Source organism: Mizuhopecten yessoensis, unplaced genomic scaffold (genome assembly GCF_002113885.1).
Source record: "Mizuhopecten yessoensis strain PY_sf001 unplaced genomic scaffold, ASM211388v2 scaffold2641, whole genome shotgun sequence".
In the NCBI taxonomy this organism is placed as follows: Eukaryota; Metazoa; Mollusca; class Bivalvia; order Pectinida; family Pectinidae; genus Mizuhopecten; species Mizuhopecten yessoensis.
This window is the reverse complement of record NW_018404647.1, coordinates 52,282-124,370: the sequence shown is the minus strand read 5'-3', so window position 1 is coordinate 124,370 and position 72,089 is coordinate 52,282. Positions and strand designations below refer to the sequence as shown.

At 36.0% G+C, this 72,089-nt stretch overlaps 5 protein-coding genes and 1 long non-coding RNA gene across 11 annotated transcripts in view; 3 read left to right on the top strand and 3 right to left on the bottom strand.

Moving 5' to 3' along the window:
• The first annotated feature begins 1,737 nt into the window (after positions 1 to 1,737).
• LOC110446197 (arylsulfatase B-like) lies at positions 1,738 to 11,560 on the top strand. The gene is made up of 14 exons (XM_021491225.1): positions 1,738 to 1,897; positions 3,719 to 3,830; positions 4,789 to 4,840; positions 5,257 to 5,360; positions 5,555 to 5,661; positions 6,222 to 6,286; positions 6,572 to 6,673; positions 7,354 to 7,417; positions 7,621 to 7,718; positions 8,947 to 9,083; positions 9,431 to 9,489; positions 9,954 to 10,077; positions 10,488 to 10,633; positions 11,084 to 11,560. Exons 1-14 carry the CDS (start codon positions 1,789 to 1,791, stop codon positions 11,254 to 11,256), a joined length of 1,452 nt encoding a protein of 483 aa, XP_021346900.1. The 5' UTR covers positions 1,738 to 1,788; the 3' UTR covers positions 11,257 to 11,560.
• Positions 11,561 to 13,087: 1,527 nt separating this feature from the next.
• On the top strand, positions 13,088 to 26,618 carry LOC110446204. 5 transcript variants are annotated; one of them, XM_021491238.1, is made up of 5 exons: positions 13,141 to 13,536; positions 14,759 to 14,936; positions 20,542 to 20,709; positions 23,522 to 23,602; positions 25,194 to 26,618. In XM_021491238.1, exons 3-5 carry the CDS (start codon positions 20,554 to 20,556, stop codon positions 25,515 to 25,517), a joined length of 561 nt encoding a protein of 186 aa, XP_021346913.1. In that variant the 5' UTR covers positions 13,141 to 13,536; positions 14,759 to 14,936; positions 20,542 to 20,553; the 3' UTR covers positions 25,518 to 26,618. The 5 variants fall into 5 exon arrangements, with proteins under 5 accessions (XP_021346914.1, XP_021346913.1, XP_021346911.1 ...); XM_021491236.1 differs by having other exon boundaries at positions 14,759 to 14,941; XM_021491239.1 differs by lacking the exons at positions 13,141 to 13,536; positions 14,759 to 14,936 and adding an exon at positions 13,088 to 13,112.
• A 3,425-nt stretch (positions 26,619 to 30,043) lies between these two features.
• Positions 30,044 to 32,503, bottom strand: LOC110446196 (mannan endo-1,6-alpha-mannosidase DFG5-like). The gene is made up of 2 exons (XM_021491224.1): positions 32,269 to 32,503; positions 30,044 to 31,854 (listed from the first exon to the last, which is right to left on the bottom strand). Exons 1-2 carry the CDS (start codon positions 32,452 to 32,454, stop codon positions 30,673 to 30,675), a joined length of 1,368 nt encoding a protein of 455 aa, XP_021346899.1. The 5' UTR covers positions 32,455 to 32,503; the 3' UTR covers positions 30,044 to 30,672.
• A 1,842-nt stretch (positions 32,504 to 34,345) lies between these two features.
• On the bottom strand, positions 34,346 to 39,168 carry LOC110446198. Its single transcript, XR_002462440.1, has 3 exons — positions 39,083 to 39,168; positions 37,420 to 37,546; positions 34,346 to 34,455 (listed from the first exon to the last, which is right to left on the bottom strand). It is a non-coding gene; the product is annotated as an uncharacterized LOC110446198 (long non-coding RNA).
• A 3,893-nt stretch (positions 39,169 to 43,061) lies between these two features.
• LOC110446203 lies at positions 43,062 to 60,095 on the bottom strand. Its single transcript, XM_021491234.1, has 6 exons — positions 59,873 to 60,095; positions 47,202 to 47,320; positions 46,890 to 47,033; positions 46,273 to 46,419; positions 44,490 to 45,698; positions 43,062 to 43,244 (listed from the first exon to the last, which is right to left on the bottom strand). Exons 2-6 carry the CDS (start codon positions 47,263 to 47,265, stop codon positions 43,087 to 43,089), a joined length of 1,722 nt encoding a protein of 573 aa, XP_021346909.1. The 5' UTR covers positions 47,266 to 47,320; positions 59,873 to 60,095; the 3' UTR covers positions 43,062 to 43,086.
• Positions 60,096 to 66,544: 6,449 nt separating this feature from the next.
• LOC110446202 (monocarboxylate transporter 5-like) overlaps positions 66,545 to 72,089 on the top strand; it is a 19,731-nt gene continuing 14,186 nt past the window's right edge. For both annotated transcript variants that reach the window (XM_021491232.1, XM_021491231.1), the window contains exons 1-2: positions 66,545 to 66,653; positions 69,784 to 69,964. The gene's annotated coding sequence lies outside the window, so the exon portion shown is untranslated. The remainder of the gene's footprint in view (positions 66,654 to 69,783; positions 69,965 to 72,089) is intronic.

The following is a 72,089-nucleotide window of genomic DNA, read 5'->3' as shown; positions in this document are numbered from 1 at the left end:
GTGACCAAAGAAACACCAGATGAACTCTTGACAATCCGGAGGTGAATCCAAGTGCTCCAGAAATGAATCGTTCAAGCTCGACGTTTGACTCCCACTCTCATCAAATCTAGGAAAGTACGTCACCAGTAGTTTAAGGTACAGTGACAAGGTCTGTATTTTTAGGGGAGATGACACTAACAAAGTTACATAAGGGGTTGTGAAAACGACCGTAACATTATATGTAGTGTTAGGGTACCCACAATGGAACAGTACCAAACATGGAACACTTTTGACATATATGACACAACAATTTTATTTTCCAATAAGAATGAATGGTATGTATTCTCAATCAAAATTTATATAGTTTCATGCATTTCGAACAGATAGTATCAACCTACCTCTTAAACATTGCTCATTAACTCAATTAAAATATCAAAATTATATGAAATGAAAATGTATCCCGTGAAACAGTACGATGCGAAAACAGAAATATTCAATCATATTTCTAAACATGGAACATTATATGTTCAAACGAATATTTTAGAAAATAAATGAGAATAATTTGACAGAAATTGTCAAAACCTTTTTTGAAATGAAGACAATTATTTTAAATGATGTCAGTTATTTCATAGACTGACATGTGATGAAGTGTTTCATTTTGGGTACTACACCAGCTTAAAATTCTATGTTAATCTGACTCACTTTTATGAGCTCCATAAATAGACACACGCGCTGTTGATACCCAAGAAATACATTAAATGAATGCTAGAGGCATGTATTGAAGTTAAAAAAAATGGTCTACCAAAAACTTTATAGGAAATATTAATATCTTTTTTTTTAAATCGTTCCTTTTTGGGCACAGTACCTCACCCTACACAGAACCTGTCCAGTAGGAAAATCCTGCCTAATAAGTGTTTTGATTAGCATAATATACATCTCCAAATGACAGGCCCCATTGTAGCAAAGACATCGAAAGAATGACGGAGTGCTTAATTATCAATGTGAATAAGAAATAAGTAAGCATCTTTTTAAAAAGAAGAGAAAGTCGACACGAAGTAAATATTAAATTACACATTGTCGTTATTTTTCCATTTAAGACTCATCAGGGATGCTAAAGGTCAAAAGAATGAAAACTGGTAAAGTGGTTAAACGTGTTCAAAAACATAGAAAAAAGGGATATTTTAAAATGTTTTCAAAAAATTACTGTCCACGGTCAATGGTATATTTATTTTCAGTAAAGGATAAAAGATGGAAATGGATGAAGGTATTTTTCAAATTTACGGTTGTTTAACGATAACTCATCAATTTTTGAGGTGATATCAAAACAGCAAACAACTATCAATTATCTATTCTTTATGTCTAAGTAAAAGATCAGCTTCATAAGGAAGTTCAGATAACAGTAATGTCGACTGAACAATTGATCATGAGGACACTATCATCCTCTTTATACTAAAAGTTTTTTTTACATACTTGTAATAAATAAGTACATAAGTTCATCCAATATAAATAAATGATTATTTATTGTCAAAGTCAGTCTTTCCATGTTTTTACAAAAATACATACGTATCGATGTAAATTGGCCCGTAATTGGTTTTATAACCTGTGAACACCGCCAAAGCTATTGCGAGGCCGTAAATCCCGAATTAAATAAACAAAACAGACATTTCAAAACAATTATTTGCCTAAATTCAAACCGTTCCTTCTCTTTTCGGTTCCGGCGCACCGTATATCCGTATATTTATTAGTAGTTGAGGGCCACTGTGAAGGCTGCAGTGTCTACCCACTCAACACATATATTTATAAAGCAACATGGCATCTGTGTTCAGTCTCGTGATCGGGTGTTTGTTGTTTTATCTAAAATTTACAGAAGTGCATACCAAGTCGCCTCACATCGTGTTCATTGTCGCTGATGATCTAGGTGAGTACATAAAGAAGTTAACTTGTGACTATGCATAGCTTACATAATAGGTAGCATTTTCTGTATTTGCACGACTGATTTACTTTATATTTACCTACCAACAAAGAATAAACAAGTATGCGGTATTGTGTACATGTGTTGCATGCGATGCAGGATTGCTAAAATATTATGTCCACATGCATATACGTTGTAGTACATACTTGAAGGACAAACTCGCTACCCCAACCTCGTATAAATCAATACAACTTCCGCAAGTATGTGTAAGAGAGAGAGATGTGGCTGTGTACACATCTAAAAGTAAGGGATCGACATGCATCAATGCGTTGAACAAAATATTATGAGTAGGACATAGAGCTAGTTAGCTATCCTGTCATTAGATGGTTCCTCAGGGTATACTTTACTCAACAGCTAATTCATTAACTAAAGATGGCGAGATTATACCTTAGATATGAAATTGGACACAAACAAACGTGTATGTGGCAATTTCAGAGACATTAAAACGCTAGTAAAGAAAATCATAGAAGCGTCTTTCAAGCTGTTGATGATGTTCCTGTCTGGTATTCACTGGGTTGTCACGAACACATACATATATATGTGTATCGCTTGTCCCCTAGTTTCAGGTGCAGCTAGTATCGGGTGAATGAAAGACAAGGTACACAATTTCAGTCTATTCAATTCTTCATTTTGTGACAACTGAAATAAATACCTCAACACAATAAGGATTTTCGTCGAGTAATTCACGAGTCATAACACGTTATACTGTGGTATGTGAAGCAATGTTCTGACGAATAAATACCTGGTATGCTATAAAAATAGGATGTTTTTAAATAAAAACTTGTGTTATCTTCCCATGGCCTGTTAAACACGCATACTCTTTCACGAATGTCTTTCAGTGGAGCGGTAAAAGAGACAAAATGTGCCGCTTTAATGATTTAATGATCCATGTCTAACTTATTGTTATGTGGTAAGACATGAATGTAATTATAGTACCTGCTGAAGTCGTGTACATATGTAGTAGGGCGATCTGTATACAGACCTCCATGGATATAAACTTATTGCACAAAACACTAACAATTTTTACCCATGTCAATTATGACGCAACAATTCAACGATGTGTTTTCTAAAATAATATGAATATAAATCATCTATGAGAGAGTGTGAAATTGAAAATACCCGTTTTGTATCTATGTTAAAAAATTAACAAATGAAATGATAAATATATAGACGGGCGCTTTGATACCTTAACAACCTTTCACACGTTAATGCTTGTTTCATTCTTCATTTTAAGATTGAATCATAGGTTGTTGCCAAAATTATCTTGTAAGGTTATAAGTTATTTAATCAACTCATTTCTCCCTTCTTTGTTTTTAGCATATTGTTTCAAAACACTTTATACAGGATTTCTTTCTATTGATCTTTAGAACCACTGATGAGTTCTTCGTAAACGAAAAGGACAATACAGGACTGTAAAATGTTTACTTAACCTTAGAAATTAGCACCTTATAATGTGACAGAGCAATCAGATAGCAGGTACTAATTCATAATCAACCATCTCATCTCAACATAACGTTTATATAATTATAAAACATGTTTGTTAACGCTTCGGGAAACAACAGCAATTTGTAATAGGTCTAGCCAAGGACAGTCACAGGTACCAATGTACGTGCTGTACGTGTATGTATTGTCATTGTTGTACATGTAGCAATGACATAAACAATATTGAAATGAAGCCAGTGCAAAGCTTAAATGAATGATAGATTATTATCTTTAGAGTGAATCGTTCAATATTTTTAAATATAATTTTTATTTAATTATTTTCAGGCTGGAATGATGTAGGGTTCCGCAATCCCTATATATTGACTCCAAATATAGACAGACTCGCGAGAGAAGGTGTTATTCTGGACCAAGCTTACGTACAACCTGTGTGTACACCGTGAGTGTATTTACAGACGTTGGTTTACCTATCGTAAATGCACAATTATCTTTTACATAACCAGTTATAGAGAAGGAGTCAGCGAAAACACTTCATTTTGTCAGGGTCTTTTAGTAAAAGAAAAAAACCCAAAAGGGGGATGTGAGGTGATGGGATTTAGAAAAAAAAATGTTTCATAACACGAGGAATACATCAGAGCTTTAAAATGAGGACCAAAGAACTGCCGAAGAATTTTACTGGTTAACTGAACGCATAAAATGGGGCATACTTAGGGATGGTGAATCAACTGTGACATATATACGTTATAAGCAGAGGAGGAGGTTAGCTTGCTTATATTACAGAAAGTGACGTTAACTATCGTAAATAAGCAAGCTTAAGTCATCATGTTTATCACACATTTTATAGCAATCTGACAACTTTGGTATACTGCAGGCTAATGTCACAACACGAAAAAGAGAAATATCTCGTATCACATGTCAGTATTAGAAAAATGTGAATTTTATGGTCATTTTGTGAGTAACAAACATGTTGTGATAAATCTATAAACAAGAAAAAGGAATTTTTGCTTTTCAAGAGAAATCACTTTATATAACTTATTTCAGTAAGCTTTGATTTAGCGTACGGGTATTGAGCCATGCATTTATTAGACATGACGAAATACGGGTATCTAGTTCTTATTAGACTCATATATGCATATAAATTACTCAGACATACTACAGCTTAACAACCCATCGAAGTAATAGTGTAACAGAACAGGATAAGTTTCTCCCATGTGTCGTTCTCGTAGTAATTCATTTAGCCATCTTTAGTCCATAATAACAGGCAACCCTTGATGGTTTTGCTGTGACAAAAACAAATCCATCAGTAATTAATTTTCAATGTGCCTCATGTATTTCTACATTTAAAACATGAACTTAAGGGCAAGAAGTGACATATTCTTTTTTTCATTCCATTACAGATCTCGAAATGCCTTTATGACAGGGGTGTATCCCTTCAAAGCTGGACTACAGGTAAAAGTATAATCCTGTTGCTTGTGTTCATGAACAAAGCCTCTGTTGTCAGCTGACAAACGTACCTACAACATTCTTTTTTGTCCGACTTTGAACGTCTTTATTCAGGTAATGCGTTAGTCGATCACTAACTTTCCCTTTCTTCATAGTAACTTCCCGCCTTCTCTGTTAACGGTTTTGAGATATGCTGATTGAAAACGTTTTACTTCGTCCATTATAATCTTTTTTTGTACTCGTAGATAACATGGTGAAAATGTGATACTGTCAAAAGACATATTAAAGATTCATATCAACATCAGATATACGTTTTTGTAAATGAAAATGTAGTAACACAGTAACGAAAATAGATGTCGCTTTTTGGATATTGCATGTAAAATATATCTATATTAATGCATAGCGTTATTTTTCTGATTAAGCATTTAGTTATAAAGCCGGAACAAGCTGTGTGTGCTCCAGAAAACCTCACGTTCCTACCACAGAAGCTTCAGAAACTTGGATATGCTACTCACATGATTGGGAAGTAAGTCATTAGACACTGGTATACTGTGATAATGAGATGGAAAATGTTTTTGGCCAAAACGAGTCTGATTTCGTATTTCGTTATACGCATTTGTTGTTCCCACAATTAACTTGTACATCTGATATTATAGGTAAAAATATACCTCCCTTAGTCAGATAAATGTGTAAAATGATATTAATGATTAATTTGGATAGATGGCATCTGGGTTTGTGTAAGTGGGAATGCACGCCAACATTTCGAGGATTTGACTCTCACTACGGCTATCTGACAGGACGAGAGGACTATTATATCAAGAAAAATGGTAAGTTCCAAATGATTGCTGGTCCAGTTGGTTTAACGGTCCGATGTTCCAAAGAGCAAAACTTTGGTAATTAAATACTCTCCGTCAGTGGAAAAATTGACAAATATAGGTATTGACGAAATATTTATGGAACAACACCTGACTATATATTTGCAGTTTTATTATTGCAAACTTCAAGCAAAATGGAACCCATAAACTGATATACAGTTATTTTACGGGTACACTAAATGGAGACGGAAGAAAATACAACAAAAAAAGGACACTACGGTGAAATTAAATAAGATACCCAAATTGCAGAAGGTTACAGTTTTTTTTGTTTAGCAGAATATTTTTGATATAAGCCAGCTAGAAGATACATGTATTTTTGACAGTCATCCACTTCCAAATATAATGTTATTAACATATCCAAAACTAATTGCGTTATATAATATGCAATGTCAAGTCGTTTCCTAACTTGTCTCGTTGTTTTTGTATTATATAGCTATTGAAGCGTATACTTAACTCGTAAAGTCTTACACAAACTATCATTTTTCTAAAATGGGGAGCGATTTGTATTGCAGGTGCTGGGTTCGACTTTAGAAATAACAAGGAAACTCTGAACCCAGGAAAAGGGACGTATTCCACTGTAAGGGCTGTTTGTATGATACATAAATATATTATAGGAAATAGAAATATCCAAATGTCATTCATTGTACGTGCTACGTACTTGAACATCTCATATGACTATTATTGTTCTTCAATTTATTTACATACTAATGATGATTATAGCAAAATTGATTAAACTTTCGCAAAAGAAGAAGGAAACTTACTATTTAAGGGAAAAGTATTATGCTATTTTAAAAGTGTTACAATTAAAATAAGCATTGATCATAGAAAATATTTCACTGTCATGATTAATGTCGTTTCTTAGTTTCAGTACAGTGCAAGGGCAAGGGAGCTTATGTCAAAACACAATGCTAGCCAGCCGTTCTTCTTGTACCTACCGTTCCAGTCCGTCCATGAACCTATCATGGTACTAGTCGATATGCTGTAATGGCAAGCCAACGCAACATTTAATAGCCAAAGTATCAGATGTATCTCTGTATCTTTCAATGAAAAGAGATAACTTCATTCCATTAATTTATGATACATCCATATATATTCAATATGTATTTAAATGCAATAGAGAACTTTCATTTTATTTATTGTCCAACTTTTATAAAGTACTTAATTAATACTTTCGAACTAATATTAAGCACTTTGGTTGGACTTAATGGAACAGTGTAAAGTGTTAATGTGGGAAGATATTGGTCGGGCAGATGACCCAATACCTTTCCAGTAAGTTTTTGAGATATGTTTCAAAGTATATCATAGTTGTCATTTAGCTATTAAATGGTAGATTGACTTGCCATTATTTTCTTATAGTACAGATGTTGACTAAGTTCATTTACATCTGAGCTTGATAAGTTTTATCCGATCATGTTTGGAATCGAGACTTATGTGGTAATCCAGTAAAGGGTATCATGTATCATTTGAAATCCCCACATGTTCTAAGTCAAATAACTAACTACAATATATAAATCACACATCCACCTGTATTTTGAAGATTTTTCATTATTTCCTCCCCATATCTCGATATAAAGGCCTGGGTATCTTGATTTCATGTCCTGATATATTAATGTACAAGCACTAACGAGTTGTTTCCTTACACAGGTTCCGGTTGAGTACGAGAACATGTACAAACACATACAAAATAAAGGAAGAAGGCAATTTTCAGGTAACTTTTATTTATTTATAACATAAGGATTCACTAATATATCGTTATCTAAACGCCATACTAATATATGAGAATACTTCTTCCAAAGGGTTTATTTCATCGTAACGATGTTGCCGTATATCAGAAGGACAATAGGAAGAATAAGAGGATATGTTAATAAGATATAAATAACTTCATTTTTGACGCTTTTGATTTTGTTTTAGGAATGGTGACCGCCATGGATGACGCTATTGGAAACGTCACACAGGCTTTGAAAGACTATGATCTTTACAATGACACACTCATCATATTTACCTCTGACGTAAGTTATGAAACCAGATATCTGAAAGATGAACATAAAACACACACATGCGATTGCAACAATAATTAAGTAAGATGAGAGTGAGTTATATTGAAATTTTGTGCCTTTTCCCTTAATCTTTTACTCCCCCCCCCCCCCCCACCACCACACACACATACACACACTTTTTTTTTCATTTTATGGTCTTTTTGTGAAGTTATCCAGGTTTTAGTATAGATGCACGTTTTCGATTTCTCTATTGTGTTTATATACTGATTTAGTATTTGTTGAGGGAAAAAAATGATGTTTTTACAATATTTTTGGGTTTTTTTCCCCCTTTTTCTTTTTTGGTTTTTCCCCTTTTTGGACGTTTTATGTCCTAATTATGAAGTATCCAAGTTTTAGGTATGGATTTATGTTTTCGATCTTTCTTTCGTGTTTTTATACTTATTTTAGTATTTGTGGAGGAAATATTTAATGTTTTTGTAATTTAAGTTTCTAACGTGTGTAATAGAATCAGTTTAATAGACTTGTTTTTTAGTTGTTGTATAATATATTCAGTTTGTATCTAAACTCGACCATGTCATTAGATAACACGTAGTATTCGATATTCAAATAAAGTGAATGAGGTAAATGTTTTATATGACTAAAACATTATCAGTGAATTCACAAACATTCTTTATTTATTACTATTTAAACAAAAATACACCTTTTTAACATGAAAAAATAACAAAATAAATATTTTAGGAAAACAGGAATCCAATATCTAACAAATGTTCTTACATAGAAATGTCTGGATCTTAATTTCGAAACACTAGGTAGACTTAGTCACGTGCAAGACAAAAAGCTAGACTTTGGGTCAATCGGCGAACCCATGACAAATGATTAGTCATTTTGAATCAAGGAAAACCAGATCATGTGTAATATTACAAATATCTGAGATGAGTTATATACGTTAATCACCAGACATCTACTGTATCCGACTTTGTTTTGCTTGTACAGTCAGGGAGTATAGCATACATGTAAAGTATAAAGTATATACAGAAAAATAAAATGACGATAATAAATAAGATATGTTCTCTTCCTTCTACATAAAATAAACAAGTATAATTATATTCAAAATGTCATAAACATTGTATATAAAGTAAACAACTATGTACTAAATCTAATAGATAAAAGGGGTACTCACTATATCTTGTAAATGTAACGACTAATGCGAATGCGTAATGCGATATTTGTTTGTTTACAGAATGGTGGTTGGCCATCCTTATATGGTAACAACTTTCCATTGAGAGGCTCTAAAATTACAATATATGAAGGCGGAACCAGGGTAACGTCGTTCGTTCATGGAGCTGGACTGAAAAAATCAGGATATACATATGACGGGTTTGATTCCATTTAGAACATCTGTTTGTTCAATTTCATTCTTAAATAAACAATCGTACATGGACGCACAACATATGAGTTTTAACCATTACCCGCCTCTGGAGCAGTATCAGCCATTTCCTTATCTGTATATCAGACTTTTTAATAATTATGTTAATATATGTATTTCAATTAGAAACCACAACCAACTGCTGTTATGTTTAACACCGTAAGCAAGCCTTGAAGCTAGTGATTCGACCAACACCATTCCTTTATAGGAACATACTGCAGCCTCCCCTTACCTTTTATGTGCCCTTTCGAACAACAAACAGAACACCGTTGTCACTGTTTGTTATGTTTGTATTCAGAATGATGCATGCAGTCGATTGGAATCCGACTATTTTGTCAGCTGCTGGAGGAGAACCAGGTAAGGAAGAATAACAAAGAGATATCTTGCATCATGCTATGTATCATGTGATATCTTACATGGCGTGGTATCTGAAATATTATATGAGTAACAGAAGCTGAAAATTCTTTAGCTTTACATTGCTATTTATAAGCCTCTGATGTCGACTTCCAGATGGACTGTATACATTCAGTCGTAAAAATGTAATTTTGTCTTTAGAAAATGAATAATTTCCAGTTTCATTCGAAAAAAATATATAATAACTTTTTCATTAGTTTTATTACAACAAAACAACTTATCAGAATAGCTGTAGTTGCCTTATAGGTAACAATGTTTAACCATAATCGTTTGTTGCCTTAAACGTAAACTTTGCATCAAAATTGACATAAGTTATCATTATACGTAAATAATGTATTTGTTTCATGGTTGTTTAACTTGTAAATAAACAATATATTTTGTAACATGTTGATGAACGTGTTTCACAGATTCAGGCATTGACGGTATCAGCCAATGGGAGAACTTAAAGAGTAATGGTTCGTCCCCAAGAACAGAGTTTATATATAACCTAGATGACTTAGCTCCCTATCAGAATGGGCATGCAGCGATCAGGTAATACTTAATATATGTGAATCAAAAAGGTGTTACACGAAACATGGATAGTATTGCCTAGTTTATCTTGTTTTCCTCGTCCTGTTTTAGTGCTATCCAGTCAGTGTTTCAGGTAACAAGTTCTATAATGTAATTCAAACCTTTCGAAATATTGAAGACAATTGCATTGCAACTATTCAGCTGGTAAAAAGTGGGTAGACTGAATGGGGTTGTTCTGTATACTAATGCAGTAATTGCAGGTGCGATCCATCAAAATATGTATCTTGATACAGCGAGGGAGAGTTGGCACATGTACATTTACAGCGTTTTGTTTTTACTCCTTCAAAATACAATATAATACTAAATAATATTTCCGTTGAAGATAAAATAGACTGATCTTGCTGTTTAGTAGATTCACTTTCTACCTTCAGAATGGGAGACTATAAGCTAGTCGTTGGCTACCCCGGTCTCTACCCTGGCTGGTACCCAACCCCAACAAACACGAACGCTGTTAAAATCAGGGAAGTACCTTTTGACGGGAAGGAGAACAATAAAACACAGTTGTTCAACCTGAAAGGTAATAATAGAAAAGTTAATAATTGGGAAAATGAAGGACAATTATTTACCACAAAAATATTTGCATGCATTTCTAAATGATATATTACATAGTCAATTAACAGCTATTGTAATTGTGTCATGGAGAATAAGTTCATTTGCTGTGTAACGTCAGGTGATTTTTTGTGTAATATTTAAAAAGTCTCATCTTACTGTTATTACTTGCCGAGGGAAAGTCGCCATAGTCATAGCATTTTTGCAGTAAATAAAAAGGAGAGATGTAAAGCTGAAATAAGGGAAGCGGAAAAGATGATCTTGAAATATGAAATATAAAAGCTATCTGGTAAATAAAACCAATAAAGTCATTATGTCGTGGTTTTGGTGCATATAAAAGCGAAAGTGTATATGAAATATTGCATTGTGTTTGCATATTAGTAAGTGTTTGATTGACTTATTTTATGTTTAATTACAGACGATCCGAATGAGTATTATGATTTGTCAGAAGAACTGCCTCATGTAGTTGAGAAGCTGAGGTCACGGATGGCGGAATATCATGCTCAGATGGTGCCAGCAAATTTCCCAAAAGATTCCGCCGCAGCCAATCCCCTCAATTACAATGGCTACTGGTCTCCCGGATGGTGTTGAAACTGTATGAGAATTTTGTTTTATCACATACCGATACAGTGTGACAGTAAAAAGTTAGTTACGTAGGACCAGTCTTTTGAACACATGCCAGAGCAGTATGCGGATTTATAACTCTTTACTTTCACCATCGCTTTTACATTTATATCAACACCATTCGTTTTCTCTCAGTATATATTTTCTTTTCTCTTTGAGAAATCACTAGTACGCATCAATCGTCTATTTTCAAATATAGTTTCTTTCAGGCAAACATTTCCGATCGTTATGGTTCACGTTTATAATAATACCCCTACTCCCCCCCCCCCCCCCCCCCCCNGCTGTACATTTTGTTTCATTAACACTTCGATGGATTTGCTTTGGAAAGTTAAAATCTTCATATACCGTTATCATATCGACGTCTTCTTCAGTCGATGAATATCGTAATAACTTCCCTTAAGCTCCTAACACTATTTATTAATATCTTATAAAGCTATTAATATTAGAAACTGTATATTGACTATCAATTAATAATTGTGTCCATATATTCAACAAAGCAGACACTTACTGTTCTTACTAATTCAATAGTCTATAGTTACATGATTCATATTTTGATCCCTATTTGTTATAGAAGCTATGCGTGATATTTAATAAGAATATTTACAATTGCCACTGTTTCTGAATCGATAACCTAAGTGTGAGCAAGTCTGTTTATTTCTCAATAACTAGAGTGTAGAACGTAACCCAGTTCACCGCGTATGAATAAATGTAAATATTGGCGGACTTCTTTCCGCAAACCTCATGTCAATGTTTACAAACAAACGCTAGCATTTAGAGTACCGTGTGTTCGAGAAACCAAATGATGTCGGGTTCGAGACATTATATATATATATATATATATATATATATAATGTCGCTTCCGAGTTCGGTAACAAGCTCCGCCCACCTCTCGCCTGATTGGCTCGGCGGAAACACCCGAGTATAGGTGTGTTCTAGTTCCCAGACTAACACACAGGACGAAAACACAGTCAGGCAAAAGTGGGGATATATTCGATTTAACCAATTACTTTTATATAGAGTAAATAAAGTAGAGGTATAATAATATGTTTTTATATTTAAAAGGTTGGGTATCTATGTTATAAATGAAAATATCTATTTCTAGAATTAGAACAGATGTCCGGATTTAACAGAATTCAAGCTATTTGACATAAAGATATATGTATGCAAAAATATATACAAATTCAATTGTATGTACAAAAATATGCAGTTTTGCCGGTAGTAGGTCATGTATCCTTAAATTGCCAGGTCGTTATGAAGCGCTAATTGTCCTCCAGGGATTTGAACCAAGAAACGCTAGTACGCCTAATGGATTATGTCTGTAGGCCATTGCTCTTCCATATGAGATATACTATTCAATTATTATGTAATAAAGTTTGTGTCATCTACATACATGTGTGTATTCAATGTTGTAGCTCAGTCTTAAAAATGAAGTGATAGCATGAATATGAATCATTTACTTGAAGTTTATGTATAGTTTTGTATTAGAGATAAATGAAGATTATCAACTTGATTAAAATATGCATATAATGAAAATATGCATAACAACGTGCAAGTTTAACACTTTACAGAAATTGAATTGAAAACAATAATTGACGAAATTAGAAACAAGATAATTTATCTTTGAATATAAGAAAAATCTTGACTTATCGATGTCAGATTTATACTAACCGCACGCTGTAAGCAGACCAGGCAGTCTTGCTCTGCCTGTTTACGTCAATGGTAGATGTGGCCTGATGTTAACGGTATATTAGCACACGGTCCACTGACTTGCTGTTGATATGTTCATGTTACCCTTATTAACAGGTCATGAAATACCATATAGGGTAAGATTATTTTGCCTATACCATCTAAACCGATACCATTTGTGCTTGCATTTTGTCGCAGTTGAAAGAATAAATGTTTGTGTACATGGGCTGCTGCAGGGTGTGCCACGTTTCAGAATTATCGAACCGTAACCGATATGCTCCGGATACTTTACAAATTGAAGTAGACATCGTACGTCACTGTGGTTGCTTCATTTTACCCGGTGTTGATGATCAGTGTATACGTATAACATTTCTGTTGGGAGTACATAGTATATGGCATCGTTAGAGTGATGAACGACTGTGATATTGTTCCGGATGATAGACAACCTACATGAATATCGATGAAAAAAAGTGTGTAACATTGTTCTCGATAAGAGACAACAGCCTACATGATTATTGATGATAGACAGCGGAAAATATTGTTGAAGGATTGTCTTTCTATGTAAGTGTTTGTAATTTTATGAGTAAGTATTGTGATTAGGTTGGCGTGTTCAACCTTAAGGTCTTTTCCGGTAATGTACTTACTCTCTGAACGAGCTACTATATGTTGAATTATCAGACCCTAAGAGTAGACCTCTATCTGCATTCATCACAAACGCTTATCAATTGCGTCGGGCTAAACACAGTTTCCGTGACTGAAATATATTTTGCTCGATGGTGACAGCTAGCCGCGGGGCTATATAAGTATTTCAAATAATCTCAAAATGTATTGTAAGCTTAACTATATATAACTATCTCTTATAAGCAAGTTTATTTTGCGTATAGTTGTGTCAAGCTAGTGCTCCATAATTAATTCTATGATTGACAATTTAATTGACAGTTTTTTTATAAGATTAGGAGTAGGCAAAAGATAATTGAACTGCAGAGCAGCACATAATAGCCAATAAGGAGTGTGCTAATCAAATTCAAAAATATACAGTCTGCTTTTAAAGAGTATGTTGTATAAGATGTCCTCGGGGTGTATACTATTTGATGTCTTAAGATAAAGACAGAAACAGTTGAACAAATATTAGAGAACATTTAATTCTCATTATTCGTTTGCCCGTTTTATTCATAAAAAGGGCTCTTTAAATTTGGAATAAATATATCGTTTTGAACAGATGATTGGGAATTCATTATTTACAGCTTCTAGTACAGTTATTAAAGTTCAGATGGGTGGACTCCAAAAGGGGAAATTATTCAATTTTGCAAATTTATCAATTTACGTTAATGTATTTATAGACAAAACATGTAATATAAATATATTTTTCTTCAAGTTTCTTACACGAATATTGAAGTAAGTCGTGGTTATAAAAAGTGCTTGATAGGTAGGGAATTTTGGTCCAGCCACAATAGAGTTAAAATGGTTCCAGCTGTTATCCGGATACAGTAGAGATACATAAGGTTCTTTAAATAGTAGTTATTTCACAATGAATATAAATCAAATCAAATTGTTTTATATACTTCTGTAAAAGCAAGCACATATTTCGTACAAAATTCCCTTTTGGTACCTAATAACAAACCCCCGTTTTTTGGCTCTCTTTGTCAGTCAAGGGGCTTGTCGGCACAGTGCACATCGAAAACAAAACTACACTTTTGTAGTGTGTGTAGGAATATATACATGTAACAAAGTTTGTGACTTGGTGCATGTTAATTTCCTAACCGGATATCAATTATCAAAACAGTATGTACTGGATTACGAGGAGGAAGTTTGCAAGCTCAGCGTAGAAAGAAGGGGGTACTCAAGTTTCCTCCTACATCAAGACCCCCTCCCCCCTTGCGTTTACAATCGGGACAACAAGAGTGGTTTATGACTTTTCTGCTCATTTCATCTTTATCATTTGTTTCTTGAGGTCCCACAAGGTAAGGTATGTTTTCTTTTAAGATTTTATTGTTGAAGCTGTAGGCATGTGCTTGGAAATGTCAGTTGCCGGTTGGCAGTGGAATGGGATCCTAAACTGCATTTTTATGTTAATAGGTCTCATCATTGATGACGACAAAACGGTCCAATAAAGGGGGAAATGTCCATTAGATGCATATTGTTGAATCTGATATATAAGTACATAGTTACAACGACACTACGAAAAAGGACATTTAGCAAATTATTGAAGCAATTTGCCCCCTCGTCAATATACAAAATTTGAACAATTACATACTACAAATATCAAAAACGATAAGTTCCACTGATGTGCCTTCACGGTAATAGGTCAGATGAATTCCGTATATTTTTATAAATGTACATACTGTGGACTTTTCCAGTACTAAATCAAACACTATACTGTAAACGTACAAACGGTACCGGTAATCTTACTTTATATGTTTTTCGCGCTTTAAATTTTGTGATAAATTATGACTCCGCCTATTAAAGTTCCCGTATATTGTTTTCTATCACATGTTTTGTGAGTGCGCCAATTCATCAATTCGCGTATCTGTTAAAAATCGATAATGCGCTAACATTTAAGTGCGTTAAAATAGATACACTTACAGTAAGTTATACACCTCTGTGAAAAGGTACCAAGTGGGCACACGAGTTTGATACCTGGCAGACGTCATTTGTTAAGGTTCACATATTATATTAACCTAGGCCGATAGACTACTGCCAAGATGTGGCCATGTGTATAACAGCTGTTCATCCAATTATCCCCAATATTAGGCCTTTCATTCGACATACTAATAAATATGTAGATACAATTGCGTGCACAATGAGAAAATAAGGAAAGAATTACAGCAAAAGTTAAATAAAAAAATCTGCTTTGTGTCGATAAAGTAGAAAGAAAACGCTATCACAACCAAGAAAAGTACTCAAGTATTGGGTTTTCGTATACCTTTCACCTGCATGGAGTAATTATGAGAAATATCGTTCGTTTGTAAGGATGACCTCCTGATGCCCATTAAGTGTTTTCGTCAAGCATCAATAGATCCGAGTACAGTGCCGAACTAAAAAGACTTATGGTATCAAAATGTCCACGTTTCATGTAATTATTGGAAGATAACCGTAGCATAGACTGTTGTTGGTGAGAGCCTCTTTGTTTGAGAAGACAGAAAATAGTCCCAGGTGCACGGTGTTACATACCTACGTGACTCAAACAGAAGACAGATGTACCAATAGAGGTAGGGATGCGGGAGGGGGGTACTATTGATATCAATACAGTAATATTGTGTTTTAACATAGGTAGTCAAGGTCTAATTACACAAGGGAAAATATCCATCAAGGAGGCATCGTTAAGCTTAGAGAGCTGGTGTGCGGTTCACAGACATCATATGTTGATATTCCGATGATGTCTGCAAACGGGTATAAATACAATTTTACTTGTAACACTTACTGGTTGTAAATGTTTATGTGTTTATGCACGATAATAAATGTGTTACTAGGCACATAACAATACCTACGAAAGTCAGTAACACAACTAGTATACGAATGTTGTATGGCATTGTTGGTGTAGAAATCTATGACAGAAATGCTGGGCCGCCGAATGAGTAAGAAGCATTATATACTGTGATAACGAAACTTTGGTAGGTCCTGTAGATCTTATCGCGATCAAGCAGATGAAACTTATGTGGTTAAGTGCAATATGGATAGTTGCAATAACAAAACGCCTGTCGCGATCAAGCAATCTTAAACTTATGGGATGAGTGCAACACCTGCCGTGGTTATTTTCGACACATCTCTGCTAGATCGTATTCTGTTTAACTGAGATTATTTTAGAGCCAAAGACATGTTCATGGTTTGGGGTTTAGAAAGCGCTGGTGAGTTTGGCAGAGAAAGATAATGAAATTATAATATAAGTGAACCATTATGAGATCAGGTACATAAGATACAAGCAAGAGAGAAATATTCAGTTAAAATTACCATGTCTTTAACTAACCAAAAGTTACAAAACTACAGAAAACATGATAAGTACTTGTGTATTTAACATATTCAACGGTCATTAGTGCAACATGTGCTCATGTCATATTCTGTTTGGCATAGAAGATATTCAAACAGACGTGATATGTTAATGAACTGTTCCTGAACATTAAATATTCTTTTATTATGACTGGTCCCAGTACTGTAATTCATAGTTTTCATGAAAAACGTTTTACCGAACTGTTGGTAATCCCTGAACAATTCATATATTACATTGTTTAAGAACTATCGATTAAAATGTTGACTAAAACAAAAGAGAAATGTTGATTGAAAGCATGACCCTAACCAAACCAGAACTGTTACAAGACGATTAGATATTATATAAGTATAGTTACTGTAAGCTTGTTGTTGTGATGGAGTAGTAAGTTATACTCATTGGTATTAAAAAGTTCATTAAGATTCATGTTCTCTTTGGTACAGCTTATACTCAGCCACACGTTAAAGATTAATTAGAACATGACCATTGCTAAAGAAAAGGTCAAGGACATTGCACTTTCATTATTTAATAGTGTTGTTGAACTGATGACGTCTAATCGTTGAACTTTTCATGAACATTTTTATTATACTTTTCGTATTTTATCTGTTACAGTTCCATTAGATCAAATAACAAAAATATACTAATTTTCAAAATGATTAGTTTTCTACGTTTCACAGGCAGACATGTATGACACGTTTTGTACTCGTGTAATTTCGCGTTCCTTTTTTGAAGAAAGCAAAATGTTTTGGGACCAACGCAAAATGAAACCTGTATGGTAAAACTCCAACCAGCAAGGTTAAGGTCAGGCCCCTACAGTAACCGCCCATACATATGACACGGACGTTCAACTCAGTTACATTAAGCCTTATCCACTAAGTCCATCGCAAATTATATTTTTCGTATTGTTTGTGATTGGTGATTCCGCTATTCGGATGTACCGTTGAAATATATCATTAATGAAATCAAGAATCCAGATGGCCTAGTTCTGGAATGCTACATCATACAAATATACAGATTACCACAAGACACATAAAAAGTTTAACACAAAACATGTATAGATATTTAAACCAGACATATATAGATGTTACAACAAGATACATTTAGAGGTTATAGCGAGACATATTTTCGGTTTTTGATTTGGCATTACGAAGGTCAAAGTCAGTGTTAAATGTTGTTGATACCTTCATTTTAGTCATTAAGTGATGTATAAATATATAAAATAAAAATAAAAATTAGCATCTCGAACACCAGAGATCGTGATTAGAAATACGAAGAAAGAGCGCCACTATTTGAAAACAAAAATGCAGATGTGTATATGGTATTTTGGCCATTTGGGACTCGTCAGTAATACTTAAGATAAAAAAGGTGAAAACAATCATATCTAAAGTGATTTGAATCAAAATATAGCTAAACGGGAAAGATACGTCTATTATAGCTTTCGCAATTTTGTACACAACTTTTGACTACAGCGGATAATTCAAATTTAAAATAATATTCCATGTAAACTGTGACAGAATAACATCCAGCTACAAGGCCTTGATAAACCTGGATATTAAAGAAACAAAACATATGATACGTTTATATATATATTTTTTTTATATAAAAGTTTCAAAAAGTACGCTCCACGTGGCCTTGAGGTATCGGTGTTACACAAGTCGTCGGTACGTCATTCTATGTGTTTATATTATGAACGACGCATTGCTAGCTGTGTCGGGTACACCTGATCAATACCAGCCCATCCACACAACAGTGAATTATGTATGAAGTGTGATATCCGGTATTTACCTTGATTAACATATCTGACGGTACCAAGGTTGTGAAGGTCGATAGTGCTGGTGGGTTTTTACTATAATTACAAACTGGCACGATTTGACAGTGGAATACAACAGTGTTCATTTCTGCGTAACAATGTAAGTATGATCATACAAGTCTATTCACCTCCAAGCTACAATGGAGGAAGCGATTACTAGGGGCCGGGTAGCTCACTGGTATACATTTTGTAAATCCATCATAACCTACATGTACAGATGCAGCTGGCATTGTACGACTATCGACTATCTCAAGTCACTTCGTGTCGGGGATATCATTATATATGTGAGTCTTAAACAACAGCCATATTTTTGTCAGTATTATTTTAACTCCAAGAGACTTATTAACATGTTATCGAAATAGCAAATTTATATGCAATTTTAGACAAAGGACGTTTTGTTAGAAAAAACAATCAGAGTGAAATTATTCATATTAATATTTTTTTATTCCTTAAGTATGTAAGATAGAATCATTGCAGTTGAATTTCATCAGCAATACTAGTGAATAGTAATATCTGGCGTCGCAAATCGCGAACAAATCACGACATCCATTTTTTAGACATATAGATGCCTGGTGTGGGGCCATAGCGCAGTATCAGGGAGTGACTAATCAACAAAAAGACGCGGTCCGGAAATTTTCTAAAAAAAAAGAATAATATATTCCGTTTTTGGTCCGGATCAATACGTTTTGTTGATTAGTCACCTTATGACCTACACAAATGGCGTTCGCTAAAATGTTTGAAAGTTTGAACATTTAGGACTCTACTGACGGAATTAAGCAGCTGTTGGTGATAATAAGAGATGATTTGGATCAATAAATAATCCACTAATTCGATATATGTGAGGGATGTGTTGTGTCATACTAGATTTGTGTTGTCAGCACCTCATAACTCTTTCCTACCAAATGGTGTCGGAGAATTCCACGTTTTCATATAGCAGCGCGCTCTGGCCTCACACCAGACATGATGTCATGTATATGTCAAATTGTTTAAGTCTGGTGTTGGGGCTAGAGGCAGCCCGGGCTAATAATTGTGGTCTGAGTCACATTTAGACTTGTGTCCTGTAAACATGATTTAATTTGTGTAGTTTATCAGGAAACAGTTCCCTATAATATATGCATGTTATATTAAAAACTCTTGTTTCTTTTTGTATAAAGACTTACTATAGCTTTGTAACATAACTAAAATGAAAAAAAAAAACATTTCCTTGTCCCACGCATTTAAAATTGCATTTTAAGGAGGAAGCCTCTGTATAAACCACATACTTATAGCGAATGTTCAATTGTGCACTTAACATTTAAACCCGTTGCTTAAAGTCCTTAACGATACAGTATATCTATGTACTGTAGAGCGCTTTAGAGTGGCTTAATGTTGGCTAGATAGGGCGCTATATCAAATGTTGTACATTTATTATATTTATTTAAATGTCTAAGTCTGGTGTTGGGGCCAGAGGAAAACTCGAGCTACCCACATCAGTCATATATATGTCAAAATGTCTAAGTCTGGGGTTGGGGCTAGAGTAAACTCGAGCTACATAACTATATGTATCTGCTTTATAGAGAAAAATGTACCGATATCAACTGTGACATCTTCAGCCTCTCTGCTCCAGTGCTAAGCCACTATGTACCGATATAAACTGTGACATCTTCAGCCTCTCTGCTCCAGTGCTAAGCCACTATATACCGATATAAACTGTGACATCTTCAGCCTTTCTGTTCCAGTGCTAAGCCACTATGTACCGATATAAACTGTGACATCTTCAGCCTCTCTGTTCCAGTGCTAAGCCACTATGAGGTCAGTGAGTGAGACTGGTACCTATCTGACCCTGCAGTCCAAATGTCTGGTCATCGTCGACGTGCTGATGTTCCTGCTAGGGGTCATAGTGTGGACAGGTCATAGCGACTTCCGGTTCCTGTCTGCCTTGTTAATACTATCCGGTACACTGGTAGGTTGTCTATAAATGTCATTACCTCCTATCCCTATATTATAACCAGTAAAGCTTTAAACGTATTCGTTGTTGACAATGTAATCGCTGGAAGCAAATTCTCACATTTTTTCTGTTCATCTTATACATTGCAGATACTCAAACAATAAATTGTTAAGAAGTTAATGAGTCGTAAGAACTGATTTTTGTATGGAACCATAAAGCTTCCTGTTTTATTCTCAACTACACATATACTTATATCATCTTATTTTTTTTGGTTTTTTTTGAAGATATGACGTAATATCATATTTTTATGTCGTCATTCTGTACACATCACGTCGTTAACATATTATCAATACATGTAATATTTAAGATGATGAAATATGTATATTTAAAAATGCAATGTAATTAAGTCCCATTGATATGATAATTAACATTTTATTTATACGATATATCTTATTTCCTCCTTATGTAATGATAATAATTCATTTAGTATATAGTATGTCCTCTCTGATAATGAGTCGAGAGCTATACTTGCCAGGTCAATATTTTCGAAAAGTTCCTTAGCATAAGAAATGCCCTTAACTTAAGCGTATTTCATTGGTAAGATAGCCGGAATTAATATATATATTTACTCTGATAGTGTTTCCTATGGGGAAAAAAATCCTTGACTTAAAAGATAGTTCGTGAAACTTGGGCAAGGTTCTTGCAGATAAAAGGGAAGGAAAGGAGAGTCCCCAAGGGAAGCAATAAATCGCATACGTATCATTAGTAATAATCAAACGACATGCATACAATCAAGACAATTAGCTTTTTGATTGTAACATATAAACAATACCTCTTATATCCTTTTATGTCAACGATAACGAGTGGTAGGCATGTATAGTTTTACTGACAAAAAGCATTGTTACATTTGTATTGGGTGACATATGATACTAACTCGATAAACGGAGCAGTTTATGTAGCTGTTGTCTTTATGGGCCACCAGACACAGTACACTACAAGGCATTATATAATGCCACAAATTGCACATCTGCTGCATTTCTGTCTACAATGTACACTGGAATGCAGTTGTAATAAATGCAATAGAAGCAGAGAACGCAGTTAAGACCAAACACAACTATAAGTTGGTTTGCTATAAAGTGTGTGAAAAGTTCATGAAAGGTAGCAACGTAAACATTTTTGAATAAAAACTCCTTAATATTTACAGCAAAAGTTTAGGGAAAGCACAATATATTCCGTCTTTGCGTGTTGCAGAGTTATCTGCTCTTGTGAGTAGGTATTGATTGTTACGTCATTTGTTTGTGAGAGTAACGTCATCAATTTTTGAGAAAACAACGTAATTTTCTCACACAAACCACTGACGTACAATCAATACTTGCTCACAAGAGAAGATAACTCAGCAATACGCAAAGAGGGAATAGGGTAGGTAGGATAACCGGAAGCAGATACTATTTTATATTTGGCCTACATACAAGATGTCGGCTACAATTTTAGATATATATGAATAGGTCAGTCACTTATTTTATGATCGAAGATCAAATGCATTGATGCAACATTTTTAAACAATAATTTTCTTGTTTACTTTGATTTAAACATATTTTTATTTGCATCTCTTATACAAAAGGGATTTGGCACAAGTTGGCCAACTTATGTAAAGCCCTTTCCCGAAGTTTCTTGTTTACTTAAAGTCATTCATAGCAACTTTGTGAATTAAACAAATAGTTGTGCTGTAAGCATGAAGTAGGTGAAGGTCAAATTGACGCGTTTGATTACAATGTTCAGATTGTAGGATACATGAAATTTCAGTTTATCTATAATTCAAATACATACTGTATAGCTGTTACATTTCGCGAGGGTTATATTTCGCGGTAGTCCCGATCAGAACTAGCTTGAAGGGATAAGGTTTCGCGCAAAATGACTAGTTAAATATATTGCAATCACGAGGGAGTTTTTGTATTTGAGTGATAGAATTTATTTTACAAGTGCTCTGTGAAAATAAAGTAAAATGCGATTTTGAATTGTTTTGTTATCTTCATTATACGACAGTTATTAGGTAAACAGATGTCCTCTGTGTCTCTCAATGTATATTCACGGAAATTATGACTCATGGTATTAATATTTGATGAATATTTTTTTTCTTCTTATGGTTACCGCAAATATAGCGAAAATAAATCCCTGCGAATATTAGCAACTTTACTGTAATAATGAGATACGGTAAACTTACAGGGACACTCGGAAGGCATGCATGTGTTATTTAATAGCAAAAATCAGCTACACGTGTGTAACGATAAAAAGACAGCGACACAATATAACTTACATGATTTATTAATACAGTAATTTACAGAAATATATTCGCTCTTTCTGATTTAAAGAAAGGTTTTAACTTCCACTATGATATATGATTTTTACCTGATAAGGTATACTCACAAGTTTGTCATGCATTACCATAAATTTTTAATATCTTGGTATACATCTATTTATAAAATTTTGTTGAAAAAAAACAACTCACGCATTTTATGCATTACATGTGCATATTTTGGCGTTCAGGTTAAGCGTATATGCATACATATGTAAAATAGGAAAATATATATACAACCCGTTGTGGGAGAAAAGGGTCCTCAAACTCGTGATGGTTGATTAGCATGTTTATGTAAATCTTGTCCGTTAGTTGTAAAAGACATTCAGTCATTAACTGACACGAGTTAGATGAAGTTGATAACAAACCACCACCCGTTGGGGAACCTCTATTTAAACATCGGACATTGTGTCAATAGTATATTTGCTAACCACTCTTGTGTCGTATAATAAAAGTCGATTTCTGTTTTTGCAGGGGTCAATAATTGGAACAGGTGGATGCTTAGCGAAGACGGGAGATGAGAAATATTCAACTAATTTTGTTGTACGGTTTTGTGTAAGTTACAGCAATGCGATAATGATGGTATCTTTCTTCCCCAGCATGTACAGTTGAATATGCGTCCGTCTAGTTTCCGGCGCATATCTCGACCACTGTTTCATTACAGGACTTCAGCCTACGAGTACGATATATTTTGAGAAGGCACTGTATGGCATTCCAAGTAAAGATTAGCCCAAACTCTGCTGATCTGTTGACCTTTGATCTCAGAGGCAGTAATATACACTTATACTTAGGTATATGGAGCACTATTTTGTGTATATATCGACCTCACACTGATTCAATGTAACCACTGAGAAAGCGCTGTGTCGCTAATCAAAACAAAAACATCATGAATGCTGTTTTACCGTTTACCTTGACCTCATGTACTGAAATCCATGTTCCAGGGCCACATCATGCCTGGAGGATCGTACTTTATAGGAAGCTTCTACCAAACCTTATACGAGAGTTGTGTTTATCTGATAACCAAACAGGGTCTGAATAAAAAATTCTAGAGGTCAGCCTTGACCACAATCATGGGATCAATTCCTCGCTATATAAACGTTATAAAACACGTATTTGTTAAACAAAAATGGTTTATTTCACAAATCGCGCGATTGTGGGTCCGTCATATACGGATAATGTTGGTAAAATATACAAAATTAACCTTACCTCAACACACCACTGACTTATGTAAATTACTACAACTTCGACTGTCACCAGAAGTGTTTAGCAGGCATTGCCACCAAATCATGGGTTTTTTACTTTAAAGATAAGGTCAATTTCCTTAGTTATCTGCAATGTTTGTCCCAGGTCTATTGACATTCGGGGTAAAACGGTCATAAATTTTGTGTTTGGTGTTGATTTTATTGTCCCGGTGCACGGCTATAAGTGTTGTTTTACAGGTGTATCTTAGCAATTATAGAAACGACAAAGAGGAGATACGCATTGTATAACTGAACGCCACGTCATAAAATCAATATGACTCCAACATAAAGAAAATCAATGGATGTATACATTAATGGCAGTTCTGCCCAAATATCCATTGATGTTTTGTATAGTATGAACTTGATTAAGTGTGCTTATAAGTGTTATAAGGTAGCTGTACGGCTTATCAAAACAAGTATCAAAAGTCGGATCTTATATCCAATTTTTATATCAAACATAAAATTCACAGATACTCAGTTATTACATATCATTTTTAGTCATACTTTTTTTTATTATGTCCCTAAAGCCCTTTCGGTCATATTGATGTATTTTTTAAAATTTCAAAACCAGATTCCAACGGTTGATGCTGGAGAATGTACCGGTAAATAGAAGAGGGAGTTGTTCCTTTCTTCACACCTTTTTAAAGTTATTTTTTTTCAAAATCACGAAAGTCAGACTTCTGCTGTATGTAATAAAAGCCTGCATTTTGATTTTCGGCCATCAAACGTAGAGCAGTTTTGAAAGCCACTGAGTCGGGAGGTTTTCTGTGATGTCGACAGAGAAGAAATATAACGAAAGTAGTGGTATTGGACATAATTTCTGGCTCACTACGTCTTGGAGATTAATTAGGGTATCTTAGTCTTTATTTTTAGCTTATCAATACTTCATAATGTTTCTGTTGCAGACAAAACTTTTCAGCGGTGACGTCATTCTAGTTGCTGGGATACCGTTGATACTAGTCTCGATTGTCACTTGTGCTTTTTCCATTTTTACGTTCCATTCGACGACCTTGACCTTTCGAAAGGCACCTGCTTCATACGCCCTGCTTATCAGTTCCGTGGCCCTGGCAATCCTATCCGTTGTCGTGGCATCATCCTTCTTCAAGTCAGTGTTGGACCATCAGCGAACAGTTGGAGCGTCACGTCAGCAATATCATCCCATTGAGCGAGTTAAAGAATCTGTACAGGCGGATATTACGTCAGAAAAATGTTTACCTGCGAACGTGTGAGAAAGGGTTGTATCATAACTCAATGTATCGCCAATATAAACGAGTGGGGAAATATATCATATTAAGTTAAAATGTGTTTAGGGATATAGATACACTCTTATGTATTGCCGTTTGTTTATGTCTGGTTGTTATTACTGTGATGACAAAGCAAGATGTTATACAATGTACCAAGCAATGCAGGGTTTCGTAGTCCACATGCAGTAATAACAGTACTATCAAATTCATTCAAGCAAACTAGGCATGTGTCACTACTTGAAACATACTTCCATATTAATATATTGAATAACACAGACGTTGGCGTGTACTTGTAGCTTAAATCTCTGGTTCAAGATGCAAGCTTAAGACGGAAAAAAGAAAGATATTTAAACCACCAAAATAGCTCGTTGTGAAACAGTGTGATTGGCTACCCGACCAACAGGTTATCATTACCAGTAACATGTCTCTTGGAGGGCTCTGATAACCGTCTGTGTGCTGTTATATATTTGCTTTTAAGTCAGGCAGGAATCAAACGAGTGAGAAGCCAAGTAAAAACTGATTAAATGTGGTAAGAGAGGGATGTGATGCTTTTATGTGACACTGCCTTTGATTAACTGCCCTTGACTTTAAGGTTGAGTTACTGATTGGAGCAACGGTATTGCCTGTCTAAGAATTGGCCTGTAGGTTTGTGTCCCACTGCTTTATATTCTACAGTTACATTGCTGATTGGAGCTACCGGTATAACCTTTATGTGAACTTAACTACTACAGTATAATTTATTTGTGTTAAAAAGTCTTTTATCACAAAGTTATATAACAGATCGGAGCTGTTGGAATTGTCTTTGTAGTAGATCAGCTACATAACAAGACGATACTGCCTTTGATTATAATTTCATGCTTTGTGGGGGATTAGCGGCATTTTTGTACTTTGATTATAAATTAACTTTATTGACCAGGGACAGATGTGCTACTGTCTTTGAATATCTATTAGATAGCTGAGAAATACAGATTTTTGTCTTGCTCTGTGATATTGTCATGAAAATCTTCACATTGACGTGATTCAAATATGACACAAAATTCAACCAGACGTGAAAGCACTTTACCAATAAAGGGACAGAAAGTTTAACCCTTATTATGTCATCTTCCGAAATACTGTACTAGGGGCCTGTTCTCGATACACATATCTTCTCCACATCCCTGGAATATTTCATGACAAAAACGAAGACTCTCCGCGCGTCACATTGCTGATGCTATAATATTATGTCGACTAGTTTGATCCTTTGATGAACGTCAAACGATTGACTGGCTTTCAAGGAGGATGTCATTCCTGTGTAATTCGAAAAGGCTAAGAATCAGCCAAGCGATTTGTGAGGATGTTATAATACCTGAACCAATCAAATAGTTAAGCGTGTACCTACGATTTATTTCCTTACATAACCCATTTATCCGAAAGAGAGCGTAATCCTTTCATTTTGAAGATGTTATTATGCAATTATATTACACAGGTACTAAACAACTCTAGCCACGAGCATAACTCAACAGCCTGGCTAAGTGACACATAATGCCATTACGTAAAGCATAGTGCACAAGGTTAAATTTGCCACACATTATTATCATGTTTGGGTTGATACGATTGGTCTCCTTTGTCGTGTCCAGTTGTAAATGAAATCATTTTAAAGTAAACTTTTGTGAAAGTGTTATCCAGCCTACATTTGTACATTATTGTTTATGAATCTTAAGAATGGTTCTATTCAACGCAAAACAAATATCCTTTTATTTAAAGAACATATGTGTGCATTGTAAATATCATCTGAATATATTTGCTTGGCAATTCCATATCAAACCTACCAATTGTTTTTCCTTATCAAGAATACTTGATATTTTATTTTTATTGTATTTGTTTTTGAATTGAGCTTATGTTTATCCTTAATAATAGTGGTTGTACTGGTTTGGTGTCGAGTTCACCTTAAAATAATACAAACTTTGCATAAATGATATTTTATACTAAAGCAATATTATTATTTTTCAAATCAGATATTGTATTTTTTTCGAAGACAATGGTTTATACAGGTTTCATAATAATAATAATAATAGACTTTATTTAAATTCGATAACACATTGAGTCAATGACTCGTCTCACATGTGGTCAACATAAAATGTACAATATTTACAACATGGATATGATATACACGTACATACATAAGAAATTAAGTAACATATCACAGGTAATAAAACATTGTATTATCTTTAAAACCAAAAACAAAACAACAACACACTCTTGCATCCTGTATCCAATAACAAAACTACGTAATACATATCACAGATATATTGGTATGTGATATCACACAGGCTTACAATAAAATATGTCACACGTGTATTGGAAAATAAAAAGTTGGCTAAATATCATGCAATGCATAAATTCTCATGCTGCATTTTAGAAGATTTAAGAAACGCATAATGCGTCTAATATACATACATGTCATTGTGACAAAGGGTAAAAAATTACAGAATATACGCTAATGTAGCGTGAGTTAATACCAAAGTGTTGATTAGGGCATTAGGAATAGTAATTAAGATTAAATTCTAAAACTTCATTTAGATACACGTGTGTCTTATACTAGGTACTACAGCAGATAGATATTTCAGGAGGGAAAGGGGGTGCAGATTTTTATAAATTTTCTTTACACTTGTCTTTAATATATTGTGTCTTGTGAGATAAAATTTTGTTTAATAGTCTGTCATCTTGTTGGTACGATAATTCTTATGACAAACAGGTGCGTTGGAGACATTTAGACATTTACATAAAACATCATCTTTATTTCAATATGTAGATTCTAATGCCCGGGGAAGACTGTCTACCAATTAATCCGTACAAATATATATACTTGAACATTCAAAGGATGTTGTAAAAACATGTTTTCAAAAAGCATATTTTTGTAGATGTTTTAATATCAATTGAAACTGAAATTACAACCAACAAAAATGAAAAGTTATATCAACAATATGTAATTTTATGTTATTTTGTGTGGGTTTCTTAAAACATTCGTGTTAAACCGATGGTGATGTATCTATATATTACAATTATGCAAATTATAACACTTGTTTGATACCAACTAGTTGTTTGTTTTCATTCAGTGGTATGTTTCGAAATAATCACAATCACGGCATGTAATTACTAGAAACATGGGGGAAGGACGCACCTGTATACAATTATTTATATGTTTATTAAAAGTATTCCTTCTGTTTCCTTCATTAGGTGCATACACATTTACAATAGTATATATATTATCATTATCTTTATGTTGATGATTAATAGTCTGCCATCTTATCTTTACGTATATCTATGATTTCTGAATTCACATTTTTACTTATGAAAATACTTCCACCTTAACTCTGTGTTGTACCGAAGTAATGTATTACCTCCCCTTATCACTCTGCTTTTATATATGGCATAATCTTTTCTGTTCAAAAAAAAATAAAATAAGAAATGCATTCCTAATCACAATGATGTAACCTAAGATACCAATTATTTGACCTCAATGTTGTCTACAAACAACTAGCAGTTTATACTGGACTCTTGCTTATTCATTAAACAGTCTTTAGAACGGAGAAGAGTGGGCTTGCTGACAGTATAAGGTATGGTAAGGTACAGCATAAAATGTTTCAATCACATTTTCTATTTGAAGCTATGTTAATTTTCTACATGTACATGTCTATGTATGTAATTCACTGTGTTTTACTATTTTGCCTTTAAACTACTTTGTAGTAACAAATGTGTAAATACATTTGAATTGAATTGAATTGTATTAATTTCAAGACGCCACTCGACAGTAATGCTGAAGGTAACACAAATTAAAGTCCATGTCGAAGGTTTTTCGAAATATATGTGAAGAGATATAACAAGATGGGAAAGGTGCCTAATGATCGTTGACATGGTACTAATGAAACCAACATGTACTTAACCAACTTTTAGCTGCAACAGAGTATTTAAGCTAAAAAGCTGCAGCCATTATCGAGGACTGGCAGTCTACCAGAAGCATCAACCACCGTTTGACTAATTACTAGAAACAAGAGATAAGGAAACAGTAAAATCAAAAGTAAGGTTGGTGATGACGTTAGCCAAAACATCCCTTTCTCCCATTTAGAACAGAGCGGTACTAATTATATAAAGGTAAGACAAAACTGAGAATTGAAGTATTTCAATATATTTGGGAGTAACTACTATACCCTTATGATATGTGTGTGAACACGTACCTGTTTACTGATCTACTGATTGATACCTTTATGTTATTTCTATAATCAATCAACGGCAGTATATCAACATGGTACGTATTAAATCAGAATGAATATAAATTATATACAATTACGATGCGATGCGGAGTCCTATTTTGCAGATGAGGTACTCTCTAAGATACTATTTTATTATTGCCTATAATTATTTGCCCATTTACAACGGATTGACAATTTAATACCAAATATGTGCGAGTAATGAAATAACTAAAACCAACTTTTTTTTTAAGCTTTTTGCATACTATGCAATGGAAGGCCACTATTTTAATGTCTTAAGTTACATCTCAAAACACATCTGTCACTTATCCAGTCTGTTGCACACTTGAATTGCAAAAAGAAAACATTGAAGTTCGTTTAGAAATCGGAACCGGTCGTTATATATAAAAACAACGACAAAATATTAAATAAAAGATCGAGGCTAATTTCGTTCATAATTAAATCAAGACATCAACTTCCAGCAACATGTATTGCCAGAATCAGTTGTGATTTTCTCACGACAAACGATAACCAATCCCCAGAATGACCTTCATTTAGCCTAGAGTTGTCTTCCTTTGAACATCCGATAAGGTTAAATAACATTAAAATAAAACACGTAGTCACCGCACATTATTGAATGCAGCATTGATAAAGAAAAATACAACAATATATTAAATCAACTATATTTCTTCTACCTCTCATAGTTGAACCGAACTATGACCTGATGCTGTACGGACCCAGTTCGGTATATCATAGGTAAGGAGTGAATGTGTATTGTCATAAACAATGTAATACAGGGTGGGTTAAAATTCAATCCGATCACATGCGTTTAATTTGATTAATAAAGCACGATTATTTGGTTTGACTGTTTATTTCAAAAGACAGACAAACGCTTGAAAGATACTCGATGAGCACTAAACACAAATGCCTTGTTTCGTACATTTCTGACCCTTAGCACAGCACGTGTAGGAGGTATAGGGACTGTATTCACAGCACTCTTCGCCCTTAGGACACGGATGACTTCCACAGGTCAAAGGTTGAGGTGCTGGGTATGATGGGTCGTACGAACAAAGGTCACCGACGCACGTGGTCCCAGGGTAGATGCTTGAGACAAATAGGTCGAATGCTGACGTTTGCTGCATGGGTGCTCCGAAAGTAAAGGGGCCATTCCAATTTGGCGAAAATACAGGACCCGACACGTTATAGTATGGTGGACCGTCCTGGAAAGTTATGTTGCACTTAGAAATTGGATTCAAGTTACACATGTTTAATTCTAATATGGCTATAACATTGGTGTCAAGACATTTCTGGTAGCTATTTCTGGTTGCTGTATCGTTTGATGGCAGCGCGTCCATTAAATATCTTAAGTTTCTCACAAATATCCCTTTAAACATCATGGCGTCTTCGTTACAATTAGGGTCACAATATTCTGTCAAAATCTGGCTATTGTTGGACTTTGTTTCGATGATGGCCTCTGCGATCTGCTTGGCCAATTCTAGATAATAAATATCTTCGGTGACTTTGTAGTATTCGACTAGCCCTCCAATAAATACTCCGCCGTTGTATGACGGACCGTACACTCCGTTGCTGCTACAGTTATCCATGAATATTCCATCCACGACCAGGTGGGTCTTCATGTCTACAATTTCGTTACTAAATATGTATTTGTGTATCTGCTGGACTTTCTCAAGAATAGTTGAATCCTTTCGCAGTCGATAAAGCTTAGCACCTAATTGAAAAAGCTCAACATTTGTGATCGTTTGTTTTGCATTTTGAAGATTATCGAAAAAGAAACCCCCGTTACATTTATTGCTTTTGTCCCATCCTGTCTCCCAAGCCCAATTAAAGATGTCTACTGCTGAATCCAGGAAGTCATCACCTCCTTGTACCTCGTATATTCTCGCGTAACTAAGGCCATACCAACCCATATCGTCAAATGAAGGATAGGGCCCGTACGCTTCTAACAGCTGGTAAAGGCTACGCTGGGATTTCTGAACGACTGTGTTGTATCGAGTATGATTGGCGTAGACCATGAAGTTGACGAACGGCTCCAGAACGGCGCCATTTTGCCAGAAACCATCGAATCCATTCCAAATCTGGTGGCAACAAGAAGACAGAGGAACAGTGTAACAATACGTTAAGTATATGTGAAAAGACAAAACTGTAATCGATTCACAATATGATTCTGAAAAAGTTTCATGTCAACATATTCCAACGTTTGAAACAGTAGATTGATCGACACCAGCAGTGGGAATAGATTGTTAGTGGGTTTCAGAAAAACATTTTTTCTTTCATCAGCAGAATAACTTATACTATCTTGAATTACCAACGAAACTCTTCATTTAGAAACGTTGTGTCAAACGTGACCAGAAAGAATGATAGTGGAATTATAAAGACACAAGTTTCCTAGATTGGATTTTATACACGAAACAAAGTATAAGTACACGCACTTAACCGATGAAACACGGTTACAATTGTTTAAACTGCAAATAAAGGGTACAGTTTCTTACCTGGTAACTGAATAGACCAGCGATAGGCGATGGGAACCAATTAGACTGTAACGCGAACTGTGCTGCGCATGCCCAATACGCATTTGTGTTGCTATGGAACATGTCTTCTGTGCAAGGGAGTTTGACATTACCAACGGAAGCGGGAATCCCCGTACACAATACGAAAATCAAGACGGAGCACTTCATGTTTTACTGTTATTACTAACGGTTTTATATCGGGCATTACTGTTGTCGATTATCTCTATCTGTACATACAGGGTAGGTTGTCCTGATGGACTCTCCTGTTCAGCAGATAACGCTATCACTGATGTACAACGATAACAAAAGATATCCCACAATTCATCGGTTTATACGTAAGTAAAACAATAATGGAATATATCCCAACAAAAAAAGAAAACTTCAGAAGTCTTACGATACGTGTTAAATACTACATTGTTTTGAACTGACAAAAAGTGTCATTAAATCGCCGATGTATTAGTATAATGCATAATTAACTTTGATAACAATACAAAATACCAAATAACGTAGCATCCACACACACACGTGTGCGTTGTTTGTTGTTAAGTAGCAGCTTATATGGGAAAATATCAGACGATATATCCAGTTTGTGGCAGAAATCTTATACATGTCATATAATCTGTAAATCATGGAATTTCTGAATAACAAGAAACAGAAAAAGTGTTTATGTTACATTTTTCGCAGATTTTTTCAGCAAAATTGGAGAAAAATACTGTTTGTGAATTAATTGCAGCAATCTGAAGCGTTAATGTTAAATAATATTATTATTTGCTTGACATTTCAGTTGCTGTACCAATTTACGAGCTGTTACATCACTGTACCCAAATCGGGACAAATTTTAGATATCAATGCATTTTATACCATACTATCAGGTCTAAAAATGTTTGTTTATTTTTCATAGATATATACTATCCCCTTTTCATTCCTATCACAAGAACGCGAAATACCATCATAGTTACGGAGGCCCTTAAACCGGCGTTACTGTACCCTGAAAGATAAACGATTAATATTTATCAACAGCAAGTACGCATAGTTGAAATATTTTAGAGTCAACGAGGGTTCTGGTTAGAGGACTAGGGGCGTTAAGGGCATTTCCGGCCCCATCGGGGATTTAGAATTAAGAAAGTATTCATAATCTTGAATAAATGAAGTACGCAAATATGAAATTTCAATTTTATCCGACAACTGGTTTAGGAGATATGGCATTATAAACCCGCATTTTTATAATAAATTGCGTGAATATCGTCTGTTGTTCGGTGTTTGGTTGAAAATTGGCCGTTTCGAAGGAAATAACTAAACACTCTTCAATATTTGAAAGCCTTCGCATGCAACAAACAAATAAATATTTGACATGCTTAAACATCGTCACACCAGTGTTCATATCGAGAAAGGAATATTTGTTTGTGACATGCGGAGGCCTTCATTTCTGCATGCTAACTGTCCCAAAACACCATATTTTGGCCATTTCTGCACAGTAACGCAAATGTGTTGCTATGGCAGGGCATCTATGCATGCGCATTTGAAAAAAATCTGCTCCAAGAAAGATAGACCCTATTAACCAGTATGATATTTATAACAGAAATTCGTTAGTAAATTCAAATTGAAATTTTCACTTTATATGAGGCCAAAAATGACCCATAACGCCCCAAGTCCTTTCCTCTCCAAACTAGCATTTGTTTTGATAAAACAGACGTTTGAAAATGATATCCAAATAAATAGCGTCGCACGGCACGTAGATCAGGAAATTCTTGTTTTGGTAATTATTCTTACCTTTAAATTGTCCATGTTACGATAGTCAGCAGTCAATAAAGCTTAATACAGTTTAATTGTCATGAAAAGTATTATCAAATAAAAACAGTATACATAAAAGTACTTCTTTGCATCAAATGACAGTTACCTTGGCCGTTTTCCCACAAGTGTCCCGTTTTGGGTACTGTACCGCTTTGGGTACAGTGACTGTAGATGTAAACCAAATGGCCAGGTACATATTTATAGAGTCTTATTACTACATTGATTATGGGAAAGTAGATAAAATAAGTTTATAAATCAAATATCTCAAAGAATATTTATTGAAGATAAATTTACATCTGTAAGATAAAGGGAGGTAATCCCGATAGTTGTCTTCCTTAACAGTTGCCACGGTGTATGACCTTTAGCTGTCGTCTTTGTCTGTAAAAAGAATAAGGAATGTTACGTTTTGTTGTTCCCACCTCATATAGTTTTTATTTTAGACAATGATTTGTATTCCTCTGTTTGGTTTACAGTGCAGAGTCAACATTACACAAATTAAATTATTTCACAACCTGTTACATAAAATCCAACCCATTAACAGAAATGGTCACTGTAGTGCGAAATGGTGAAAATCTCAAGCCAAGATGAGTTTTTGTTCTTACTCCCAAAGTCGTAAATATATTTTGTTTCTCCCATCCTAAACTACTGTAGATAAACATGTAATGCTTTGCTTTGCGCCCAGCAATACTAAGCTACTGCCTTCTAAAAGCTAACTTCATTTAAAGTGATTCTATTACAACATAACAAAACCAACGATGCCCCATCCTGGGTTTTGACTTTGAAATCCAGAAAATTAAATAAATGATATACCAATCCAAGATTGAGAAAGGAAGGACCCGCTCCCCTCCTCTTGTCAATGGAGACATAAACCGATTCAGCCACCGGAACGTGCCCAGAGAACTACACCAACTGGCCGTGTTAAACAAACTATTTCACAACTGTAAAACTTGCTATTATAAATATAACTTTGGCCTATTTCCGCCATAATATTACAAACAAAATTATATACTTTCGTCCTCGTCTCCATTCGAAATGTAGATTGGGGAATATCATAAACGAAACAAGTCCACCGCATGAAGTGTGATATTTATATGAAGGCCTCTGGAGGATCAGGAGTTATCTTTTTTTTCTGTTGCAATGGGTACAGACAAGTCCCATATACGGATCATCTGCACTCATTCCTTTCTAACATGTTCCAACTACTGGTTTCCGTTTCTCTCCTGCCACCCACTGTCAACCCATGTTTTAATAGTAACAGTGTGAATTATTTAATTGTATTGATGGTTTATTTAAAATACAGTGTAACCCTGCATAAGTTGATTGTGATAGTATGCTGGAAGAATACCGTATGGCCATGTATGACGTAATTGTATCATACTTTTCTCACAATTAATTGTTTTAAGCATTTGATGTAAATTGTGTTTGCAGTTCACAAATTATTCCTTCACAAGACCATACCAGCAAAAAGATTCACCGTCAGTTATTTATCTATATCGGCATTACTTCATTTCTATGGCGTTCTATTTGGTTTTCCTGAACAGCAATATACTTGTGACCGTTGCAAATGATGTAAATCTTAAACTTCGCTAAAAAGAACTGCCAATCAGGGTATGAGCTTGTGGTTGCTGCTTTTGCAGTCACGCTGTCACAATTAACAACACGAGAGCTTCTAACTTATCTAAAGTTAAATAGACAAGAAGCCCACACGTAATGTACCGTAATTTCCTGTGGATAGCCCGCGTTTGCGATTTGTTTTGTTTTCAGACCCTCTGCGGGCTATCTACCAGTGCGGGTTATCTGTTAATGTTTTTTTTACATAAATCGTCGAAATCCTGCGGGCTATCTGTGGTGTAAAAAAACCCAATAATTTATCGATTACAAATCAACATTAAACATTTGTTGCCTCCATTGTCTTGCACACCTTTCATCAAATTCAAACACGTCCGGCCTCTCTATTACCGTGCTCTCCTGCATGTTGCACAATTTTTAGTCTAAATTCCACAGTGTCATTCTGTCTTTTTCGTTTACTACCAGGAGTTCTACACTTTGTATTTAGCGTCCGTGCTGGAGAATCCATTCTTGAGACTAGCTATTCGTGAACGTTTTGACATCGATTACTTCTCACAATACCTGGTACATTTACAAATCCACATAACTGATAAACACAAGTATCTAGGATTATGGTTTACTGAATTTCTGATTATGGAAATGACCGCGCGAGAGCTAGCGAAGTCGTGCCCTCTGGGCACTTTATGCGAAATTCAAATTCGCGGGAGGTATGTCCCAAACTGTTTTCAAGAATCTGTACCAGTCCCTTGTAGAACCTGTGATGTTTTATGGAGCAGGGATATAGTGTATTAACAAAGATCGCTTCATACAGTTTGTTTTAAAAAAAATGCCGCTACTTCCTCAGTACCGGAAGAAATGCGTCCAATGTCGCCACAGGTGGCGGTCTTGGTTGGAGTTCCTGTGACGTGAAACAGAAAGTGGAGGTCTGTAGGCTCTGGTTAAGGATTGATGGATCCGCTCACGATAGACTTGTCGAAGTATTAGTGGTATTATGCATTTTGGTCATAGACAAACATTAACAAAGTTCCGTTGCGGTAATCTTAAGTTAAAAGTCGAAACCGGTCGGTATTCTCGTCCAGTTACACCTTTACAAGATCGACTTTGTACTATGTGCTCATATAATAGCATTGAAGACGAAACTCATTATTTAATTAACTGTGAATTTTACTCGGACATCAGAAGCGATTTTTATAACTCTGCTCTTTACTTTAAGCAACGCTTTATTGAGCTAGAGGACAAATGTAAACTGCATTTTTAATGACAAATCCGTGTATACAAAATATTTTAGCCGCTACTCTATATCGTATGTATCATATGTATCGCAGGCGTCTATGTTTTAACTTCATATAATTATGTACAGTGCTAGTGGTTTTACTTATTTTAAGGTGTGATAATGACTTTTAGTGTGTCATAAGCCAGATTTGGCTGGATGTCGATATCTGACAGATTTAAATTTTGAAATAGCTTTTACTTTTTGTAAAATTTGTTGTTTTAATGTACATCGATATGTGACACTTAAATAAAAAAATGTATTGTACTGTATTGTATTGTATAGATATATGGCTATGTCAAATGTCACGGGTATGGATCGGTCGATACAGGTTACAGGTACGTGTACAGGCAGCAAACACAAGCCGTGGGTTATCTGCCAATGCGGGCTATCTGTTTACATTTTTTACATATACTGCTAAGTTGAGGCTGTGCGGGCTATACGGTGTATTGTGGGATATCCGCAGGAAATTACGGTAGTCTGGGCGATCTCAATATACCTACTTGCAACTCGCGACAGTAACCTGGCATTCATTGTCAAATGTCTGTCCATTGTCCGCACACACTGGCATATAAGACATCGGACATGCCTGTTTACATCCTCCGTCATATTCTTGTGAACGAAGAGCACCTTCAAATAACAATGAGCATGAGTGACGTCACTTCCGATTCTAGTATATTGTAAACTAAGTGAATATACTTTCCATATTTGGTATCTTAATTTTCTTTCTACTTCTAACAAACCTTTATTTCCTAGCGCCTTGCTTGGCAACACCTCGCTTTTGACGTGAATGTTGAACGTTCGCCAAGGTGAGGAAGGCAACGGGTTCTAACCCCAGGCCGGGACATATCAAAGTCTTTAAGAATGGTAGTTGTTATTCGCTGCTTAACGTTCAGCATTAAGGGGAATGGCAACAACTTGCCCATTCGTTATCAGTGTAATGCGACTGGGCGGATTGCTGTGCTTGGTCCTTGGGCACTATATAGTCGGAATCGAATTCGCGCTATCACAAGGAGGCAAGCACACCAACATAGCCTGTCTCCTGCATACACACACGCAAGCACGCGTACACTACACACATGAACACACGTCCTTAAATGACCTTTAATCGGACGTTGAACAAAATTAAACCAAACCAAATCATATAACGTACAATAATAAGTGTACGGTATAAATGTACAATCTTGTCTCCACAGTCAAAAAAATAATGTTCCTTAATGTCGTTTTTCGTTATCTCTTACAAATAGCAATATGCGAAGTAAACACAAGTTATACAAATTAATACAGGATACTAATGTTCTTACTTTGAGACCTCGGTTTAATATTTAATGAGCCAATTATACACAGTACTATAAATGAAGTCTACAAGAATACTAATACATTCACAAAACACCTGTATACAATGTACATGTAATGCTGAAGAGATTCACCTGTATCCCAAACATATTCAAAATAACACATACATTTTACGAAACTAGTGCACTAGTATAGATGGTATTACTGTAGAAAAAAAAGAAATCACATAAACATATTTATAATGATATTATTTTTAATCCTTTTTATAGAAATGAATATGTATATTGTTAGGTCTTTCTCCTTTGCTTCGGGTTGTGTATAGCTGAATAAGGTAAGGTATACTTTAGCACTCAATATCTCATCCTCGAAGCCCAAAGAATTCTACTTTCGACACACATATCTTCTCTGTTTATCCAGTATTTGTCATGACGGAGAAGGCTTTTGATGCAATATCTTGCATATGATGCCAATAAACTTATCTGTGGCCTTTGATGAAGATTAAATGTAAATCAAGAGGGCAGCATAGGTTAGGAACAGGTATCAGCCTAAGGACAGGCCAAGTTTGTATACCCAAAACACCGAAGTGGTTTACCACAACCCTTCCATTTTGTCATGACATATTCTTGAGAAGTAGAGAAGACATGTATGTGGAAAGCAGAATTCCTCGGGTTTCCTGTTCCAGTGAAACACAGTAAATATTCTATTAGAGCAAAACCCTTGAAATTCGACATTTAAACTTAAAAAACGTAGCTGGTAATCTAATTCTTATAATTGCTAAAATAGAACAATCACAAGCTGGCAGTATCGTCTTATAGTCAATAATTTGGGAACATCAAATTGCTTACCAACAACTTTGTATTACGAACTTACCCAAGAGTAGAATCATACAAAGTAAAGACAGCGACGACATTTCAACGGTCCGGGAGTAAGAGACCTACGTGTTCAGGTTGTCAACGTGTCCGCTTTATAACAGTACCCAGGTCTCACGTGTTAATGCGTGTGAACGGGACCAGATGTGTACAACACTAAAACGTAATCAACAACATGCTGTAAAATAATTAATGTCAGGAATTATTTATTTCGAGAACTGCGTCATTGTAAAACACACAAACCGATACGGTTAGGTAGGTAAGTTATTGACACACACAGCTTTAATGATATTGTTTGATATTGAAGGTTTTTCCATTAATGATGGGATATTCTTTGGTATTACAGGTTTTGCTTAAAATATAACGATAATGTTTCGTATTTCTGTTTTTACTTATAATGTTACGATACTGTTTAGTATTACAGTTTCTAGTTTAAATATTTACATATTGTTTGGTTTCACAGTTTTAATATATAATGTTAAGATATTGTTTGGTATAATAGTTTATACTGATACTGTAACAAATTGTTTGGTATTACAGGTTTTACTTATACTGTAACAATATTGTTTGGTATTAAAGTTTTTATTTATACTGTAACAAAGTATTTGGTATTATAGTTTTTACTTTTACTGTAACAATATTGTTTGGTATTAAAGTTTTAACTGATACTGTTACAAAATGTTTGGTATTACAGGTTTAACTTATACTGTAACAATATACTTTGGTATTAAAGTTTTTACTTTTACTGTAACAATATTGTTTGGTATTACAGGTTTTACTTATACTGTAACAAAATGTTTGGTATTACAGTTTTTACTTTTACTGTAACAATATTGTTTGGTATTACAGTTTTAACTTATACTGTAACAATATTGTTTGGTATTTTAGTTTTTACTTATACTTTAACAATATTGTTTGGTATTACAAGTTTTACTTATACTTTAACAATATTGTTTGGTATTACAAGTTTTACTTATACTTTAACAATATTGTTTGGTATTACAGGTTTTAACTATTAAGTTTACCGACAGCTCCTTTTTTATACCTGGTATCGTTTACTTTTCTTGTACTTTTGGTTCTTATCTCGGTGTTTTAAATTTTCTCCCAACCTAATGTTGCCGACAATTCAGACTGATACAAAGTCATTGAATTGAGTTGTTTCTATGCTGGCTGTAAAATAACATATCTATGAACGTCATGTACGGTGTCATTGGTGTTAATGATATTGTAGTAAGAAGCTACAAGTTATATGGATGTTGATTATAAGGTTAGCCTGCAACGGCGAGTTTGATCTACGATCAGACCAACAGTACGCGAAATACGTTCGTATAATGGCTTGACCAAGTGTAGACTACACTCGATTTAGTCACGCCCGACAGCTCATCACCTTCGACCAGCTCACCGAGCATACATCCTTCATTATACGAGAAAGGGGTTTCAACACTTCCTTCAGCAAAAAGATAGTAACCCCCATCAAGCTTTTCTGATGAATTTCATTTTCATCTGTCTCTCTCTCAATTTTATTTTACCGCTTTTTGATGTTTTTATGTAGCATATTTTCATTCCTCTTTAGGCGTCTTAGAGACCCCCCACCCCCAAAAAAAGAATATGTTTGGAGTGCTTTCTATCTCTCTAAGTGATCAAGGACAGCGTAAAAATGCAGGGTATTGGCCATTTACAATCTGATGCAGCTCTACTATGACTTCTACTCAGGAATATTTTGAATGCTCAATTTTACGCTTCCTGAAGTTGGGACATTGTAAAAAATCATAATGACCTCTCAATAATGCCCTTCGTTAAGTGTTTTTCCTGCTTTTTGTCGATATCAAGTAACATTGTAGCTTCCTATATTCTCAGAAGTGTACAACCAACATGAAATTTCTCAACACAACTCTACTTTGATTGTGTGACAATGAAATCTCCAACCCAAGTTGGGTTTTTTTGGTTGTTTAACCCGAAGCTTTGCCTTGAGAGTGATACAGGAAAATCTCAACCCGAGGGGTGATTTTTGGTTATCTTATCCGAACCTCTGCCGATGAAGGAGACAAAGATATGTTGCAGATCATCAGTACATCGCGCACATTGGGTGTGATACATTATATGTGACATTTGACTAATAACTTGTAGTTTGGGTTTAAGACGTCATCTGGAGCGATTAGATATTTTTGTTGAGAAAAAATAAAAAATCCCGGTCGGTAAAATCCATTCTCAAGTCGGTCTCCATAAATTCGTTACAACAATGACATGCAGTAAAACATGAACTTGTCATGCTACTGGTAGGCAGTAAAAGTTGTGTAACGATGATAATTACATTTACATACAAACAATTTTCAGAAAAATGAGGTAAGTGAACACTTTTTGAGCAATTGCACGACATCGAATTAATTTTAAATAACATACTGTGCTGTTAAGTAATTAACACAAAGAGCAATATTTGTTTTACATTTCAGTTTAATTTACGTGAAATATAAATAAGCAACATATTTTACAAATACATGTTTTATCGTCTGCCTCATTGTATTTTATTCTTTAAGGTCTACCTTGACGAGATATTGTCGAGGGTGACCTCTGTCACCGGATATTGAAACACAATGTAAACCATACACCTAATATTGGGACACAAGGTACAACCTAGTCCGAATTATTCTGACGTTTTATCGACTTTTTTAATATCGTTCTGTCGTCGATTAACGTCAGAACTCCGGCCCTCTATAATATATGGGAAATATGCGACCCGCGCCCGGAGCGCACTTCAAACTGATATTTTAGAAACAAATCGTCATTTTCACACACATGTCGCATATGGATCGAAAGATCTGTTCTTTATGTACAAGATGAACATACATAGCATGCCTCAAACAATCAATACAATCACTTAAAACATATTTTGTTCAAACTTACTCTGTTTTACTCTAGTTTTTTGGTAGCCCCGCCTTCTAATGTCACGTGATTAAAATCTCATACGTCATACCGTTGGGAACCATTGCGAGATCTTGTCAAGTCATATGACATTGCTCATGGCCTAATTTCCATTAAAAACATGGGTTGGTATAGAAAACATTGGAAAATACTTTTCGCAATGATCTTTGAAACATGTTATTGATACCACCTAATGAATAGATCTTTCGATCCATGTGCGACATGTGTGTGAAAGTGACGATTTGTTTCTAAAATATCAGTTTGAAGTGCGCTCCGGGCGCGGGTCGCATATTTCCCATATATTATAGAGGGCCGGAGTTCTGACGTTAATCGACGACAGACCGACATTAAAAAAGTCGATAAAACGTCAGAATAATTCGGACTAGGTACAACCATACAGCTGATATTGGGACACAAGGTACAACCATACAGCTGATATTGGGACACAAGGTACAACCATACACCTGATATTGGGACACAAGGTACAACCATACACCGATATTGGGACACAAGGTACAACCATACACCTTGTTTTTCAGACACAAGGTACAACCATACACCTGGTATTGGGACACAAGGTACAACCATACACCTGATATTGGGACACAAGGTACAACCATCCACTGAAGTTAACAAATACCTGCATTGTCAGCAGACCTACATGATACGCAACGATTATCTTTTATAAAGAGTTGGAAAATTGTGGCGATTGCTCAAACCTTAAAAACATTTTATTGTCGATACCGATGATATTTTAATGCTGTTTGGTATGCTGAAGGAAGAAACCTTTGTAGATTATCTTTCACACTTTTGACAAAACTTCTTCCTTAAAGTAGAGGACTGAATATTATGGGAAAGAGTTTTATGTATCATGTTTTATATCACAAGGATCTCCAGTATCTGGATTAAGTTGAGATTGAAAAGAGCGACCATGTCTTTACAGTGCATGGATACAATCTGGACGAGGACTTGTCGGTGTAGTTCATACCAATGAATAATTCCGAAATCGGTATGATGGAGAAAATGTAGTATACTTTCTCCAAAATACACCAGCATTACATATTAAACTATACTTTTTCTTTTCTTTTATCCCGGTGACATTTCTATATCTGTTTCTTTTTCTTTGCTAGACCTAACTTTGTGAACTATTGTTTCTATGGTGAATAGAATAGCTGCCAACAATGCGCATGCGCCTGTGTAGTGCATGGAGGCGTCGTAGGAGCCGTACGTATCCCTCAGTGCTCCTGGAATAAAAAGAAACAGAGTTAGATTTGTTTCCATTGCAATGAGTTACGTTTTACCCTCCCCATAATTCAAATGCACTGAAACCATACATGTAAATAAGTTACATTTACATTTCGCAATTTACATTTTTCGCGCACGTAAAATAGTAATCCGCTCATTCATTATTTTCCAATCATATTGCAATAATTATAATTTGTTAAATATTCATCTCAAACCTATCGCTAATTGACCACATCAGTATTGCACGAGGCTGGTTAGGTCCTCATATTGAACAGGAATGGTTGCTTGTTACGATCAATCCAGGCGCACGAAAAGCGCCCTAATGAAACAGATATTCATGTAATTGCGTTCACAGAGAAATGGACATAACTTTGGCCAAAGGTGATTATGTAGGAACTTGAAAGGAAAACGTTAATGAATCATTCACAAAAGTGTAATTCAATGTCTACAGAATGTCGACACAATAAAGTATCAGATGTTGTGTCTTTCATTTGTAATTGACATTCACCAGATTTATATTGTTTATTCGTATGAATGCATAACTAGTATCGCTTATCCAATGTTGAACAACCGCTACTGTATCCAGTGTTTGGGGTGTAAATCGAGCTTAGCAATAATGGAGAAAAAAAAGTAAAATCTTACACTATGTTTTCATGCAATACATATTTACTAATCATAATCATTTATTTACATCATTCTCAAAGACTACAAACATCCAATGATATTTTAATATCATTTGTACATGTCGAGTTGTTGCCCAGGCATCATCACACACAGAGTGTAGTGTGTAGTGGTACACTGACACACAATATAGGTAATAACAAATGGGTTTAGTTAAATATCACGATTGCGTATTGCTTTGGTTGGTCGTCATACAAAGTAAACATTAAATGCCTGGCATTTCACTAAGTCTGCCTCCAGAAAAACTTGATTCATCACTTCAGGAAATTGACAGGAAGATTCAAATCCTGAGAATGAATATCAATATGTTACACCCAATCGTGTGATACCCTCAAGAGGCTTCGTACAGTATGAATCTAACCACTCTGCTTTCATACTGGCTTGAATGTTAAATACTCGATAAATGCATTTTCTTTTGTTTTGGCAGTGTGAATACAAAGACTAACAAAGAAAATGTAATTATTTACACAACAGTGGTTCCGATTCCGCAACAAACGCCAAAGGCGACTCGTGTGTACGATTCTGACATTTCAAGTAATCAAATCTGCGTTGTTGGTACTCACCTATTAAAGGATTTGATATGCTGAATCCGACACCTTGTCCAATCATGAGAACTGTTATCGTGCTTCGGAAGTCCTTGGTTCCTACCATCTGGAGCACAATGACAGCGTAAAGGGAGTACAGAAATCCCGCGAATATACCATACACAATTGCATAAATTAGAAAATGCCAGTACTCAGTAAAAAGGACCGACAATTGTTGCATAAGTCCGTCAATTACACAAGCGAAGATTGTCAAATATCTTGGATTTACATGAAAGTGATCAGAGACTACTCCCGCCAAAAGTCGTCCTAGTGCGTCACACGCACCAGTAACGGACACCAGAAGTGCTGCTTTCTGTCCGAATATCCCTATTTCCCCTGCATGAGCAGGCAAATACATCACTGGCAACGATGCTGCTATGCTGCCCAGCCAGTAACCAGGTGCAAAAAGGACAAATGATAAATTACAAAATATACTACAATTAAATACTCCATGAGAATTAGACGTTTGTTTATCCACATTTGTAGCACTTCCTTCTGTACTCTCCGACGTTGTTATTTTACGAGATCGAACATTTTCGTGGGATGTCTTAAATCCAGCTGATGAAGCAACTGCTATGTTTATAAGACTTTCATTGCTGAAATATCGTGCAATTCCGAATCTAGTCGGTTCATTTACCGCCTTTGGTTGGGGCGTTACTACTTTGGGCTGTTCTGGCGATGGTGTTATTGGTGAAAGCAAAGGTTCCTGAGTAGCTACCTCAGACTCTGTCCTTGAACGCATTCTTTTTAACATAGCTCTTCGTGCTAATGGTGAAAATGTTGAATCGGCCGTTGGAGACCTAGCTCTGAACGGTTCCTCGGTATCTAATAGTGGTAGACTCTTTGATAAATTTCCATTCTTCTCTTCTGATTCTGGCTTTTTTGCTCCCTTTCCTTTCTTACCACGTTTATTAGCTTTCAGTTTCGCTCGTCTTTTATCAAGTGAGAAAAAATCTATCGGTCGCAACAATGCACCTCCAGCCACACAGTTGAACAACAATCCACCGTAAATAAGGAGAGTTCCTTGGAGTCCGTACTCGTCGAGTAGAGCGCGGCACAGAGGGGCGAACAATAGCCCGCCGACACTACATGCTGACATAGCGGCTCCATTTGCAATTCCACGTTTCGTGTCAAAGTAATCACCGAGGATACATAGAATTGGACCCGAGACCATTCCATGTCCAAAACCTGTCGAGTGGAAAATATCAATTCATGACAGACATCGAAATGATGCAATTTTGAAACAAATACATGTTATGGTACACATCACTGCTGTTTATTACAAAGATTTGGAGTGGTGGAACAGATACACATTATACTAGACATTACTCCCACTGCGGTGTATCACATGTTATTTTGATGCATTAAAACACGTTGACGCATCAGGGGGTTAAACACTGCACGTGATGGTAGATACATGTACACCAAAATGTGTGTACTTAAAACATTCAAGGTATGAGCATATGTAATCACAGAGAAATCTGTTTCACATACGATGACGCCTATTTGATTCAGCCACCAATACTTTGGTTATTTCATTGTATTTAGTCACATTTAATAATCCAGTCACTAATACTTAGAAAAGATGTTGATTGCTTGACGGGAGTTTACTGTAGAATAGAACCAAGTACTACAAGGGGAAAAGGCGTTCTTCTGTTTAAGTTATATAAATGAACCTTTAGTTAAATAAACCTACTTCATATGCGTTTTGGAAACGCGATATTTGCGTCTTCCTAGTTTAACCAAATGCTGTCCTACTCACCGTATACGACGCTGTAGGACACTAACAGGAAGTAAACATCCTGCGCGAAGCAGCTGAGCACAAAACTCGAGGCCATCAAGAGGCCACCTATGATGACAAGTGTCCGACAGTTCGCGTACCTCAGGCCAACGGTCAAGGACATCAGTGCTATGACACAAAGATGGTTAAACAAACTAAGAAAAACTGAATATATTTTTCAACGACTAAAACATATATATCTATCTGTGTTTGTTTCTGTATCTCGATCTTATATTATCTACACTGCTGGAATTACTTCATTGTCCCATAAATGTAATATCATCTACACGGATATAAACCTCTATAACAAAATACTATATATTATACATGTGGTGAACATATAACCGACATGATTGAAAATGAATGAATAAATCATAAATAAAAACAGAAAATAGAAAACATAAATGCCATTGATAGTGACTGCTTTTGAATTCCATTCTACGACAAATCATAAATGTGAGGTGTTATGTTATTGAAATTAGCAAATATATTTTTGTTTTTCATATACCAGTAGCTTTTGAACTCGAAGTTGAGGACATGTTAACTTCACAGCAGTTACAAAGTGTACGCTACAACATTCACAATACTTAAACACTCACCCGCTATCGTAAAACATACTGACTCCAGACCAGACACAAGGGCGGTAACCGCTGCACTTTCCTGATACTTGTCGAGAAACTCAACAAACAGAATACCGAATGACTTTAATACCCCGGCATAGAAGAAGTAAACGGATATTGAGCCTGCCAACAAGAGAAGATAAAAGTTATTTTATTGTGCATAACATATACTGGTAGAAAGAGCTAGTAAAACCTTATGCGTACAGTAATAATGTTTCATAGATTTTTTTCTTAATCCGTTTTGCCTCAGATGTTCATTCAAGAAGCAAGGATTAATAAAAGTAACCTTACCTGCAAGCACGGTCCACGCCCAGCCTCTGTCTACCGGAAGTGAACTTTCTCTCTCGCTTTCCATGTCCGTTGTTGCTTACTCAGTGCTTTGGTCATCCTCTATTCAACAGGAGTTTTACCTGAAGTAAAAATAGTCATTTAAACAGTAGATCGACACTCTGTATTTGTTTAGTGTCCATGTCCGGTTGTGAACGAGACGGAGCACATTTTTGTAGAACATGCATAACCGATGCACGTTTATAACACGTGCTTCGGGATTTCCATAAACTTCTTTATAATAAATCTATTTTTATGGAACTTTGACCTTGGCAGTGACCTCCTAAAACTCAACTATGTCTTTAAGGACACAACATATTGCCCCGCCTCAGTCAGGTTTATGTACGGTATACCATTGTGTTATATCTCTGTCAAACTCAAAGGTACAAACAAGCTACACACGCTGAGCCGGAAGCGAGTGAAATGATTAGTGTTTATCAACAGAGAAATAGTGTTTAAGGATGTACACCTCTGAGAAGTCAAACGATTCCTGTATTAAACTTTTTTTTCTTGTATGGATTTTTAGAAAAAGGAGTTAATGGCATAGCAGAAAATGCAAAATAAACTATATGTCGGTGTGTTCGTTTTTGTGCTATGATCGGTCAAAGATACCAAGTTAACACAATATGTGATGTTAGGTGAATTATTTTGGTTTTTACTATTTGCAGAACAAATTCATACAATTTCTTCCAAGTGTGTAATCAGATATGTATGAATGTTTGTAGAATTGATGAAAATATTATTTTCTTTTAAATTATGGAAGTAAAAATTCTTAATCTTATTCTTTTAACTCAGAAAGGCGATTTAAGTTACCCCTACCCCTTGTTTTTTAATGAAAAAACACTCATTTGTTCACCATTTTTTGCAGATTAAATGCTTGATATAAAAAGTTCTGCTATCAAACTGTTTTTTAATATTTAATGAACCAAAACAAAATGTGTTTCTCTTTCTAAAACAGCCACACAAATGGGGGGTTCGTGTAGTTCTTTTTTTTGTCCCATTATTATTTGTGTTATTTTGCACCTGTTTCGGGGTCAAAAATCAAAAGTGCTTCAGTTACACTAAATATGTAAAAATAATAATACAAATACTGTATGATTTTTCACTTGGTTACATATTATTTTATCATATTGAACTTAATAAAGTTGTATAGCAAAATTAAACCTGCTACATTCAAAAATGGCGACACAATGACAATTTAAGTGATCAATCTAATTTCAAAAAAGGTGAAATTTTGGCCTTTTGTGAAGCGCAAGAAATACACATTAATACACATTCTCAAAAAGGCCGCCGAATTGGTCATTTGTTAAATATTAAAAATACCTGTTACACCAGATCAAAACGAGACTTGAACGTGATTTAAACCTCAGAAGAGTACATGTACATACTTAAGAAGCAACTTGAATTAACAATATTGGGAAACATTGTTACATGTCGTGCCTTAAGCGGACCCTGCGTCGGGGGAGATATTTGTTAATCTTACAACTCAAGCAACTATATCCTGTCTCACTCTTAATGCGGGGAAAGATACTTTTAAACGGTGTTAAAAGACATATAAAAATGCAAACAAAGTCTCAAGTTCAATTGGAAAATGGCTATCACATCCTTAATAGTGTCGATCATATGCCAATGTGTATAGTTAATTTTAGAACTGGATTGTTAATCAAGGGAAATGCTTGTTGATACTGACGTTGCACATAGGTACATATTATATATACATGGATGAGTTTTAATGGAATTACTTGATGATTATTTTAACAGGTTACCTCATCTGCTTTCAAATTGTGTCAAAGCATGATTGATACCGGAGGAAGTTGAATTATTTATCCCAATGAAACCCATTATCATATATACAATATATTTTAAAGGTTTCTTTATCGAAGTGTGTTCTCTCTCTCCCGAAATTTGAATACATTTAATCTTTCTCGGAGGAGCACATTGTCTGTGTGCGTTCTTTAAGGAGTTACAAGCAAAAATATAGTGACCATTTCTAAAGGTAAAGAAAAGTCATCCTGTCGGCATAAGGTCATAACGTATATTTTTTTAAAAGTCCACCAGAATTATTTCCGAAATAATGGAATAATCGTTTTGTAAAGCATACTACACGCCATTTATCGTAGGCCAATTTTGCTTAAACTGATCAATAAGAACTAAGTTCGCATTTTATATAAAATCTGGATTAAATAATGAATTCAAACCACGCTCGTATAAATTACATATATTATTGGATAACCAATTAAGTCAAATGTGAAATCTTTCAATATGTTGCGGATATCGTCCTTGATCTCCGCATTCAAAAAGGCCCGGAGCTAAGGATTTCAGAACGTGAAGAAGTTTACAATTTAAGATGTACTCTTCCAATTACAGAATGGGGATGAAACTCAATACTTCCAATCCGTGTAACAATCAGTGAACAACATGTTTATCCTACAATTCTGACACCGAACTTTTAGGCTTCTTACATCGTCTTTATACATTTTGATGAAAGTACAGGCTTTGTTACAGAAAACTAAACCGATTTACTAATGGTGACTCCGAGGTTATTAAATCATTTTTACAATATTGTGAGGTTTTTTTTATCATACCCGAATTTCAATCAGTTTAGGAATCGGGGTCCTGTATAAACATAAATATAAAAACCATTTATGTGATACATATTTGTCACATTCGTCTTTGAACAAATTAAGCTGATAATACAGATTGTCTACGGTCTCTGCTAATGTAATTTTATTGCAGATAATACAAACATATTCACATGCCTATCCAGGTATATGCAGTACGTCAGTAGGAATTGCTAACAATTCGGTCAAAATGAACATCTCGACGCTGACATATAACAATACCAACATGTACAGGTAACTTATTGCTGACGAGAATAGCAAGGGGTGAATACATATCGGTCAAGTTTAAAACGAACATCTCGACGCTGTCTTATACCAACACCAACATGTACCTAGAAATTGCTAACGTTAACAGCAAGTGGTGAAATGTTTTAAAAAGTCGGTCAAGTTTAAAATGAACATCTCGACGCTGACTTGTGACAATACCGACATGTACCCTGCCCCTTTATAACATTGGCCATAGACAGAGCAGGTGAAAACTGATTGTTATTTTAAAGGTAAATGCTTGAACACGTACACAATTACTGATGGATTTTTGTTGGTTTTAGAGAATATATTGATATTTGACATACATAAAGTGCTGGGGACATTTTTTTCTGTATCAATGAAATTATATCACCAAATAACTCAAAAAAGAAAGAAAAAAATACTAGAAAGAAAAAAACCTATTTAAATAGTATAGTGTGCCAGTTGTGAATAGCGTTCGTGACGCACAGCAGAACATCTATCACATTTGCCCTATTTAAGGATAATTTGGTAAGGTAATACGTGGTATAAATTTGTTAATATTAACAGTCTTCAATAATGATGTACAGAGTGTATAGACAAGGTGGACGGGCAGCGTATTATAAAAAAAATTATGTATGCATTGTATTTGGATTGGTTTTTGTTTGTTAGTAATGTGTTAGAAGAAAGGAGTTAAAAGTACCATGGATAGGAATATTCATGTTCTAGTGTTCGTATGACTAATAGAATCTTACATGGGTCTGTTCCGTGGACTAATAGATTTCTCTGTGACACCCTCAAGATAGGGGATGGTTCTTTTTCTCCCATCCTATTATTTCAGTTACAACTCCACCGACAGTAGTCTGCCATGTTTGTAAACAAAAACACATATAAATGGGGTATGGATATCGTCATTCACTTTTGATGACGTCACAATTACCGGTGATGCATATTAATGACGTCACAATTGAACAAGTGCTAATCGGCACGAGGCTTTCTCCCCCTAGGGGATGACACGCTGATCTTTCCCGACTAAAACGGGAGACACGCCTGTGAAGGGTGGGAGAAAATTCTATCCAACCCACGGGTCTGGGTCGCTTAGGCTGGCGGGGGAATTACAGTAACCTTTCGGGGTCACACTATTGTTCGTGACATCATTTTATGACGTTTTGGAGACAGTCACGGTCATTGACGTCTTTAACAATTGCCATCCGTACTGCAGATGCAAATGAGAAATGTGTGGACAGTTTACAACTGTACTAGAAGAGCAGCTGTTTTTATGGGTTTTAGGTAAAAAGCAAGAAATATAATCCAACCCTGATGTGAGACGGGATAAGGTAATTCAAACCCTCGGGATAAAATATTGAGCAAAAGACCCTCGGAAAAGCTTCGGGTATCCTGCTCAATATTTTATCTCTTGGATTTGAATAACCTTATCCATACCTCACATCAGGTATGGATTCTATTAATCTTTTCCATAGCAACAACGGGATCACCCTTTGAAGCATGTGAGAAAAACTTATCTTTCCTGGGCGGCTTAAACGGGAGACACGCCTGTGAAGGACTGTTGGTCTCGAATTCATCGAGTGTTGGTGATCTATACGACTGTTATTGGGAGGTTGCTATTGTGTGATGCTGTACATGTCTGTGGATGTGTCGATGTGTCTGGAGGTAAGATCGTTGCCGTGTTCAGTTTCGGAGTTTGCGAGAATGAGGGTAAATAATTGTTGAAAGAAAAAGTAAGAAACTGGCATGAAATAAAAAGAAAAATGAAATAAAAATAAATAACTTAATTTAAATTGCTTGTGAATCTTCAAGTTCCTTTTTTTAATCTTGATTGGTATATCTTTATATATTTTGATCAAACATTAAAGATACATGACCAAATCGACAGTTTATTGAAGCGGCAAGAAAGTCAAGTACCTTTGACGCGATTCATTTTGATTAATACAGAACATGAAAAAGTGCGAAGTCGAAGTATGGTTGAGATAGGCTTTGAAGTTAGGAAACGAAGGATCAAATCTCAAAAGAGAAATAACTAAATGAAGAAAAGACTTACGATATAACTCATTAGTGCATTTTATACCTGTAAGATCGTAACCATACTGTTGTCATGTAGCTTAGAAACACTAGGAGGTACTATCAAGGTAACAATGGTACAATCAGTAGAGTTACTATGGAACATTTGAAACATAGTATCAATTTTTGTGTTAATATTAGGTGTGTTTCGTCTAATTAGAAATCTCGAATAACGTAATTTTAGCCAGTATTAGCCAATAACAGTACGGTAACTATTACTGTAACCTGCACATGACGCAGAGTAACGTCTATGGCAAATCTGATTTTTAGTCTCGGACATTTAAGAAACAGAAACCTCCTTTCTTTTATGAAATATTTTGACTTGTGTAAGTCTAGCAAGCAGACGACACTCGAGGTTATGTATGACTGCCGATGAGGTCACTAGGGAGGAAAATTGTAGTAAAGAACATATGACCAGTACTTTAACTGACCTACTTTGTTTTTTATATCGCGCGCCACGTGATATATGACGTCACTGGCTGATAAAGATTTTATCTAAGACACTGTTTCACAGAGCACATTACTGGTAGCTATGTACTACGTACTATATACACACGAACAATAAGACTTTATCACATACACATGCCATCACATAATCTTTCGGAATGTGACACGTGTTTTATTACCAATGGACTTTTAATCCATGACGTCTCAAAGTTAGGGCAAAGACAAAAAAAGAACACAATGACCGATATAGCACACCGAAACTATAGTAAACGAGCACAATATAGTAACGCACACAACACACATACACACAGTGACTGACACAACACACATACACAACACAGTGACTGACACAACACAAATACACAACACAGTGACGAACACAACACACATACACAACACAGTGACTGACACAAAACACATACACACAGTGACTAACACAACACACATACACACAATGACTGACACAACACACATACACAACACAGTGACGTATACAACACACATACACAACACAGTGACGCACACAACACACATACACTCAATGACTGACACAACACACATACACACAATGACTGACACAACACACATACACAACACAGTGACGCACACAACACACATACACACAATGACTGACACAACACACATACACACAATGACTGACACAACACACATACACAACACAGTGACGCACACAACACACATACACAACATCGTGACGCAGACAACACACATATACAACACAGTGACGCACACATCACAAATACACAACACAGTGACGCACACAACACACATACACAACACAGTGACGCACACAACACACATACACAGCACAGTGACGGAAACACTACACACAGCATTGTCATAGCAAAACACACATAATACATACATTTAAGTAACGGACACACACAACTTAGTGTTCACGATTAAAGCACACGTACCGATTCCGCTATTTCCTAGACAATAACAATTCCCTTGTTTGGACACTGTTGGCGATAAATATTAAAAGAAAAAATCAACTAATAAGAACGCTGCATACGAATTAAACTCTGTTTTGAAAATGGGTATTTCCTAATACAATAATTAAAGATAGCTGAAATAATTGGATCAATAAAGTTATAACACAAACATAAATACATTAATGCTACAGGACGGTTTAAATAGATAAATATACAAGCTGTATGTGGTTGGTGTATTCTTTGTATTCTGTAAGATAAATTCATTATTTCTGTTGATAGTGGATAATGTATATATATATTTACATATAATATACCAAGGTTGATTGATCACAGGGCAACAAATGTCCAGGGACTTTATGTGGTCATGACACTTAAGGTATGATGGAGTAATGTAAATCAATAGTTATAATTTATTTAATTATTGAAAAACTAATTATTTATTATGAAATACCAAAATGCCACATATTTGTATCCTGTGAACTAGTGTACTTTGTTATCATATTTAATGCCCAACTGCACATTCATTTCAAACAAATATAAACTACATTAAATATACCAACAAACCCATGCCTGTAGATACAAATGTGGTGTTAGAGTGTATGAGTGAGTGATTGAGATTATTTTGTGTTCTTATAATTATTTATGTCTTTTTGTGTTTTCATATTTTTTTTATTTATTTTTTTATTTTTTTATATATATTTTTTTTTCTGTTTTTTTTTGTTAATTTTCTATTTGATTTTCCAACTCATCTCAAGACATGTCTACTTCAAATAAGTCCTGGTACATTTCTTTATCAGCATACATGTATGTATCAGTTTTGCTTTATTTCATGTTGCCGTAGCAAATTTAAGTTGCTCAAGGTCAAGACGTAATCCATATATTTAATTCGATTTGAATACTGTGTATATTCATAACGGTATATTTAATTCTTCTTGACACAAATTTTACAACTATATTAAATAATATATTTTTTTTCTCCAAGGATTTTTTTTTCTTTTTCTGTAGAAACATGAAAATATTAAGCCAGCCTAATTAAATGTATATTACCTAGCAATAAATGTATCCATGTGTCATGAGATGAGTTGAAATAAAATGTATGTATGTAAATATTGTATTCAATGTCTTCAAATATCAAAAGTATGCTGGAAGCCATGGAGAGAGCTTATATAGGCAAAGCCTGTTGCTCAATCCTTTTGTTTAATCAATAAAATATATTTGAAATGAAATAACACAAACATCTGTGTAAAAAGGTTTTAACCCTAGCAACTTTATACAAATGGTTGTCGTGAGAGACGCAGATTGCGATACACATAACGATCGAACTCGGTTGATCTTATCACTGCTTATAAAACCATGAATCTATTACATACCATAACAAAAAAAGTAAAATATTACACACAACAGATGTTCCCTGCGAATTAACACTTATCGGGGAAGAATGTGAGCCACAGATGTGGAGTTATGTTTCCCTTTAAGGACTTAAGACAGAAGTCTAAAAATAAAAAATCTGTCAATATCTTGATATCACTATCAAATATATCATATTTTCTGTGGTCAGTATGTCCGAGCTTATAACAGATAGGTTAATATACAGTGGGTGTACTAATTAACAACTCTCAATAATGAATTTTAAAGTAATATTGGCGCGAGGAGATGGAATCACGATATTTGGTTCTTCAATAACCCAAATGTAATTGAAGACAGCGTGACGTCATGTCGCGTGAAATTATTCCTAAATAAATTCCGACTAATAAACAATTGGTTTAGAGTAATACTGGTCATAAAGCTGTTTAAGAATAAACCTTTAAGGCATTTTAAGCCAATCTCAAAAACCTCTCATCCTTCACCCTGTCCGTGTGAGCATAAACAGAAAATAAACATTAAAAGGGCGATCTGATTGGGTTTGTTGTTGTTGTTGTTTTTTCAAACTCCCCGTTCACGTAAGTCCTTTTGAGGGCCCAAACCCCTGATTCTTCAACCATTAAACGCGTCCTTGCATCCAAACATGCATGTCGTGTTGGCTATACCTTTAAAATGTGTTAATTTATGTCTGCCATTTATATCAAAATAATTAATTATCATATTTCTTGCATAATATATACCATCAATTGATAGTTCATAACTGTGATTAAATACATTCCTAAATATTCAATATATAACAGAGCGATAGCTTTATAGTATAGTATTGGTCAATGTATTATAGTAGCAAGAAACGGGAAATGAACCGCGGTTTGTAAGGACTGTTGTGGAATTTGGTGTTCTACTATGGAAACAGACGGTATTTAGTATTGGATAACCAACGTAAAGTTAGTTACTTGCTCAATATTGGACTTGTCCAATGTTGGTTTTGCCTAATTGGGCAAGCTTCATATTTAAATCTTAGAAACATAATTTGAACTCTTATGCCGGTTTTTAATATCTATACTACACCATGTCAATGTCTAAAGAATTCACATGCAAAGGCATCAGATATCACAGGCTAACGATGCACACTGGGCACTGTGTTGAATTTACATCTAAATATTGAATAATTAACTAACTCTCTAGCAGCAGGGTTCCCTACTTCTATTTACTTTAGCAACAGGGTTCCTCACTCCCATTCACTCTATCAGCAGGGTTCCTCATTCCCATTCACTCTATCAGCAGGGTTCCTCACTCCCATTCACTCTATCAGCAGGGTTCCTCACTCCTATTCACTCTATCAGCAGGGTTCCTCAACCCTATTCACTCTATCAGCAGCGCTCTCCTCACTTCTGTTCACTCTAGTAGCAGGGTTCGCCACTTCTATTCACTCCTGCAGCAGGATTCCCTACCCCAATTCACTCTAGCAGCAGGTTTCCGAACTCATATTCTCTCTAGCAGCAGAGTTCCCAACTCCTATTCACTCTAGCAGCGTGGTTTCCTACTTCTATTTACTCAAGCAGCAGGTTTTCTTACTCCTATCCACTCTAGTAGGAGGGTTCCTCACTCCTATTCACTTTAACGGCAGGGTTACCAACTCATATTCTCTCTAGAAACAGGGTTCCCCACCCCTATTTACTCTAGCAGCTGGGTTCCCAACTTCTATTTACTCTAGCAGCAGGTTTCTTCACTCCTATTCACTCTAGCAGCAGGGTTCCACGCTCTCGTTCACTCTAGCAGCAGGGTTCCACGCTCTCATTCACTCTAGCAGCAGGGTTCTCCACTTCTTCTATTCACTCTAGCAGCAGGTTTCCTCACTCTTATTCATTCAAGCAACAGGGTTCCCCACTTCTGTTCACTCTATGACCAGGATTCCGCTTGTATTCACGGTTAGCATCAAAGTTCCTCAAACCTATTTATTAAAACAACAGGGTGTTTTGTTTCCATTTATTCCAGCAGCAGGGTTCCCCACTAGCAGAAGGGTTCCCTACTCCTATTCACTCTAGCAGCAGGGTCCCCAACATCTATTCATTCCAGCAGCAGGGTTCCCTACTTCTATTCACTCTAGCAGCAGGGTTCCCCACATCTATTCACTCTAGCAGCAGGGTTCCCCACTTCTATTAGCAGGAGCACTTCTATTCACTCCAGCAGTTCACTCTAGCATCAGGGTTCCCCACTTCTATTCACTCCAGCAGAAGGGTTCCCCACTCCTATTCACTCTAGCAGCAGGGTTCCCTACTTCTATTCACTCTAGCAGCAGGGTTCCCCACATCAATTCACTCTAGCAGCAGAGTCCCCACTTCTATTCACTCCAGCAGCAGGGTTACTCACTTCTATTCACTCCAGCAGCAGGGTTCCCCACATCTATTCACTCTAGCAGCAGGGTTACTCACTTCTATTCACTCCAGCAGCAGGGTTACTCACTTCTATTCATTCTAGCAGCAGGGTTCCCTACTTCTATTCACTCCAGCAGAAGGGTTCCCCACTCCTATTCACTCTAGCAGCAGGGTTCCCCACTTCTATTCACTCTAGCAGCAGGGTTCCCCACATCTATTCACTCTAGCAGCAGGGTTCCCCACTTCTATTCACTCTAGCAGCAGGGTTCCCCACTTCTATTCACTCTAGCAGCAGGGTTCCCCACTTCTATTCACTCTAGCAGCAGGGTTCCCCACTTCTATTCACTCTAGCAGCAGGGTTCCCCACATCTATTCACTCTAGCAGCAGGGTTCCCCACTTCTATTCACTCTAGCAGCAGGGTTCCCCACTTCTATTCACTCTAGCAGCAGGGTTCCCCACTTCTATTCACTCTAGCAGCAGGGTTCCCCACATCTATTCACTCTAGCAGCAGGGTTCCCCACTTCTATTCACTCTAGCAGCAGGGTTCCCCACTTCTATTCACTCTAGCAGCAGGGTTCCCCACATCTATTCACTCTAGCAGCAGGGTTCCCCACTTCTATTCACTCTAGCAGCAGGGTTCCCCACTTCTATTCACTCTAGCAGCAGGGTTCCCCACTTCTATTCACTCTAGCAGCAGGGTTCCCCACTTCTATTCACTCTAGCAGCAGGGTTCCCCACTTCTATTCACTCTAGCAGCAGGGTTCCCCACTTCTATTCACTCTAGCAGCAGGGTTCCCCACTTCTATTCACTCTAGCAGCAGGGTTCCCCACTTCTATTCACTCTAGCAGCAGGGTTCCCCACTTCTATTCACTCTAGCAGCAGGGTTCCCCACTTCTATTCACTCTAGCAGCAGGGTTCCCCACTTCTATTCACTCTAGCAGCAGGGTTCCCCACTTCTATTCACTCTAGCAGCAGGGTTCCCCACTTCTATTCACTCTAGCAGCAGGGTTCCCCACTTCTATTCACTCTAGCAGCAGGGTTCCCCACTTCTATTCACTCTAGCAGCAGGGTTCCCCACTTCTATTCACTCTAGCAGCAGGGTTCCCCACTTCTATTCACTCTAGCAGCAGGGTTCCCCACTTCTATTCACTCTAGCAGCAGGGTTCCCCACTTCTATTCACTCTAGCAGCAGGGTTCCCCACTTCTATTCACTCTAGCAGCAGGGTTCCCCACTTCTATTCACTCTAGCAGCAGGGTTCCCCACTTCTATTCACTCTAGCAGCAGGGTTCCCCACTTCTATTCACTCTAGCAGCAGGGTTCCCCACTTCTATTCACTCTAGCAGCAGGGTTCCCCACTTCTATTCACTCTAGCAGCAGGGTTCCCCACTTCTATTCACTCTAGCAGCAGGGTTCCCCACTTCTATTCACTCTAGCAGCAGGGTTCCCCACATCTATTCACTCTAGCAGCAGGGTTCCCCACTTCTATTCACTCTAGCAGCAGGGTTCCCCACTTCTATTCACTCTAGCAGCAGGGTTCCCCACTTCTATTCACTCTAGCAGCAGGGTTCCCCACTTCTATTCACTCTAGCAGCAGGGTTCCCCACTTCTATTCACTCTAGCAGCAGGGTTCCCCACTTCTATTCACTCTAGCAGCAGGGTTCCCCACTTCTATTCACTCTAGCAGCAGGGTTCCCCACTTCTATTCACTCTAGCAGCAGGGTTCCCCACTTCTATTCACTCTAGCAGCAGGGTTCCCCACTTCTATTCACTCTAGCAGCAGGGTTCCCCACTTCTATTCACTCTAGCAGCAGGGTTCCCCACTTCTATTCACTCTAGCAGCAGGGTTCCCCACTTCTATTCACTCTAGCAGCAGGGTTCCCCACTTCTATTCACTCTAGCAGCAGGGTTCCCCACTTCTATTCACTCTAGCAGCAGGGTTCCCCACATCTATTCACTCCAGCAGCAGGGTCCCCAAAATCTATTCATTCCAGCAGCAGGGTTCCCCACTTCTATTCATTCTAGCAGCAGGGTTCCCCACTTCTATTCATTCTAGCAGCAGGGTTCCCCACTTCTATTCACTCTAGCAGCAGGGTTCCCCACTTCTATTCACTCTAGCAGCAGGGTCCCCAACATCTATTCACTCTAGCAGCAGGGTTCCCTACTTCTATTCACTCCAGCAGCAGGGTTACTCACTTCTATTCACTCTAGCAGTAGGGTTCCATATTAATCCCTTTCTTATTTTTTACTGATTCATTTAGTACTTACATAATTTATCAAATTACAATATGACCTGATTTTACTTGTACTAAAATAGATACGTTAAAAATATATAAAAATGGCGTACACAGTCATATATATTATAAATTCCGAGAGATTCCGAACACCAGATTCAGCCGTGGTCACATGACAATTATCGGAAGCATTCTATTCATATGATACTCGATGAGCCCTTCCTGTTGAAATAGGATGTCACGAATCAATATTTGATTACATTTACATTCAATGAGAACATTTTTTGTATAAAAGTAATGAAAAACACAATAAAATAGCGTGACCAGTCGACTTACCGGATAGATTTCCATCCTACGTGACGTGACAATGAATCGAAGCCCTTGACCTTTGAAGTATGAGAGATAACGTGTCTTGGTAGACTGTTGATCGGTCACATCATACGTCTAGTTAAACATGGACACTTTAGCTTGTAAGCAGGGTAAACAAGCGCGTGTACACATATGTCGGCCACCAGTTATCTCACCCTGTAATACCGATCGAGTGAACCGCATGCCACGATTGTCTCTCATCTGGTGTATTTTGTCAGATTGGGAGCTATCTGTGCATTTTCTGACGTAATTAAACAGTACCATAGCTATACCCATGGATACACCTACGTCCGACGTCTACACGTAATAAACACACATTAATCAGCACTTGCTACAGGTTCATAAGACAAATACAGTTAATATGAAAAATATCAATGTTTTAAGTTCCAAAAATAGTATCTTGATGCAGGTGGTCTTTTGACAAAGTTATTAAGAAGAGTATTTTTTTTAACACAGGTGGTCTCTTAACAAAGGTGGTCTCTTTACACAGGTGGTCTCTTAACAAAGGTCAATATCAAAAGTGGTATCTTAACACAGGTGATCTCGTAACAAAGGTAAATATTGAAAGTAGTCTCTTTACACAGGTGGTCTCTTAACACAGGTTAATATCAAAAGTGGTCCATTAACACATGTTAATATTAACAGTGGTATCTTAATACGGTGGTCTATTAACAGAGGTAAACATTTACAGAAGTTTCTTAGCACAGGTGCTCAGTAAATAGAGGTGGTAACATTAGAAGGTTTGACTTAAACACTTTACATTCAGTCTGTGTCTTTACGGACACTCCCTGATGGCATTTATGGATTCTCAAATAACGTACATTACTCTTTTTTAATCGTTAGATTTCACTCGTAGATCGTACGAGGATCGAAAGGTTATGATAAAATTTATATCGTGCCACTATCTTTCTGTAAAAATGTTTTCGTCGATAAGTCAAATAGGCATTGCTATAGGTTAAAGGGGTTATTACCTAAGAGTAACCCAGTCATAACCCAATGCACCACTTCCAAAGAACGTAAAAGAAAGGCGCACTAAATTGTGTATTAACAATTATTTAAAAAAAAAAAAAATGTTGTCACTGTAGGATAAATCCAGTGACTGATGTTTTGTAGATGGAGCGTGAAGTAGAATACTGATAACGTATGGAATGCGAAAAGAGTATCGTAACCGAACACGCCTACACAAGAACCCGTATGATAATGTCTCGTTTCCAAATGTCAAAATATCAACAACAAAAAATCTGTATTCTGCAGGTGTTATCCGGTTGCACACAATCCTACATATGGTAATAATCGTGGATTTTGGTAACATTTGCCATTTACGGAAATATTTTTATTACTGAAATGGGGGATAAAGTGTAAAGTAAACACATCAAGTTCAAATCTGATGTATAAATTTTCGTTGACATGACAAACCAAACAATTAATTACACTATTTCGGAATCTGTATAAAATTGAGTAATTCCGAGGGAATGTCAATCCAACATGAACTGGGAATAATAGAAAGGTCATATCTGAAAATAAAAATGTAATATTTTAAACATTATATTGGTAACAGACATTTTTATAATTCCTGTAGGAACTCTATCTAAATCAGTGATTTATAACGAACTCTATCGTTATGAATCTCTGATTTAGATTCACCACGCTACAATTGCACGAAAACTTTTGATTACTTTAAATCTTTGCTACGGAAAGAAACCTTGATCATGAAGGCAAACAGTCGTTTTGATGGAGTGGTAGGGGTTTAATAGTTCACCTAAAATATACGTATTGAAAACAGTAGACCAACGGTACGTCATCAGTTACTGGAGCTAACCAACGGTAAGGCACCAATTACTGGAGCTAATCAACAGTAAGGCACCAGTTACTGGTGCTAACCAACGGTAAAGCACCAGTTACTGGTGCCAATCAACGGTAAGGCATCAGTTACTGAAGCTAATCAACGGCAAGGCATCAGTTACTGAAGCTAATCAACGGTAAGGCACCAGTTACTGGAGCTAATCAACGGTAAGGCACCAGTTACTGGAGCTAATGAACGGTAAGGCACCAGTTACTAGAGCTAATCAACGGTAAAGCACCCGTTACTGGAGCTAATCAACGGTAAGGCACCAGTTACTGGAGCTAACCAACGGTAAGGCACCAGTTACTGGAGCTAATCAACGGTAAGGCACCAGTTACCGGATCTAACCAACGGTAAGGCACCAGCTGCTGGAGCTAACCAACGGTAAGGCAACAGTTACTGGATCTAACCAACGGTAAAACACCAGTTACTGAAGCTTATCAACTCCTTCTCCCCATATAAATACACAAAGCATGATGTCACTGTACATACAATGTTATTTAATGAAATAATATATATAATCTTCATCCTTTAAAAGGCAATAGAAACTGGTAATAGTAATCAGATGTCAATTTGTCGTGTATCTGATAAAACAGCTAACGTTTTCAAAGTTTCACTCGATTGGCAAGAGTTTCTAGTCTTGTTTCATAATATATACATTGTATAATCAAAGCGAGCGTATGACAGAAGGCCAGTCATAATATGGGTAGCTTCTTTTCGTCCCCCCTATAGATGTTCAGATTCAAATGTACCTCACACGTCAATTCCGTAACTCGCAAGAATTTATTGCGCTTGAATTAAAAGCTAGTTACATAATAATCAGTAGAGTTTTGGAAATTTCTCATCATATTCGAATTCTAAATTTTTATCGACGTCCGCAGAATGAAAGGTTACATTTGTTTCGGTTTTAGACCAAAGCTACGACTTTATTGGTGCTGCATCATCTGAGGGGGGGNATTATTAATACGAATAAAACATTTATAAGGTAAAAGTATGGTATTACTCTGTCGCATCTAAAAATATTTTTCTTACCAGCAATGTTACATTTGATATTCACCACCAACCCCAATGACAAAAAATTTGGGAGACTTTGGATATGTCGCTGAATTCTAGTTATGTTTTTTGTTCTTCCTGTGAAAACCACGGTGTCTGATATTATTAAAGTAAGCACATACAGTGTTTCAGGTTGTGTAAGCATAAACGATGCATACACTTACTGATGTGTTAAAACTATATGTATATGCAACGGATAAAGCAAGTAAAAGTCTGTATGGCGGGCTGCGGTGGCAGGCGTCTGACATTCTGCTACCACTAGCCCTCCACCACTAGGTCGCGGGTTCGAGGCCTTCGTCGGGCAGTCGCCAGGTACTGGCCGTAGGTCGGTGATTTTTCTCCGGGAACTCCGGCTATCCTCCACCACCAAAAACCTGGCAGGTCCTTAAATGACCAAGCTGTTAATATGACGTTAACACAAACAACCCAAAACCAAACAAGTCTGTATACTGCAGTGTACGCTTTTGTAAATCCACTATATTTTTTTCCCGCGAAGGGACATAACTCTGTCGATACTAATGATAAATCAATACCCGTTCACATGTGGCGAGGTACTAGATGTTTGGGGTTTATCTGTATTTGACGGAAACGTGTCAGATCGGTTCGGACGATACAGGTACAATCTAATTAAAATTAAATGAATTTTTGAGCATAAATATAGAATGCATAACAATCGTGTAAACAGTATTTAAGCATTTAACTGCTTTCAGATGCGACTCATTGGCAATATGAATACAGTAGGAATTCATAATTTCTATGAACCGCATCTGAAAGCAGTTTTGATACTACATTCACATTTTCATGTATTTCTCTCATTTAAAAAAAAACGACATGAAAAAGAAAATACAAAAAGAAATCCAACAAGATTCACTTGAATTCCATACGGGTGAAATAACCAAAAGCACGAGCATTTTCCTGTGACTTAAGTGTTCAAGTACGTGGACACAACAAACGTGAAACTTCTTTTAATCAATTTGTTCCTTTTTTTGCCATATTTTGTATTACAACAATCATAAAACATAACTATATTGTTTGTTATCATGCTTATTGATGTCGTTTGTTATTGACGTGACGCCGCGGAGGTATATCCGCTAAATTTGAAAATTGAGTAATGCAGTCGTCACGGAGGGCAAGCTTGCCGTTTGTATATGTTGATATTAAAGGAATATTTTTTTTGTTGGTGTCACAAAGGAACTAAAAGTAAACATGGTATTGGTGGTCGACTTCATTGCGAAAGCTGGAATGACCGTTTTTTCTCTGGTCGTGCTACTTGAGCCGGGTGACACTCATAGCACTATTTCATTTTAAATGAAGCGGGAAGGGACGTGCTGTACGGTCATGAGCTAATGAAAGCTGCTATCTTACTTGTTGGTTTTAAAATTTATTTTAATTGCCGCCTAAAAATCATAGAATTGGAAATTTCAATGCAATAAGATCTTTTTGCTATGGTTTCTCTGTGGATTAGTCAACTTCCAGTCCTAATATATATATATACCGAACGAGATTCACGTGTGACTTCCTTAATGTTTGACTACTTATATAATTAGTTCGGTTCACAGTCTGATGATCTGAAACGAAGTCTACTTGGTTTAGATGGTGACAGTGCAACGCAAATGTAAATAAATGATAATGCAGTTGTCAAACTCAAACTGTTTAGCACGGTGTGTTGACCTCACCTGGCGTCGCGAGTGTTTATTACCTGGAGCAAACCGGACGTTGACGTTTGTGTTAGGATTTACAAGCGGTGGGTGATTGACACTAGCATTCGATCTTTACCCCTGATGTTTGTTTATCGGTCGAGACATCACTGCAGTCACTAACGTGAAAAAGAAGATATGGTTCTCGACATGTTTAGGTACATGCTGCATAGGTTATTGCCTTTAAACATTCTTTTCGCTAGTTTAAGTATACCTGTAGCAAAACATGGAATTTTAAAGTATGGGCTTGGAAACTATATAGTTAAAATTCGATTCACCCCGAACAAGTCTATTGCTCGAGGCGAATCCAACGAAAATAGATCTGGTCGAAAGGAACCAGAAATTTGCTTTATCCCGAAATCCCATATTTCAACTATTTTATTTTTCAAAAAGTGACGTTCTAATAGGATTTTCCGGAAACGTACCGAGAGCCATACTTAATCTGGCAATATCGGGTGCGCTGTGGTCTCAAGATAGATACCACTTTGTTAAGGTCTAGTCAGTAAAAGTAAAAGAGAGTTAATCTGCATCCCGAATACTGCCGAGGGAGTTAGTCAGCAGGGAAGTCTTACACATGTAGCTTACAGACTAACACACGGCTAATAGAAAAACCAGTATGTAAACAATTATTTTTATACAGAGTGAATTGAGTAGATGTCCAATAAATATCATCTGCTTTAACTTTATGATGCTTTTTGGATTACCTTTTCTCGAAACAAAAGTATACAAGTGCCGCTTAAATCGAATAACATCTCTTAAAGTATGATACAAATTGATCCATGAAAGCATGTTACTACAAATGGAGACACTGCTACCACTAGATGTTTTACTGATCCCTCAGATTCTTATCTGACTGTGATATACTCCCTGGTTGCTCGAGTTAAGAATATAATAGTATCTTAAATTTTAAGATTAAGCATTCCAGCCATAAACATATAAGGTTTAAAAGGTCAAGCACATGTGATATTTATTAAAATGACAAGATGAAACAGCTTCATACATGTAGTAGCCAACTAGCTCCTTCATGGCTGATCAAATAAAACATGCTGAAACCACATAATCATATAAACATACAGTCTATACATCCTCTTCTTCGTTATCAGGTCAAATACCTAGACTCGTAACCTGTGGCTAGATGATGATAGGAGGACAATGATTGAATCTGACCCCTAGTATAATATATGACCACTTGTGGGTACTCATGTCATATCGCTCATCTGCACTGTGATATGAAGCTAAATAAATCGGTGAAGGTCGCGGAGAGATACAAGTCGTTTGGTAGCATTCTGTCATATTTAATCGCGTCTATCATATAAGGGAGATACACACGTAGATTATCAATGTAGTTACAAGGTAACTCATGGAAGTTATATAGAGGGAACTTATGGTGTCTATCATAAGTGGGTAAGGTGCATGTTAAGTTGTAGAATACGTATAGGGTATATAGTGTGTAGAAATGGAGAATTTCGGAATTCTGCACAAAAATGAAGCGATTGCAGAAGAAACAGTAGAATTCAAAACTATATGTATATTGTCTTACACAATTAGATGTGGAAGGATGGTGCCATATTATTAGTCGACTCTTTCAACCCGCCGTCCCGATTGAAAACAAAACATGACAAAAAATGATCTTTATTAATATTAACAATTCTATCACACAAATAGAAAATACAAATCAAATACTTTCAAGACCTCGAAACACAAATCAAATACGGTCCAGCAACACAGCAACGTTGAACCCTTTCGATTGAATTCTATATAAACATACATAAATATAAAAAAAACGAGTGTTACAATAAAACATTGAATGTCCAAACACCTACGTAAATACCTATACTTTTACAGTTACTGCCCTACTAGTAGGGGTATGTGATCCTTTGATTTCCCGAGATTAGTCATGGTTCACGAGACCGCAATAAAGCAATAACCGTTGCATCAGGATTGAAGCCTTCATGGATTGTTGTCCGAACACATCGAGCGCTAGAGATGTACCGAAGGGAGACAACTCGTCGTACCAGAGTTCGAGAGTCTGTGAGAGGAAAACGACAGTAAACCTGGTTAGCTTGTGTGCGATCCATTTCTTTGTATCCCAGTCACGTGATGTGTTTAAATCAATCACACATGCCGTTACATAGCTGAGGTATAGTAATACATGGTAGGTAATTAATAATAACACTAGTGTTATGCAACATGTATATATAGTATGTAACATGTAAATAGTCATATTATGTAATACATAAATGATTTTACTTTATATATTTTGAAATATTTCTTTCTGTACATGTTAAATAACTATTGTAAACAGTTAGGCATACACCATATACATGACTAGTTGAGTTACATAATATATAAATAGTTATACTGTATGATTTGCAAATGAATTAACTATATCATAAGGTAAAACGTTATATGTATGAGTTAAAAGTTCATACTCCACCAGACACAAAGCAAACCATCGTTGTCAAGGTCTATTTCATTTCAATTACAGCCAAATGTTCGTATGTGTACTTTTAACCGAAAATAACTTTAAATCTACGTGTTTTGAAATCACCGTTAACAAAGTCTATATGGGGTTGTTGTGTATCAAGTGGCTTTGCGACTATAGAACTTTGTAGTGAGCGCACCTGTTTTATTTGGCACAAAAGGGCTTAAGTGCAAAAATACGATTCCACAAATGTATGATACTGAGGCAACGACATATCTCAGACTTTCGGCATACTATGTCAAAATGTAGGAGACCCACTGATTGGAATTTAACCCCTTAACGTCAGAGACACCCCGCCGTACAGGTAAGGCATACACATGTCGGCCTACGTGTGCTTTTTGAATGACCCAATGTAAACAATCAAGTCTTATCAATAGTCTGTTTACATACGAGTAGTGTAATGTATATGTGAAATACCGAATGAAAAGTCGGGATTACGATTGTTGAAGAAACGATTATATGAAAAGACCAGCAGGTTATACCATGAACATGCATGAACTCTAAACACGTACACTTGTGCACAACACTGGGTCATATATAACCCATTTACCTCCACACGAAGCAGTGGTCTTGTTCACACTACTGGGATTTTAATGTCAGTAGAAGATTGTCTAAGAACTGAACTTTCTTAATATATTAATAGCAATTAGCTGTCAATCAAATCTGCCTTAAAATGAAACAACAGGTTTTTAATTGTAAGACAAAAGCACCAAATACAAGACAATATCAACGATGGAATACGAAGAAACATTGAGTTCTTTCCAAACGAAAAAATCATTTTCTTGTGGGAAGTCACAAAGAGATTGTATTGAATCTTCACATATTGTACGAGGGCCATTCAATTGATTTTTCTACTACAATCCTTCAAATTACCCTCCTTAGCAGAAAACCACTTTCGCAATCGCGCTATCCATACTGGCGATACACAGATTGCATTATCAGTAGCACTTCTAGAGGTACACCATTGCCTATATAGCATTTATTTTAGTGAAGGAAACAGGAAAAAGTAAAAGGGATTTATATCTAGTGAATAAGGATGGGTGGTCAATCTGTACTTCTTTATCTTGCTTCAAAAACGCCTGTACAGTAATGTCTTTTTTGGAATAAGCATTGCCATAAATTAGGTGTATATCAATCAACCCTTTAATTACTTGGACGCTTTTTCGTGTATAATCTCTTGACAGGATTGAGTACTTTGTCTCTGTAAAACTTGGCATTGATAGTGTTCCCTTTCTTGCACGGTATCGGAACCAAGAGCCACGTAAAATTGAAATGCAAACAGTCTTTGGCGCTTTTATACGTCTTGCAATCACCGGCCTTTCTTGATTTATTGACTATTTTTGCTTGTTATTAATGCGCCAGTTGGTTTAAAGAAATTAACCCAGGTCTTGTTCTTTGTAAGTAACTCAGATAATATTACTGAGTCGTTATTACCGTATTTTTTCAACATATTTTTACCACATTCCAAACGTTTGACCTTTTGGTCAGATATCAGCAAATTGTGGATCAATCGGACCCACAATGAGCTATCTCAGTAACAGTATTATGAACATCACCCTTTATTATAACTTTCACAGCAGCAATGATCTTTGATGCTGAAACAACAGCCTGCCTGGCACTGGTTCGTCAATTTTACCATTCTTGAATTTGTTCACCCACCTGAAAATAGTTCAGAATGCTGCACAACTCCGCATGTGTCTGTTTTGGTGACACCGTGTTAATGCATTGGAGCGTGATTCAGATTAAGTCTCAAACTTAGTTTTAGCATTGAAAAATAGCCACTAGTCACGAATGCACACCATTCAACAATGAATAACTTGCTCAATTCTTGTTGGAAGTTGATCCAATTTGCACATACATTGTTCTTCAAACGCTTCTGCAGTCTGTCAAAACCACAGAGTTATAAATTGTCCTTACGTACGTACAGTGTAAACTGTGTGGTATGTGGCTTTATTAAATGGCACTCGTAGTTGCTAGACCTGCCATAACTGTAATGATAATATTTTCTAATGAAAATGAGCCCTCCAAAAACATATTTTTTGTTGAAAATGAGTACTACGAAAACAAAATGAAGAAGTACCTATTAAAGATATTAGTTGGTCAATGCCCAAATCCAAAAAAGTATTTTTTTACTACATACTCTATACTCTTTTTGCAAGACGTGAATTATAATTGGTTTCATAAATAACATTTATTTTTTATTCAATTTCTCTGAATTATTTTGTGAGCTTAATGTTATCGTACCAGCGCCAAAAACTGTAACTAAAAAGAAAGCCATACCGTGTGGAACCTTTACGAAAAGTTATGCCGATGAAACATATCAACAACAGCGTTTTTAGCGTAAAACATCAGCGTGGATAAACGACATTCCATAAACGAGACTTCAGATTCGTGTTCGATCTTTAACTAACTGAGCTTACAGCTCAACGTTACATCTTAACCAAATTAAAAGGGAAGTTGAGCTATATACGAAAACTCACAGGGCAGTGGAACGGGGATCCTTAAGGGAGCTGGATCCTATCGGTTAGCTAAGTTACTTAATGGGATCAGCCGAGCTGTTGGTATAATGTAAGAATAAATGAACGGGTATTTGTATCTATATACACAATCTTTAATAGCTATAGTACACACCACAGTTCAGAAATCAAATGCTTTAGAAAATGAGCTTTATTGCTATTATAAAAAAATAATTACACGGATCACAAATCAGCTGGCCTTATGTCGAAACTTGTGTCAATATATGTATACCCTCACAAAACAAGCTTAAAGTATGGTTTACTTGCTCATTCAATATTTTTAGCTGATGACTATGTATGAAATACCCTCCTAGAAGCCTGGGTGTTTGGGATATTACTTAGTTCGTCGGTTTTGACGAAAAACTGCTGCCAACAATGCATACTACACTGTGATCTCAACAAGAACCTGACATGCACTGATTTCCATTTGCTTAAAGGGCATTGCGTCTAAGGTTATCGAAACAGGTATGTTTATATTTTATTTATTAACCTTAAGTTAATTGGTTTCTTCAACAACTGATTTTAATTATCAGTGGTGGTGGGAGGAAAAACAACAAAAAAGAAGGTAACACTTTGGCGACAGCTCATTTTAATGCATATATGATTTAGACAAGGTTGATAGTTTACGCAAATTTGATCATTGGAGGTGTATGTGTGTGCCAAACATACATGATGCTGTTAGTTTAGTTTAACGTGGGTTTCCCATTGACAGTCAGTAATACTTAACTATCTAAAGCAGTAAAGCGTTATTGTAATTTGGTCCAATACTAGATGGCCGTATGTAGCGTTTCACGTCGATTTTGCCAAGTTCCAGTTGGCTTTTGTATTGACTAAGAATTGTAGCTGAAAGACGTTCAATACTAACATTTACCATTTCAATTGTATTCAAATCTAATAGAAAATTTCACTGATTTATAAAAATCAGCATTTAATTCAAATAAGTGTATGAATACAGTATGCTTATCTGTAAACAAAACAGAAATCTTCAAGGGAGGTTAAATGCTGTCCAGCATTACAATTATGACGTCATAATGATGAAACATCTCAGCTTCGCGTTGCACCTTGGCTAGGATTGCGTTTCATAATCAGTGTATGACATCGTCACTATATAACTCTACCAGAAGTTCGAATGGCATTCATATCGACTGTAAACGCGATGGCCCACGTGTCGACGTCATAATTATAACGTTAGGTACCACTGACCCTCCATAGAGGATAACTGTTCTTTTCATAAAAAAAGGTGTAGAATCTACGAAATATAATCGGAATGACTTTGTATATACAGATTTTCTATGAATCAGTTTTTTTTATTTGTATATGGTACATTCACAATCTTTATCAATAACATCGCATTGCAGACAATCAGGCGATATCAATCGTATGGCATTGCCACTATATAACACTACCCAATTCAGTTGTAATTCATATAGTCTATGAATGTCACAGACCGATTGTTGACGTCATCAGTATTATGACGTCATAATTATTACTTTTGAAACCACTGACCCTCGCTGGGCGACGGCTGTTCTGTTCATAGAACAAGCATACACGATAAATACATTATTTGAACTAAATGCCGAATAATAATAATATAATTGAGTTTTCTATGAGATGTACAGATTCCAATAATGGTAAATATAAGTATTGAACTACTTTCAGTTGGCATTCATCGGCAATCTGAATTCCAACTGGACATAAGAAAATTCAATGACGCGCCAACTAAAAGCAGTTGAATGTTTAAATGAAATAGGAAACAAAACTTATGAAGTATATATATCTGTTGAATAATGTTTTAAAAATATTTTTAAGTTAAATGTACATGTATTTAAATATTTAAAATGAATGAGATGAGTTGTTCAGATGAGTAGAAGATATATTAACACTGAGTTCAAAATATCAGTAATAAATGAAACAGATATATACATAATGTGACATGCATTTCTATTTAATAGAGATAATAATCTCATACAATAAGATTATTGAGGAGATATCGTAAGTCATACAGAAATCTTAATAACATTAAGACATATCTCCTAAAGTATCAGAGAAGACTTCGTTTATGTATAAAATGTCAATCTAGCATTTACAGGGCTGGGCAACTATGTACCCTTACGCATTAGTTACTAAGACGTGGGTTGTATATCCCGCTGTCAAGTAAATTATCTGATAATGTTTAACTTGACCTCATCCCAGATACGGGTACATGCGTTTGTATACAGCTGTGGTACATACAAGGCAACGTCTTACGAGAGCACAAAGGTTTTATGTTTAGTAAAGAGATCAGAAGAATTAAGGATCCCTGTCCCGCCGCAGGCGAAACGTAAGATAATTCCACCGAAGTTTCCTTAATTAAATTAAGAACATATATATCTAATAGGACTGGGTCATATATGTATGAGTACCCTTGACTGGGCAAATCAGTTGATTTGAGCGACCGCTAGAAATTGCAGGGTTAGAATCCAAGTCTGACCCCATTCCATTTTTTCACTCTCCTATTGAATAACATAGTATATTTCATCTATAGGAAGTTTAGCAAGGATTTATTAAAGCTATTCGTGCTAAAAATGATTTATAGTTAAACGTTTTAACA

Coding starts and splice junctions, on each gene's coding strand:
- LOC110446203 (XM_021491234.1), bottom strand. CDS start 47,265: ATGGAAAGCGAGAGAGAAAGTTCACTTCCGGTAGACAGAGGCTGGGCG. Junction 47,034..47,201: donor GGCGTGGACCGTGCTTGCAG/GTAAGGTTACTT, acceptor TCTTGTTGGCAG/GCTCAATATCCGTTTACTTC. Junction 43,245..44,489: donor CATATCAAATCCTTTAATAG/GTGAGTACCAAC, acceptor TTTTTATTCCAG/GAGCACTGAGGGATACGTAC.
- LOC110446197 (XM_021491225.1), top strand. CDS start 1,789: ATGGCATCTGTGTTCAGTCTCGTGATCGGGTGTTTGTTGTTTTATCTA. Junction 1,898..3,718: donor CATTGTCGCTGATGATCTAG/GTGAGTACATAA, acceptor AATTATTTTCAG/GCTGGAATGATGTAGGGTTC. Junction 10,634..11,083: donor ACAGTTGTTCAACCTGAAAG/GTAATAATAGAA, acceptor GTTTAATTACAG/ACGATCCGAATGAGTATTAT.
- LOC110446204 (XM_021491239.1), top strand. CDS start 20,554: ATGAGGTCAGTGAGTGAGACTGGTACCTATCTGACCCTGCAGTCCAAA. Junction 20,710..23,521: donor TAATACTATCCGGTACACTG/GTAGGTTGTCTA, acceptor CTGTTTTTGCAG/GGGTCAATAATTGGAACAGG. Junction 23,603..25,193: donor ATTTTGTTGTACGGTTTTGT/GTAAGTTACAGC, acceptor TTTCTGTTGCAG/ACAAAACTTTTCAGCGGTGA.
- LOC110446196 (XM_021491224.1), bottom strand. CDS start 32,454: ATGAAGTGCTCCGTCTTGATTTTCGTATTGTGTACGGGGATTCCCGCT. Junction 31,855..32,268: donor CTGGTCTATTCAGTTACCAG/GTAAGAAACTGT, acceptor TGTTGCCACCAG/ATTTGGAATGGATTCGATGG.